Genomic DNA, 72089 nt, shown 5'->3' with positions numbered 1-72089 from the left:
TGAGCTTCCAGTTGCCTGCCGCTTTAACACACCACCCTGTTCCTTAGCCAATATCTCTGTCTCAGGCCTGCTGCTGTGTTCCAGCGAAGGCCAGCCCAAGCTGGAAGAATGATACTTCATTTTCTGCTTGGGGACCCTGCAGTCCTCCAGACTCAAAATTAAGTTCAGTAATTTTATGTCCTGCACTTTCCCATGTCCTAGCCCCCTACCTCATACACCAGACCTTGTTATCACACAGTCTGCCATTACACACAACGTATTGTTCATCACTAACAGTCCCCATTAACAGCTACTCACCCTCCCAGCCAGATCATTATCAAGAGATAACAAAGTGTGGAGCTGGATGAACACAGCAGGCCAAGCAGCATCTCAGGAGCACAAAAGCTGACGTTCTGGGCCTAGACCCTTCATCAGAAAAGGCTTTATCCCCACCTATTGTTTATTCCTTCCCCCCTCCCCTCACCTTATTTTCTGCATATAAACCAACATTTTCCTAGCTACCATCAGTTCTGAGGAAGGGTCACCAGATCCAAAACATTAACTCTGATTTTGCTTCACAAATGCTTCCAGATCTGCTGAGCTCTTTTTGTTCCTGATTTACAGCATCTGCAGTCCTTTTGGTTTTTACACTATTGGCAACATTGGTATGATGTTTGACAGTGAGTTGCCAATCACATGTTCCATCGCCAGCATAGCTGACTACCGTCTACACAATTATTTCCCCTGTCAATGTTCACTCGTTGCTGAAATCTTCGTCCATGCTTCTGTTGCCTCCAGACCTTACCATTTCTATGCTCTTCTGATTACCTTTCTACCTTCCACTGTCTTTAAACAACAGTTCACCCAAGTTCTGCTACCAATCACCTCTGTGTGTTTGACCTACGTTGGCATCCCCCGACCAGCGTTACCCCCAAATTTAAACCTCTCACCCTTGTGCTGAAATCCCTCCATGCTCTCATCCTCCCCAACTCTGTAATTTCTTCTACCCCTACAACATTGTGAGGGCTCTGGCTTCTGCCAATTCTGGCTCCTTTGGCATCCCTTTCTACCCAGATGGATTGCAGAGTTGCAAGAAGGCAAATCACCGTCACCTTCTCAAGAGCAATTAGGGATGATCAATAAGTGCTGACCTAGCCAGTGACACGTAAATCCCACAAATAAAGGAAGATTAGTCCTTTGATGGCCACATTTAGAGGTTTATGACCTAATCTCTGGAATTGTTCCCTAAACTTTCGTTCTTGAGTTAGTCCTTAAAGTTGCCTTTTTGGTCATCTGTCTCAATTTCTCTTCATGTGCTTTTATGTCAGTTCTTATCCGATTATGCTTCTCTGCCTGTTGGAGGTGCTACATAAATGTAGATTTTTGCAGTTAGAATGGAGAATCAGTTGACCCTTGGATCAGGTTCTTTTTTTCTTGTCATATCCAGAAATGCTCAAACACACAACCAAATGTTTTATTTCCCCCATCACCAAATCACCTATCGTATTTTTTCGCTTATTAACTACCAATGGCATGTGACACCCTGTTTTCAATTGAGTAATTTGCATGTAATAAGGAGCAATGCAGACCATCAGAGATGAAGGAGAGATTGGGAAAAAGGGCTAGGGTGAAATCAAAACGGTGTTGGAAGAAGGGCTCAAGGATTCTTCACTAGGGGAATGCATAGGATTCAGGTTTGACAGATTGGAGTTCTGTATTTTGATCAGTTCAGCATTGATGATGAATCACTGACCTTTACATTAAATGTAATATTTGGACAGTCCCATTCACTCGCTCTGTTTTGCCCTCTTCCACGGGTGAAGTGACATTGAAACTGATATTGCGCCAGATTGATTTTGTATATGAATCACAACATTTCTATCTACTTCTATTGTTTGAAAGAAAGGAAAGGGACAGAAGCCTTTGCACGATAAGAAAGTTTGTCCTATATGACATTGATTTTACTTTGTTCCATAGATTGCATCATTCTGTCTGATGACCTATTTTAAAGATAATCCTTGTCCTAGAGCATAGAGTTCTGTTTCTGCCCCGATAGAATACAAAAGCAATTTTGCAAATTAATTAGCAAACTCATTCATATTTCTGTTGGTGTGGGGTTGTTGGGGAAATGGAGGGAATGAAAAACAAACCATAAGTTACAAGGGAATTCCCTTCGAGAAATATATTAAAATGGCATTTTAATGCAGATTCTGAGGAATGCGGTTCGTGTCAAGCATGTGATTGGTGAACATCTATTTGAATACTTTTTCCATGGAAGTGACAATGGAAAAGGCAGCACTATAAGTGTTAATAAGAATGCAAATATGTGAATAGAGGAATATTTCACTGGTTTTATTTATATTTTTAATTCTGGGCCAGATGCACAAAAAGATACTATGTAAAATATTATTAATATTCATAGAACTTCCAAGCAAGCAGATATAGAATCCACAGTCGAAAACAAATCACAAGGATTTTCATTTCAGTGAAAAATCAAAACTGGATTACATGCATAAAATCTCTAAAACCTATCAAAATTATTCATAAAAGATTTATAAGCAATTACATGTTAAATGAAGGATTTGTCAATTACATCCTGTATTTCTTTTCAAATCTCTTCACACAGTATTTTAATTAACTTGCTGGATGTAACATGTATTGGTTTGTTTAAAGAAAAAGAATTAAGATAAAAGAACAAGTATTAAGAAGAAAAGAATGGGTCAGGGAGAAAAAGAGCTGAATAGGAAGAATAGAATGGGGAGGTACGTGTTCTGTGTCATTACTCTTTGCAGATGGCTTTTCTCTTCTAGTGAAATTCTTTCTACTTGCTATGGTGCAGGATATTAACGCCAGAAAATGAAACATGGATTTGTAGCATTTCAACAGTTTGGGAAAATTCACAATCACAGTTGAGAATCTTCCATTACAAGAGCATGACATGCCTGTCTTCTTGTCACTTTTCTGCAACCCTTCAGAATGAATCTGAAAATTAGTGATTCTTTAGCATTTCTCTTACAGTCACCACCCATACTGACTGCTGAGGACGTGAGTGTCTAAAGTCATTTCACTTTTCTTGACTCTTGGCCCATTAATCTTGATCGGAGATTGTGAGCAGAATTTTCCCAGCAGGTAAGCAATGAGAGCGACTTTGAGAAAGTTGGGAGAATCCGGCCAGAATGCAGAGAATGAAGTTCTTTGCATTGAGAAAAGAAAGACCAATTTTCCCTTTAAAATTTCAATGGCTGGATGAGACTATCATGAATGTGTGATGGTAAGACTTTTGCATGCATTAACATCTAAGTTTTACCTAATTTCCACTCATTCTTAGGTAGAATGCTACTTGCCCAGGTACCAGTGAGACGCCAGACAGTACCAATCCCAGGAATGATTTTCCAACCAGTTCTGATGTAGCTTGCTGGCATATTCTTTGGGTCTCCATACTGGACAGTATTCTCCATCCTCTCAGGACTTCACTGACAGTGACTGCTTGTATGCTTCATCCATGGAAGTTGATATCAACAAAACAGCAACCTCACCACATCTTCACAGCAGTCTTGTATCAAATTGTTTGGCAGTGCAACATTCAAATACTGCAAGTTGGAATGTGTGAACACCTTACATTGTAATACTTCTGACAGTACAAGAAATGAGAGGCTTATATAGAGTGGAAACCTAGAGACATTTTCCCAGGGCGGAAATGACTAATACAATGGGGCATAATTTTAAGGTGATTGAACAGAGAACATAGAACAATACAGCGCAGAACAGGCCCTTCAGCCCTCGATGTTGCGCCGACCCGTGAACTAATCTAAGCCCATCCCCCTGCACTATCCCATCATCATCCATATTCTTATCCAAGGACTGTTTAAATGCCCCTAATGTGTCTGAGTTAACTATATTGGCAGGCAGGGCATTCCACGTCCTTACCACTCTCTGAGTAAAGAACCTGCCTTTGACATCTGTCGTAAATCTATCACCCTTCAATTTGTAGCTGTGCCCCCTCGTACAAGTTGACGTCATCATCCTCGGAAAAAGATTCTTACTGTCCACCCTATCTAATCCTCTAATCATCTTGTATGTCTCTATTAAATCCCCTCTTAGCCTTCTTCTCTCCAATGAGAACAGACCCAAGTCCCTCAGCCTTTTCTCATAAGACCTTCGCTCCAGACAGGCAACATCCTGGTAAATCTCCTCTGCACCTTTTCCAATGCTTCCACATCCTTCCTGTAATGCAGTCACCAGAACTACACGCAATATTCCAAATGAGGCTGCACTAGCTTTTTGTATAGTTGAAGCATGACATCATGGCTCCGGAACTCAATCCCTCTACCAATAAAACCTAACACACCGTAAGCCTTCTGAACAGCACTATCAATCTTGGTGGCATCTTTCAGGGATCTATGTACATGGACACCAAGATCCCTCTGCACATCCACACTACCACACTATTCTGCCTTCATATTATTCTTCCCAAAGTGTATCACCTCACATTTATCCGCATTGAACTCCATTTGTCACCTTTCAGCCCAATTCTGCAGTTTATCCAACTGTCCCTGCATGCTGCAACATTCTTCCACACTGCCCACCACTCTACCGACTTTGGAGGAAGTTGTAGGGGAGGAGTCAGAGGTTGGTTCTTCACACAGAGAGTGGTGGGTGTGTGGAATGTGCTGCCAGCAGTGGTAGTGGAGATAGATACATTAGAGACATTTAAGTGACCCTTGGATAGGAATATGGAGAATAGTATAATGTAGAGTATGCGGGGTAGTTTGATCTGGGTAGGATAATAGGTCAGCACAACATCGTGGGCTGAAGGGCCTGTACTGTGCTGTGCTATTCTATGTTCTATGTTCTAAGCCACTTTGCACACAGGGTCAGGCACCCACCTAATGTGCTAGTCCATGGTACACAGGCATGTACATGCTACACAGAACATGTATAAAAACAGTGAGAAGGCAAGGTACCATGTGCCAGTTGCTTTTCCTCCTTACAGTAGGTGATGATTTGCCCAATTGATGGCCCATAAATGACCAATTAATAACCATTTAAGGACTTCTTTCTGCTGGCACTGGTACATTATCTGCCATGGATTGGCTCCTCACCACATCAGGACGTTTCCCTGTATTACCTAATGCCATGCCCACAGGCTCCGGTTGGGAAGGTGACTGGGGTTGTTAAGGTCCCGTTCTGATCAGATGCACTTTGGTTGACAGAGGGCTGTCGAGCTAGGGCTGCCCTTGAGAGGAAAAGCCTCTCGTCTGCCCTGAAGCCTGCTTGGCTGACCCCAGTGAGTTCCATTTCATTTTCCTGCATTTCACGGCCTCCTCCATCAGCTGTTCTGAGACCTGCTGTAGTTCCAACAGTGTTGTGCGAATGGGCATTTTCATTGACACATAGTGACGATGTAGGCACAGGAAAATGTTGAAATCTTTCAGAATATGTCCTAGCAATGCTGGTCACCCCATGTAGAAGGGATCAGACAGTACTTCTCACCAATTCTGTGACTTTAAGTGCCCAGCTAGTATGCAATATCTCTTTCAGAGAAAAGCCAAGATATCACCACTGTATCATGGCAAGCGAGCTGTGGGTGTAAAGTTCTCACTTGACAGTTGACTACGATCATTGGCAGCATGGCACGCTGAGAGAACCAAACTCCAGTTTATACGTCCAGTTCTCAGTACTATCCCAGGCAAGTCAGTGCTTGTGACTGTTAGACATGTAAATGTCAAGAGCTTTGGTAAATGTTCAATGAATCTTCCAGTGTTGTATTACCCCCATCTAGTCCTAACTTAGATTTATTCAATACTGTCACTTGTATCTTAGGACAGTAAAAAGTAGGTAATGTTGCCACATCTGGCACCATCTTGGATGACAGAATAAATTACTAAATAAAACTTAGAAATTTTAAAATATTGAATAAATTAACATTAAATTGATATTACTAAAACTGTAATGGCTTAAAATGTTCATCTTTCCCTCTCTGTTGCATTCATCCTCTCTGCTCCTCTAGTCACAGCTGTCCGCCATTGTCCCTGGGCTCCTGGCAATGTGCTCCTTTTCTGTCAGCATTGGCACAGCTCTCTATGGCAAGGAGTTCAAAATTCACTTAAGACCATAAGATGGAGGAGCAGAGTTCGGCTATTTGGTCCATTGAGTCTGCTAGTCCATTTGATCATGGCGGATGTGTTGCTCAGCTCCATTCTCCTGATTTCTCCCCCTAACCATTGATCATCTTACTGATAAGAACTTATCTCTTTCTCTCTTTTAAATACGCTCAATGCTTGGCCTTCACAGCCTACTGTAACAATGAGTCTCGCAGATGAAACACACTCTGGCTAAAGAAATTCCTCCTCACCTCAGTGAGAACAGATCATCTCTCCTTGCTGATGCTCTTCCCGCGTGTCCTAACCTTTCTTACAGGTGGAAACATCTCCACGTCCACTCTATCCATGCCTCTCAGTATTCTGTAAGTTTCACATCAGATGCCCCCTCATGCTTCTCAACTCCATCGAATACAGCCCCAGAGACCTCAACTACTCTGCATATGACAAGCCCTTCAGCCCCAGGAACATTCTCAGGAACATCCTATGGAACACCCTCCAACACCAGCACATCATTTCTTCGAAAGGAAGGCTCTAAACTACCAACAATATTCCAAACGCGGTCCGATCAGGGCCTGATACAGCATCAGCAGTACATCTCTGCTGTTGCATTCACGCCCTCCTGAAATGAATGTTAACATTGTATTTTCCTTCGAACTTCCAACTGCACATGTATGTTAACCTTAAGAGAGTCCTGAACTAGAACTCCCAACTCCCTTTCTGTTTCAGGTTCTGAAGCCTTTCCCTGTTTAGAAAGTAGTCTTTGTTTTTATTCTTCTGAACAAAGCGCTTAAGTTCGCACTTTCACACAGCTGTCACTTCTCTACCCATTCACCTCACCCATCCACATCCTTGTGACCTCCCCTCATTTACAACAATCCCTGCACTTCCACTGATCTTTGCGTTATCTGAAAATTTATCAAGAATGCCCTCAATTCTTTTGTCCAGATTGTTGACCTATAACATGTATAGTTCAGGTCCCAAAACTGATCATAAGGTGGCATGGTGGCTCAGTGGTTAGCACAATTTCCTCACAGTCCCAGGGACCTGGGTTTGATTCTACCCTCAGGCAACTGCCGGTGTGGAGTTTGCACATTCTCCATGCAGCTGTACGGGTTTCCTTCGGGTGCTCCAGTTTCCCCCCATGGCCCAATGAAGTGCCGGTTAGGTGGTAAACCCCATGCTAAATTGCCCATAGTGTCTAGGGTTGGAAATGCAGGGATAGGGTAGAGGTGGGTCAGGATGGGATGGTCTTTTGAGGGCTGGTGTGGACTTGATGGGCCAAATAACCTGCTTCTAGTAGGGATCCTATGACCCTTCGTTAGTTTCTGGCTGCCATCCTGAAAAAGACCCTTCATCCGTATGCTCAGCCTTCTGCGAATGAGCTAATCCTCTATCAATGCCATTTATCTTGACCCTAACACTGTGAGCCCTTATTTAGTAGCCTCTTGTGCTGTATTTTATCAAAGCTCAGCTGGAAATCGAAAAAGATTATATCCACCGACTCCCTCTTTGTCTACTTTATTCATTACTTCCTCAAAGAATTCAAACAGATTTGAGAGACATGACCTTCTTTGATGAAGCCATGCTGAGTCAGCCTTCTTTGACTCTTTCAATTAAGAATGCAATCTCATTCTTAATAACGGACTCTAAAATCTTAACAGTCACTAAGGCCAGGTTAACTGGCCTCCGGTTTCCTATCTTCTGCCTCCCTTCCTTCTTAAACAGGTGCTCTACATTAGCCATTTTCCAGTCCTTTGCGACCCTCCCTGACTCCTGTGATTTCTGAAGGTCACCACCAATGCCTCTACAATCTCCTCAGCGATCTTCTTCAGAACTCTCGAGTGTATTCTATCTGGTCCATGTGATTTATCTACCTCCAGGCCTTTCAGCTTCCTCAGTATCTTCTTCTTACTGATGGCCACGACATTCATCTTTGCCCCTCGACTCTGTTGAAGTTTTGATTTGCAGGTGTCTTCGGTGAAGATCGATACAAGGTATCTACTCAGTTCCTCCGCAAATTCTTTGTTTCCCCTTACTGCTTCTTCAGCTTCATTTTCTTGTGGTCCAATGTCCACTCTTGCCTCTCTTTTTACATTTTCGATGTCTAAAAAAGCCTTGCAATCTTCTTGTATTACTAGTCAGCTTACCTTCATATTTCTTTTACTCACTTGTTATTTTTAGTTATTCTCTGCTGATTTTTCCAAGGCTTCACAATCCTGAGGCTTCCTGTTCATCCTTACCACGTAGTATACTTAAGCTCGGATAAAAGAAATTCCTCCTCATCTCAGTCTTAAATGTGCACACTTTATTCTGTGACTACGCCCTCCGATCCTACGCTCTCCCATGAGGGGAAACATCCTCTCAGCATTTACACTGTCAAACCCCTTAAGAATCCTATCTGTTTTAATAAGATCGCTTCTCATTCTGCTAAATTCCAAACGGTACAATCCCAACCGGCTGAACCTTTGCTCATAAGGCAATCCTGCCATACCAGGAATAGTTCCAGTGAAATGTCTCTGAACTGCCTCAGATGAAGTAATACCTTTTCTTAAATAAGGGGACCAAAACTGTTCATGGTAATCCAGATATAGCATCACCGTGAGTTGCAGCTAATACTCCCCTACCCTTATACTTAAACCCCCTTGAAATAAGGGCCAACATTTTTCCTTCCTGATTACTTAGAACATAGAACATTATAGCGCAGTACAGGCCCTTCGGCCCTTGATGTTGCTGTGAAACCAATCTGAACCCCGTCTAACCGATACTATTCCATTAGCATCCATATGTTTATCCAATGACCATTTAAATGCCCTTAAAGTTGGCAAGTCTATTACTGCTGCAGACAGGGCATTCCACGTCCTTACTACGCTCTGAGTAAAGAATTTACTTCTGACATCTGCCCTATGTCTATCACCCCTCAGTTTAAATCTATGGCCCCTCCTCGTGCTAGCCATCACCGTCCAAGGAAAAAGGCTCTCACAGTCCTCCCTATCTAATCTTCTGATCATCTTGTATGTCTCAATTAAGCCGTCTCTTAACCTTCTTCTCTCTAATGAAAACAGCCTCAAGTCCCTCAGCCTTTCCTCATAACACCTTCCCTCCATACCAGGCAACATCCTGGTAAATCTTTTCTACACCCTTTCCAATGCTTCCACATCCTTCCTGTAATGCGGTGACCAGAACTGTACGCTCTACTCTGAGTGTGGCTGCACCAGAGTTTTGTACAGCTGCAACGTTACCTCATGGCTTCAGAACTCAATCCCTCTACCAATAAAACCTAACATACCGTATGTCTTCTAAACAACCCTATCAACCTGGGTGCAAGTTGCTGCATCTGTGGTCTAGCCTTCTGTGTTTTCTGCACAAGTATCCCCGTGTCCCTTTTTGCCTTCAAATTCACAATGAGTAAATTATTTTCTCAACTGGAAACATAAATCCATTCATTTCAAACTCCACATAGTAAATTTGTCAACTGTTGTATGCCATTTTCCTGCAGAAAGCCATATGCATCATTTCATATTCTTGAGTCAGTGGCTTCATTTATGATTTAAATGTATTCACTTCCACTCGGTAAATTTCTAAAAGAATGGGCAAAGGGATTTCATCATCACATGTTACACATTTGTCTGTTAATAATGAAAACCATTAATTTCTATGCATTTGACTTTGAGATGTCATCTTTTCGTTGACACGATAACAACCAAAGCTCAGTTTGCTTGTTTACTTGAAAATGAAAGATTCTAACAGCATTCAGCTGATGATTCGATCAACATTTATTCTCCAACTCTTCAACTTGAATTCTTGCGATAAGACCATGAGACACAGGGGCAGAAATATACCATGCAGCCCATTGAGTTCAGTCCATCATTGAGTGAGATCATTGCTGCACTGATAGTCCTCAATTCCACGCCTCTGCTTTTTCAATAACCCTTGATTGCCCTGTTAATTAAAAATCTGCCCATCTCAGCACTGAGTATACTTAATGAAACAGCCCTAACAGCACTCAGTGGAAAGAATTCCCCAGATTCACAACCCTTTGAGAAAAGGTATTCTTCCTCGTCTCTGCATTAAAAATGTGACTCTGTGATTATATCATCTGGTCCTCGGTTCTCCCTCTAGGGGAAACGACCTTTCCACATCTACCCTGTCAAATCCTCGAAGAGTTTTGTACGTTACAATAAGGTCATTGTTGACAGTGTTACAGCAGAGCTATGACTAGTACCTTGTCTAGTTTTAACAAAACCTCCCTTCTTTTATAGAGATAACAATGTGTTGAGCGGGATGAAGACAGCAGCCAGGCTGACGTTTCGGGCGTAGACCCTTCTTCAGAAACCTTCCCTTCTTTTATATTCCATTCCTTTTGAAATGAAGGCCAACATTCCAATTACCTTCTTTATTACCTACTGAACACAGATGCTAGCTTTATTGTGATTCATGGATGAGCACTCACAAATCCTTCTCTGATGAAGGGTCTAGGCCTGAAATGTCAGCTTTTGTGCTCCTAGATGCTGCTTGGCCTGCTGTGTTCATCCAGCTTCACACTTTGTTATCTTGGATTCTCCAGCATCTGCAGTTCCCATTATCTCTGATCACAAATCCTCCTGTAGCTTTTTGCACTCTTTCCATTTAAATAATATTCAGCTCCTCTATTTTTCCTACCAAAATGAATGACCTCACAATTCCCCGTGTTATACCCCATCTGCCAAATTTTTGCCTACACACTTAACCTGCTTATATCCTTTTGCAGACCCTTTGTGTCATCCCCAGCACTTGCCTTCTCAACTATTTTTGGGACCATCCATTAGCCTGGCCATTGTGAATTCACTTCCCTCATCCTTTTATTTGTTCACAGGATGAGGCTGTCACTGGTGAGGACAGCATTTATTGCCCATCACTAAGAGTCAACCATATTGCTGTGGGTCTGGATTCACATGTAGGCGAGACCAGGTGAGGATGGTAGTTTTCTTTCTTAAAGGGCATTCCTGAACCAGATGTTTTTTTTCCTGACAATCGACACTAGATTCGTGGTCTTCATGAGATTCATATTGCCAGATATTTTATTGAATTCAGATTCCACCATCTGTCCTGACGCGATTCAAACCCAAGTCCCCAGAATATTAGCTAGAGTTCTGGATTAACAGTCCAGCGATAATACCACAAAGCCATCACCTTTCCCTAAGCCGTTCATGTATACTGTAAAGAATTGTGCCCCCAGTGCTGATTACTGTGGCGCTCCACTCGTAACACGTTGCCAAATGAAAATGCCTCCCGTATCCCAACTCTCTGTCTCCTGTAAGTTAGTCAATCCTTGAATCATACAAATTTACTACCTTGAACACCATTGGCTCTTATCTATCAAGCAGCCTAATTTATGGCACCTTATCAACACCTTCTGAAAATCCTACTTTTTACATCCACAACTTCACCTTTATCAGTCCTGCTTGTCACCTCCTCAAAGAATTCTCGTAGATTTTAAAGGCATAATTCCTTCTTCATTAAGCCATGCTGACTCTGTTTGATTATATTATGCATTGATAAATTCTCTGCTATTAAGTACTTTATAATAGTCTTCATATTTTCACTACGACAAACATGAGGTTAACTGATCTATATTACCCGTTTTTGTTCTGTGCAACTTGGCTGCCAGAATTGCCTGCACAATTATCATTGCATTTAGATAGAAATTGACATGTTGTAAAGCATTGTAGGAATTCCACAAGACAACAACAATAATCCTTTGCATAATAAAGTGTCCCACTAATGTTAGGCTAACTCATCACTGACCAAAGATTGAATCTGGCTATTTTTCTCTTACATTTGACGCAGATGGTAAACATGTTAGTCATGTACATCTAGACCAGAAGCTGCTTTGCACTCAGATTTATCATTGGCTTTAAAACAAATCTATTAAGAAGCTTTTTTTTCCCAGGGAACCTGATAATGGTTATAGGCTACCCTAGGGAACCATATAATGGCTATTTTCAGACAAGTTGGAGGTGGCAAAGGGTTAAGAAAAGGCCATCTCACATTACGACAGCAACTCAGTGATTTTGCAAGCATATTTAATATTTAATATAGGCAGAAATTTCTATCATTTGTCTCAGAACAAAATTTTCACTGGGAATAAATGTCTTGATGAAGTCAAGAGGCTGCAGATTATAACCTGTGTTAATGACAGCTGTTTAGCTGTATCTCAGTTGTTAGTCTGAAGGTGCTAATATTATTATATTATTAACATTCTGACAGAATCCCATTATGACCGGTTGACCTGTCAGCGTGTCAAGTATGATAAAGCTCATGAAATATTCTGGTTGCCAGGTTATCTCACATTTTGATGTCTTATTTATTGGGCAGATGACATCTCATTAACTCTGAGCAGTGTTCCAGAATTCTTTTTCAACTGGTGCACAAAGTTTCAAATTTTTCACTTTGATAATCGAATCCTAATTTACTCATTAAGTTTTCTATATCTTGCTTGGTGACAACCATGGTTAACTTATCCAATGGCCCATTGAATTCAGCCTGAAGCTTATAATTACACTGTCAAATTCTGAAGACCCACAGGGAATCTCATATAGATTTGACATGCAATATTTAGGAATCCAAACGTTATACAAAAAATACATGTATAATAAACTATGTTTTGTTGCAAATGGAGACCACAAATATCAAATGTGTTCCTCCAAATGCTGCTATGATTGGTCTGAGCTCCTGCTGGTAATGCTTGTTCTGGTGTTGATTCAAAAACCTTATTGTAAGTTGATAACAATCTTTTGATCTGAGGGTACTTCCTGTGTACATATAGATGCACATGCTTACCAACAGTATTTCACTTTCACAAATTAACAGAGTCATGTCCTGGACTAATTGCAGAGTTATAATTGCCAAGGATTTATTCTCACTGAATCTGTTGAAGCTTACCTGATCAGGGAAAGGTCCCTTCACTGAAATGGGAATGATGGCAACCATACCACTCAGACTAAATTTAGGGCATCTGTCTTTCCTCTCAGTTGATGAGAAAAATGGCCACATCAGGAATAGTGGGGTGAGTGCGGATTGAAATGTTCATGCATATCGAAACTTTACCTCATTTGTAACAGACTGGATGCAAGGACCTCCTGATGAACCCCTGTGCACCAATCAACCGGAAGGTGTGCAAATTATTACCAACTGTGCCATTTATGATTGACCTGCCAGGCTTCTATAACTTGGCAACGTAGAAACTCAATGAGTTCTACTGCCCTGTTCCTGGTCTATGCCCACATATAAGCAATAGGTAAATTTGCTGAAAGACACAGGGAACAATCTCAGCCAGTTCAGCTTGGACCAAATGAGTCAAATTAGCCAGACAGAGGACGCAATTGAGACGAGTGACTAATTTAGATTTGAGGGAGGGGCTTTTCTTTCACTGTGTGTCCAAAAAGTAGTCACAGTGATTGGGAAGATTCTGGGCGTATTGGGACAGCCAATCCAGCCACAGAACCCCTGCTGCTGTTATAATGCAAATACACAGAAAGGGAGAGGAACTTTTGTCCCCTGCGCATTCAGCAGCCAAAATATCGTTGCGGTACATAGTCCCCTCAGCAATGCTACTCCCATTCCAGGACTGCTGCTAATGAAAATGATCTGGCTATCGGGTAACATCGACAGAAATTTTTGATTGCTTAAAATTTGCACTTGTAAAACTCTATGGCCAAATTAGTTTAATTTACAACCAGATGTGAATTGGACAGGCACAGAAGGCATAAAGGATAGGAAGGATGGAGAATTTAACAACAAGGACAATTGCTGTGTATAGTGAATTGTGTGGGGGAATGGAGGAGGAGGCTGCAAGGAATGGCATTCAGAGCGCAGGAGGTGCATGGTTGAATTAAGGAAATCATCGTGAGGAGTGTGAGAGTAGGAGGATGAATATCTTTGTAAAAAAAAGTTTGGGGTTGCAAAGTGGACAGTACTCTCCATTTACCTTTTAAAGTACAGAAAATGCATCTCTATTGATAAACTAAATTACCAAGCCTGCATAGCTACCACTTTTCAAACATTGCAGTATTTCTAAACTCTTGCCAGCAACCTGACACATTTATAAACTTGCAAGGCAAAAATCTCTTTGATCATGCCAAGTTTTAAATCACAGCAGAATGTTTTTTACAGCATGTACATTCCACAAGCACGTTTGTCTAAATGGGCTTGTTGTAATGGTTCTGAAGCAGTTAATATTTATGTTACTTTGGCTTCACCGATTCTAACATCTGTGGATGGAGGCAATGGGTTCTAGATTAAAGAGGGAGTGGATTTATATGTATCAGATCCTTAAGGCCTTAATATTTACATCGAATCATAGAATTTCTCGAGTGTGGAAGCAGGCCATTCAGCCCATTGAGTCTGCACCAACCCCGCCAAAGAGCATCCCTCCCAGATCCACACTCTACCTCATCCCTCTAACCCTGCATTTCCCATGGCTAATCCACCTGGCCTGCACGTGCATGGGTACCATGTGCAATTTAGCATGGCTGAATACCTAACCTGCACATCTTGGGACTGTGAGAACAAACCAGATCATCTGGAGGAAACCCACGCAGACAAGGGGATGCGCAAACTCCGCAGACAGTCACCCAAGAGCGGAAATGAATCTGGGTCCCTGGTGCTGTGAGGCAACAGTGCTAACCCCTGAGCTACCATGCCGCCCCCTACCCAATATGCCCAACCAAATGCAACTCTGCTTACTACTATTATGCAATAAACCTTGCTGTTATCTTAGCACAGTGCCTCTTCTGTGGAAATGTTCTGGTGGTGTATCCTTTTGCAGTAATCATTAGATACGCCCACGATAAAACTAAAGTAAAAGAGATTGGTGCCAGTGAATTATCTCAAACTATCTTTACCTCGGAACACATACAGGTAGGGGTGACAAATGCCACAAGATACCTAGAGTTGGCATCTGTGAAAAGGCTACAACCGTCTCCTGCATTCTGAGGACCAGCTGTCTTTTACAGTGATGATGAGTTTTTACAAGAACGATAAATGTTCCTCCTGAATCCCACTCCAGCTCAGCTCAATATCAGTGAAGCAAACCTGAAAAGCAGGATTTTCAACTGCATATGTGAGAGCGCACAGAGGTGGGCAGTGCGAGGAGAAGCTTTTGCTGGAGGCACACTGGCTACAATGAAGACAGTAAGTATGGAAGCTTGGAATAAAATTGCACACAGTAAACCCGTTTTTTCATTTTCTGACATCATTCAGACCTTGTGCCATTTTCTCCCAGGTGGGATGAGGATGGTCAGGGTTATTCATCCATATCCTGTAGGTGGCCAGTTAATGCATTTAAATGACCACTCAAAGCTTATTGTCAAGGGCCAACTGGAGTTTTGACTAAACTGGTGGTCTTGCAAAAGCAGGCTCTGGGTCCAGAAGACAACAAAATGTGAGGCTGGATGAACACAGCAGGCGAAGCAGCATCTTCTCCTGAGATGCTGCTTGGCCTGCTGTGTTCATCCAGCCTTACATTTTGTTGTCTTGGATTCTCCAGCATCTGCAGTTCCCATTATCTCTGGGTCCAGAAGACCAGGTAGTCTGCAGGACATTTATCGACTGCTGGATTATAGGTCCAGGCCACAGACCAATTCATGGAGGGGCTTCATCTTCACAGAGGTGGCCCTGCTGCTGACTACAACTTTTAATTCAATGATTTAACAAGTTAGACAGAGACTGTTTCTACCGCCTTTAGTCACAGGCTTCATTATCTGAGGTGCTGGTCTTCATATTGATGCTCCAGAATTAGGAGCTCATCCACCATCCTTACCCAGATTAACCCCTGCTCCTCTGATGCTACCTAGCCTTCTGTGTTTCTCCAGCTCCACATTGTGTTACCTCCAAATGGTACATGCTGGTCCGACACATCTTGCATGTCTCGAAATGGAGATTTAGTGTAACCAGTACGTTCATTTCAAAGTAATACCAGTTTATTTCACTGGCTTATCTCTCTGGGCAATTGGATGAGGAAGCTGCTTTCTGACACCTCTCAGAGTCTGTAAATTTGGGGAAAATTATTGTTGGGTGATTGGCCTCTATTTTCCCTGAATGTTGAGGTCCTGATCAAAAACCCTGCCCAAATGAATGTGGGGCTTCAGTATTGAGACTCCCTAGAAATTATTGTAGCTGACTCACAGGGCAATAATGGTAAACCTAGAATTGGTGTGAGTTCACGGAAGTGCTGCATGACATTTAAAAACACCCTGAAAACAACAATGAGTTTTTGCTCGAATTGGTATTGTTTCAATAAATTTCTACAGTCAGCCATGTTCTTAGCCTGCCTGTCTTACCATCTGTGGCGAAGCCGGACCACTGCCACTGACACTATAGCCAACATTTGGAAGGTAACAGTGACCACTCTAAGTACATTAGCAAAGCATGTCATGTCACATATTCGTAAAAACCCATGTTTTAAATTAATTCATAAATCTGATATTTTTACTTGAACTGAAATTAACTTTACAAGAAACTGTAAAAGGAATATAGAGGGAAGTCTTAATTTCCATAGAAATATATGTGCGGCACCTTTTATTCCTCTTTACAGTGGCTGGCAGCTGTACTTGTGTTCACTCCCTGTTGCAACAACACTGGAGTATTAAAGGTTATCATGGGCTCATTCACAATTTTTCATCTCATAAAGGATTTAGAGCAGTTAAATTTAAACAGGTGTCTCATTCCGTCAAAAGAAGTTCAGTGTGCATCTATGGTATTGGGTCTCTCAAAGGCATTACACCTCTGAAGGGCAGAGAACAATGATGAATAACTTAAATAACCACCAGCAGCTTTAGGAATCGTGCTGATTGGTTCAAATATGCCTGTTATGCTCCATAAACTTTCTGAAACTAGACCATTCATATAAATTAACAGCAGCATCTTGTATTTGACAAAATAAAACATCCCAAAGCATTCCACAGGAGAAAGCTAAAACAAAATGCAACAGTGAGCCACAAAGGAGACATTAGTTAATAATGGGGTGTTTAAAATCATTGATGTTTTAACTGCCCAGAATTTGAAAAATGGGTGTTCTTGAAGGGTTGCGAGGGCTAGAGAAAATTAGAAAGATGGGGAAGAACAAGATATGGAGAGATATGAAAAGAAGGATGAGAATTTTCAAATTGATGACATTGCTTGACTGGGGAGCTGTTGTACATGTGCAAGCCCATGGGTGATGGCAGAAATGGGGTTTAATGCAAGCTAAAAAATGGACAACAGTTTGGGAAGCTTGCTGCACCATTCATTGAGATCATGGCCGTCCTGTGGTCTAACTCCATATACTTGCATTTAGTCCATATCCCTAAATAGCTTTGCTTTGATTTCTTGTCCAAAACTATTATCTTACTTGCCTGGGATGTTGATGAGAAGCCTTGTTAAAGTGTCAGCAGTAGTCTGGTGTTTCCTTTGTATGTATTGCATTCAGCACAATCAACATCTCTAGAATCTGTCACGCATCATTGTGAGCTCTTTTGTTTTACCAAAGCTTGTGATAAATTTCAATTTGACTGTTGGACCCTGCATGTAATCCAAGAAATTCAGCTACCCTTTCTCAACTACCAATCAACACTGTCACAGGATACTTTGCCAGATTTTGATTCACATATGCTGTGAACCCAGGCACAAGAAATGGAAAGGATATCATTATAGGGCAGTCCACGCTTGCAACTTATAACCAGTGGTGCAGGGCTCATAACCTGCCCATAATTGGAAAAGGACACCCGGTAAGACCCAGAAAGCAACAATATGAGTACGTAGTGTTCACGCAGCTCCAACAGACAAAATCTTACCCACACATACAAACAGCATAATGCAAAGGAAGAGGACTACCTTGATTGCAGGCAAAAAAAAACTGATAGCTTGATGGTCTGCATTTCCTGATCTTCGGGAACACATTATGACAGTACAGTTACTAATAATATAGAAGGGCTAAAGGCCTGCAGAGGAGCAACTTGGTCTGCACTGACAAATTTAGGGGGTGGAGTGGGGGTAGGCATTGGGAGGTATGGAAAATATATGGGTATAGTGAATAGTCATGATGCTATCAGTGTGTGGGATGAACTTGGAGAGAGATAGAGTCAATGGTTAACTGTGTCCTTACTCAAATAACATTGAGCATATGCTTAAGGAGCTAAGTTATAGTTAGATCAAATCACATGTCTGTAGGGTACATCCGCTATACTAGTTATGTCCGACAAAGCCTGTTAATATTCACTCACCTCAACGTAGACTTGACTTGCTTTCACGAAACAAAAAATACAAAACAAATGAAGAAGGTAGATAATTTAGAATGGTTAAGAAATAGGCCACCTTCCCAGAAGGAGTTTACTTTGTAAGTTCCACACCAGATTAAGACCCTAAAGGAGTTATTTGAAGCTGAGAAAGCTCAGTTGTATGAAAATTCAAAGAAGAGGCTTTCTGATTCTCATGATGGGAGTTGAACTCATAGTTAAATTAAGATGTGACAATGGAGTGTTATTAGGATTAAGGAGGCTGTAATTCATCTTGTGCTCTGAAAACTTTCAACTGGCATTATATTAATAAATAGTTTGGCTTCTTCTGTTTTTCTTCATTTCTCTTGGATAATATGTGTCTGTTTTACTATTAAAACTGCAGCTTTCTGTGCTTATAATCTATCCAGTCAGATTTCAATCTGAGATCAGATTTGTCCAGCAATAAACATTAGATAGGATCATTGCACATGGCAGAACTCATAGCATACATCGTTCCTCCAGGGTTCCTCTACTGCATTTACATCATGTTGGCTGCAGCCAGAGATCCAACTTCAGTGCAGGGCTCAGACAAGACTGATTTTCTAACAGTCCTCCGAGTAATGGGACCCTGGATCGTCTAAACATCCCTCAGCACAGAGACATGTTTGTGTTGTATTAACAACTATTTGGGGCCGACTCTGAATACTACTCCCCCACAAGCCAGGTGGGTGTGTAGCTGAGCTGTTGGAGCGCACGGCAGAGACTGGTGATGGTGTATGACAAGGCGGGGTTGGTATGGGGGGGAGGAGGGGGGAAAGAGTGTGTTAAGCACCCTGTACAACAAAATTAGTGAGCAGAGAGGACAGCAGTGGGTGGGAAGATTTGAGCAGCCAAAGGTGTACACAGAACATATATCAAATGGAATTTGGATAAGAAATTGGGAGCCTTGATTTAGAATCTCCCTACTTTGTCCAGGCTGATTGTTTGTAACCTTCCCAAATCAGGTGGATTGTTAACTGATTGTTGGACACTCTGATAGAAACACATCCCATCATCTAGTTGTAAGTGCTTCATGTGACAATCAATTAATTTTCATGTGAATCCTGTTGGCACCATTTCCCACATGCACTTCCCAATTAGGATTGGCGCACCATGAATTAAATGCCACTGGGGGGTTTAAAAAGAGCATGGGACAATGAGATGAGCTTGGGACTTTCCTAGTGAGAAGCTAGTGCATACACTTTGGAAAGAATGATCCCTAGCCATGCTTTAAATCCATACAGTTGATGTCACCCTGAAAAATCAAATGTATTTCAGGCCTGCATTTAGAATGTGAAATATTTAGAATCAAAAATATGAATGTATTACTCAGGATGAGAATGGCTGCATTCAATGTCCTGGGGTTTTGAAGGATAGCAATAATTCAGTTCATTCTTGAACTATTCCCTTTCTGTCATTTTAATATTGTTGTGTTCAGCAGAATTGAATAATTATTTTTTTCATCTTTATTCATTCATAGGATGCAAGTGTTGCTGGCTAGGCAAGCGTTTATTGCACATCCTAAATGGGCCAGGGGGCAGTTAAGAATCAATCACATTGCTGTGGGTCTGGACTCACATGTAGGCCAGACCAGGTAAGGATGGCAGTTTTCTTCCCGAGAGGACATTAATGAACCAGATGGGATTTTCCCTTGACAATTGACAATCACTTCATGGTCATCACTAGATTCTTAATTCTAGATATTTATTGAATTCAAATTCCACCATCTGCCCTGGCGGGATTTGAACCTGGGTCGCCGGAATGTTATCTGGGCCTCTGGATTAAGAGTCAAGTGGGAATACCACTAAGCTATCACCTCCCCTTCAATTTAATTCCCTCATACCATACAGGCATCATGTTTTTGGTTGTCAGTGAGATTATTAGAACATCCCTGAGCATTTAAATCCTTTCAAACAGTTTACTGAGGAATGTAAAATGATGCAGGAAAAGAGTTTCATTCTGTAGGTAGCAATTTTGACTCTGAGCTAGATTATTGTGGATTCCAGGCCACGCCAGAGACATAAATGTAAAATCCAGGCCTACTTTTCAGTGCAGTATCAAGAAATGCAGCTTGGTCAGAAGTAATAGGTAATAGAAGCTGGAAAATCTGAGACAACAAGGTGCTGTTTTTCATGTGACATGAACTGAGTGGCCTCAGGCAATACTGAAAAGAAAATTACTGTTTGAAGAAGAGCAGTAAAGTTCTCCCTACCATCAAGTCATTGCCATCATCGATACCCCAACCAACACCTGAAAACTAGGTAAATTATAAGGTCACTATCACATTGCTGTTCATGGAATGCTGCTCTATACAAATTGGCTACTGTGCCTACAGCAACTGCGCAAGTGCGTGATTAGCTATAAAGCACTTTGGGACAATCTGAGTTCACGGAACAAGAGTATAAATGCAAGGTTTTATTTTTCTTTTGACAAACTGTCTGAACTTACTAATGCTGTGCAGTAAACTTTTTTCTCAAACAAAATGGCTTTTAATACTCTGTATGTCAGAGAAAATGATCACAATTCCTTGAGGCATGTACAATCAGGGAACAAAGTTCCATGACACTGCAACAATGAACAGTTGCCAAACCCTTTTACCTTGGTGAACAGTGGCTCTTTAAGGGACAATTGAACTGAAATAATTAGCTTAGGTATACTGTTAGACTGTCAAATATGACCTTCCGTCTATCATCTGATTGGCAAAGTGTTACACGACAAATCTATTATTGCTTAATTACAGAGCCAATAAACTACCGTAGAATTAATCTCAGAGGAAATCTCACAAATACCTGGCAGCTCTGTTTACCCATCCCTTTTATGTACAAACACACTTTGCAAGCTTAAATTGAAGGTGACTCTTTCCTTCAACCAAAGTGTGCCTCTGTATTCTAGTGTTGTCAACATGCCAGTGCCACACTGCAATTTTCATTGAGAAAGATCCATTCTCTGTTCACTTTCACAGGGAATACGGGCTGCTCTTTTCAAATCAAAATTGCTGCCCACAATCAATCTTACATTCTCTTCATTCTTCTCCCAGTGGTCTCACTCTCTCCCTGTGCCCCTCTCAGGCAGTAACTCTTACTGAAGTAAATTCTTATGAATGTCAGCAGAATGCCTGCTGGTGTCAGGGAGAAGGCAGAATTTAGAAGGTTAGCACACATCCATCCTACATTTTAGCATTTTGTGCTAATTACTAAGTATTCTTTATTTACTTGTAGTTAACCTTACAAGAAAATCTTCTCTGCTGTGTGGAATATAGCCATGGAAATGTGCAACAATTTGCTCAGAGCCTTCCATGAATCATGGGTCACATACCGAAATGACAGTTATTACTTCTGATTTTAGATTTGTCATTTAATTTAGATACCTACCATCTGTATTTTGTTAGCAGTCTTCTCCTCCCAGGGGGCCCTTGCAAATGCTCTGAGCCTGACCTTCAATATATTTTGCTGAAGGTTTCTTACATCGTAAACTCATTTATTTTCTTTCTATTGGATGACCATTTATGGTCATTCCCCATACCTTTTATTGACTTTTACCTGCCAGCTTGTTTGTACAATTGCTTTTGGAAGACAGGAAATGACTCTCAGTTCCGGGAATATATGCAGCCCTTTTGCTAAATCATTATGATTCTCTCTCTTAAATCCATTTACTCGTCTTGGCTCCATGACACTTTTCTTTTGACTTGGCCTTATCAATTTTGTTTATGGGAGAGAGATCCATGCCTTCATTACTTTTAGCTTCAGTCTTCCCATAATTCAATTGAAAGAAATTTCTGCTCACCTAGTGTTGCAAGCCAGCACACTGAAAATTTAGCTTCATGGAGGAGTCAACTCATGGTTCTAATGAGGCAGAGCAGACGTGGGCCATAGAACCGATGTTGTGAAAATCATTGTGAGACGCCAAGTAAGAAAATTCTCAATGTTGAAAGCAAAATGTCCCATTTTCCAATCGAGTATAAATAATAAGATGGAATTCTCCCGAGTGAATTGCAAGAGGCCTATGTGCATGCACTAACATTTCATTATTGGTTCGTCTCATCATTATGTGTATGCAACTTCCCATTGTCTCATTTGATGGAGAGAAGCCAAATGGTGACCATTCACAACCGGAAAATCAGAAATGATTACCTGAAGACTCCAGCTCACTGCCTGTTCTTCCAGTTGTCCTTCTTGGATACCAGGCACCAACATCCCATGGGCAGCGAAAACACACATCCACCACCTCCATCTTTGACATCCAATACATATCAAGCTCACTCCATCATCCTGGTACATCCCTGATCCACTTACTGTACTGTTCTGCTCCTCAGTGCCGCACTTTGGAGCACACGGTACTCATCATTGAAATGGTATTGCAAAGACACCTTCTGCAAAGGGGCAGGGAACCATTTCATGGATTAGACTAGGCTCCATCTCAGGGATACTCACTTGCTTTCTTAGCATGTTTATTCTTTGTATTGACAGGGTATTTCTGCCTTTTTCATGCCATGCCTTTTTTTTTCACTTGTTCCCCCTCAGCCTGAGTTTAAAGGCTCAATGTACTTCTGTCTGGACTCGCCCTTTAGTGCAAACTCAAAACAAGGCACCTTATCAAGGCTTTCACCAGCGATCAGTCAAAGCCAGGGGACATGTTGCTGGATGGCACTGTACTACATTAATCTTCCACCTTCACCAATTCCCAGCAGTGTACATTGCAAATGCTGCCAGTCTATCAGAAAAGGGCCACATCTCATAGTCTTAGTGAGGAGTGGTCCTTAATCAAATCAGGCGAGAGACGATTCTGCCTCAGGGACTGGCACACTAGGGCAAAGGTAGCATTTGACATCTATCCAAGTGCTTGGCAATGGTCAGTCCGCCACTTAGGGCACTCAGGGTTTGCACATCCATTCTGATCGCACACCAGAGGCAGTAGGCTCCTGCAGCCTTTTGTACGAGTTTGCCCAGTGCCTCTGACACTCCTGCCCGCTGTTCCTGTGCCTGATTGTGCATTTCGAAGGAGTTGTTAATTGCCAATAATGGGGGGCCCTCCTCAGCTTGAGGAAGGGCTGGTGCCTATTCTCTGGGGCAGTGGACGGGGAGAGGGCCAGTCCTCCAAGTGCTCTATGTCTCCGTTGGTCTTGCAGCTGGCAAGTGGAGTTTGGCCTACTCATTTGATGTAATGTCACAGTCTGAAGCCTTTTGAAAAACCCACACGCTGCCACTCACAATATTTATATCACATTTAGCACCAAGGTAGGCCTCCAAATCCATTTTCACATCATCACTCGGACTTCCTATGTCCACTTACATAACATCCTCTGACATTATCCCTACTTCTTCCATCTACTGCTGAAATGCTCACTTATGCCTTTCTTAACTCCAAGCATGACTATTCCAGCACACTACTGTTCTCTTGTATTCTACATAAAACCAAGGTCACAGAGATCTCTGCTCTGCCTGTCTTAGGTTAACAGGGCATGTAATGACTTAATAAGTAACAGCCTGATTTTAAAATCCACAATATTCCTTTCAGATCCCTTCAGGGCCTCACCTTCCTCCATAGCTCTGCAACCTGATCTAATTCCAGCTTCTTGAACTTCCTTGATTTTAATGGCTCCCCCATTGCTTGCCCCGTATTCAATTTCCTTCAGTCTAAGTTCTGTGCCACTCCAAATTCTCCCTCCACTTCTGGAGCTCTTTTCTCGAAGAAGAGATGCCAACTGATGTCAGCCAAGCTTTGGCTGTCTAACCTAAAATCCCCTTATGTGGCACAGTGTCATTGTTTGCTTTGTAATGTTTCTGTGAGGTGCATTTTTTTTTCATTACTTTAAAGGCACTGTATGAATGGACTACTTTGTAATAGTGAAGAAGCTTACAGCTATCCTGTCTTTTATTGTGTTTTTAATTGGGCTCAGGACATTCTAACCAGTGAAAATAATTTGTTTTGCTTTCTATATCCTATTGACCCCTTCAATTATACTAAATAATATAAGTAGATGCCTCCACAATCCTCTGCACTTTATGTTCTGTGATATTTTGCCACATTTTTCTGCTCAATCACCACAAATACATTTGAAATCAAACCTTGGACCCCTTTTGTACAAGGGAAGTCTCATGTAGGGTGAGGATAGTATTATACTGTTATGTTATTTATTAAGAATTAGGAACTAATTGTTTTGAGAATCACACGTGGAACAGTAAGAAATCGGCTTGAGAAAGCTCCTGCATTTTGAGAGTAATGTGTGTTTTTTTACCTATGAAGGAAACCAGAAAATATAACAGATTCTCAGAAATAGTGATTCTCCATTTTACTTCATTGATTCAATCAGGCTGTTACTGTCTGCAGACCCTGCACTACAGCAAGGGCAAAAATATTTCCCCACAAAAGGTGGAGGTGCAAATGCCACTCAAAGCCTACATCCCTCAAGGAGAAACAAAGTCACTCTCCAGAGAAGACTTCCCAGGCATTCCGTACAATCTGTCTCTGTACTGATCTGGTAGGTCTGCAAACTGATTCAAAAGTCTAAAATTAAACTTTCATCTGCAATCCTTGTAATGCATTGTGGCAATGCAGGCTGTCTGGGGGGAAATTTTATTTGACATAATAAGCATGCTGGGAAAGGCGATTATATGAGTAACTACAGGAAGAACTAGCATCAATTTTAACTGCTACTAACAGTGACTACACAGCTGAACATGGCAGGGGTACTGGGAATGTGCTGTGATCCTTACAATTGCACTCTTTTAGGATGCTGTTTACATAGAAACTCGAACACTTTCTTTTCTGTTGTGTAGAAAGGCAATTGTAAGCAATAGACATTATATTGAATATTTATAGTCTACCTTCCTATTATTTAAACAAAAACTGCATTTACATTTACTATATATCACTCTTAAATGCTCTTAAAATCTTTCAAATCATGTGCTAAGAATTCAATGAGGCCTGTTAGCAGGTATGTTCATGCTGATACACAATTACCTGGTTGAGGCCATGCAGACTGGACACAATAATGTTCATGCTGCTTGCTCACTTAATTGTTTATGGCACGCAGCCCTTTACTGTATGTCTTGCAGCCTGGTTGCAATCAACGCCAAGTGTCCAGCAATGTGTGTGGCTCACATGAGTCCTGGCTAACCTGCAATTTATAAAAGGTAGCCTGCTACTCTTGAAGTGGAGATGCATTTATTTCGTGGCAGCTGTCACTAAAAGTGTTTCAGAGAAAGTTTACAAGTATCAGTGGAGCAACAGACTGGACAGCAGGGTCTTATAGATCTCCATTACTGCAGTTGAGCCTTTCAAACAGGTGGCAGATGTCAAAGGTCAGCTGGCTAAAACAATAATATTCGGAAAGTACTATAATGTTGGGCGTTCTTGTCTCAGTAAAGTTGCCAGAAGCTGTTTGTTGTTGTTCATCTAGTCTATCATCTAGAGAGACAGTAGGACTCTCTCTTGTCATACTGCCTTTCCAAATATGTTAAGTTGATGCAAATTTTAATTGATTGGTTAAAGTTAGGAATTGACAACGTTACATAACCGGCAGCATGAATTAAAAGAAAACCCTTGTGGAGAATGTGTGCAACCTCAGTTTGTACCTTGTTTTTAAGAGGTTGGAAGGCTTAATTTACTGTCTGTGTGTATGTCCATTTTGATGTTACCAGTCTGTGGGATATAGCAGAATATACAGGCTCTGCCAATACTCCATTATAATCAGTGTTAAGGAGAGTGTCAGTGATTACGTTCCACACGACCATCTGAACTGCCAGCTGTGAAGTCAAGGAGGTAGGCTCATAAAGTCCCAACAGAAGGAGGCCATTTGGCTCTTTGAGCCTGCACTGAAATTGCCAAAGGATATCCTATCCAGACCCCCTAACCCGGAATATGCATGGCCAATCCACCTAACCTGCAATCTTTGGACTGTGGGAGTGAAACTGAAGCATTTCGAGGATGCAGGCATGAGGAGAATGTGCAGACTCCACACAGACCATCACCGAAGGCTAGAATTGAACCTGTGTTCCTGATGCTGTGAAACAGCAATGCTAAGCATTGCGCCACCGTTCTGCCCACGTTATTGTGGAAATGGACATGGCATCTCTCCATATGAGCCTACTCTCCACTCCTGTTCAGATTCCTTGTCTGATCCTAGATATGTCCTGTATCATGTTTATTGTCTCCAATAGATCCTCTGATTCACCCTATGAAATCTTTGAATATACCTACTAAATTTGTACACCAAATGAATTGAACTCTGGCTCCTCCCTCTGGGACTGTAAGTAATCCTCTCTCAAGCAAATGCACTAAGTTTGACCCAGAGGACCTAATGACCCAAATCTAAGCTCCTTGCTTTATTAATCTCCATTGACTGCTCTCACCTTTTTCCTGGACAGCATTCAAGTTGTCACTCCACTTCCATGCACACTTCCATGCTCCCACCCACACACTCCCTTCTCTTAAAGTACTCCTAGGGCCCTTCATGTCCTTGTACAAACCCACAGCCTCTTCATTTCTGACTAACATTGATGGTACAAACCCTCCATGCAAGCTACCATTCTCCTTTTCCAATCCCTTGTGCCACAGAGTGCCCCTGTAAATGCCCATCTTCAACCTTACAAAGGTCTTTGACACTGTCAATTGGGAAGCATTATGGAATATCCTTCTCCGCTCTGGCTGCACCATAATGTTTGTAACCACCCTGCCCCCGATTCATGATGACGTGGAAATCATGGTAATGAGGAATGGCTGCACCGCCAACATATTCCCCATTGGGACCGGTGTCAAGCCACACTGCATCATCGCCCCAACTCTGTTCTCGATCTACCTCGCTACAATGCTTCACCTCATCGCCGACAAGCTCCCTGCTGCAGTGGAGCTAACTTACAGAACGAGCAGAAAATTATTCAACTTTCACTGCCTTCAAGCCAAAACAAAAGATACTTCAAGCAGCATCATTGAACTGTAGTACATGGATGATGCTTGCATTTGTGCAAAATGAGAGGACTCCAGACTATCATCAGCACCTTTCTGGAGGCATATGAGTGTAAGGGTCTTACCCTGAATGTTCACAAGATGAAGGTCCTTCACCAGTCTAGCCTGGCATTGTGGAATAGAGCCCTGATCATCAAGATCCACAGGGAGTCCTCAGACAATGTTGACCACTTCTAATACCTCAGGAATGTCCTGTTGGCCAAAAAGCAGCTATTGATGTGCAGATTCAGCTCCACCTTCAGTGTGCTAGCACAGCCTTCAACCGCCTGAGAAAAAGGGTGTTCGGTAATAACAGCATCAGACCTGACACCGAGATCGTGGTTTACAGAGCTCTGGTGGTTCCCACCCTCCTGAATAGCTCAGAGACATGGGCTGGCTACAGCAGGCAACTTGAGATGCTGGAACAGTACCACCAACACTGCCTCCAAAAGATCCTGCGAATCCACTGGGAAGGAATACACACCAACACTAGTGTCCTCGTTTAGGCCAGAAGTAGAAAACATAGAAACATTGAAAACAGGTGCGGGAGTAGGCCATTTGGCTCTTCAAGCCTGCACCACCATTCAGTGCGAACATGGCCGATCACGCAGTTTCAGTATCCCACTCCCACTTTCTCTCTATAACCCTTGACCGCTTTAGCTGCAAGGGCCACATCCAGCTCCCTCTTGAATATATTTAATGAACTGACCCCAGCAGCTTCCTGTGGGAGATAATTTCACAGGTTCCTAACTCTCTGAATGAAGAAATTCTTCCTCATCTCAGTCGTGGATGGCTTGTCCCTTATGCTTAGATGGTGACCCTTTGTTCTGGACTTCCCAAACATTGGGGATGTTCTTCCTGCATCTAGCCTGTCTAGTCTTGTCAGGATTTTCTATGAGATCCCATTGACAGAGGAAGTGCTCCAGTGATAGCCAGTGAAACCTGAAGGGTAAGTGCAGCATTCGCACAGACACCTGGGAATCTCTGGCCCAAGATAATCCAAAGTGCGGGAGGGACATCCAGGAAGGTGCCAAGCAACTCGAGTCTTGCCACCAGGGAAAAGCGAAAGCCAGGTGTAAACAGCGGAAGGAAAGTCCTGCCACACCAACGTCCGACTCACCCCTTCTCAAGACCATCTTCTGTCACAAGTGCAACACAGCCTATAGCAGTCATGTCGGTCTGTACAGCCATGTAGAGACTCACCCTAAGAGTAGACGAGAGTCATCCTTGCCCATGAGGGACCACCATGAATGATGATGCCACAGGCACAAAGCCCAATGGTGCATACTATCACAAAACAGACCTGAACCATGTGTTATAGATTTAATTTTGAATGTTAGACTCCGTATCAAAAACTTTTAAGTGATATGTATTCATGGCATGTAAGTGTAGTCCATGTAGGAATTCATGACATGAAATCTAACCCACACAGCTGACCTAATTTTATTTTGTCAAGACCCATTGTTGCAATTTTCAAATTTTTGCTCTTGTTTTATCATTTCCCTGAATAACTTGCTGCAGAAAAGCACTGCATAATTTTTTTTTCAAACCTCTTTCCTCATTCATATAGAAATTGATTGCTCCACCACTGACTCTCTAACCAGAGGAAATAATCTTTCCCAGTTCAATGTATCAAAACCCTTTGTAATGGCAACACATTGAGGTACAGTCAAGCCTCCATTATAAATGATCCAATTATTTGCCTTGCTCATTATCTGCGAGCTTTTAAGTAGAACAAAGGCATTTCCATCTCTCCTTGCTCCCTTTGACATGTCTTTTTCCAATACTTCTATGTGGCTTTTGCACAAGTCTTTCCTTGAGGCTTTTTATTGCACTTGATTAAAGCACTTAGGCTAAGGTAAATGTTTCTCATCTCTTCAGGGGATACCAAAGCAGTTAACGACTGATAGCCTGCCCTTGAAGTGCGTTGTTATGTCGGGTTTAGAGATCAGCAGGGGTGAAGTCAGTTATTGCAACATATACTGGATTAGAGTTGAGACTGTCGAGAGGTCTGCAATGTGTAACTTTTAACTTTATTTCATATGTTTTACGCTAAGCCATAATTAATGTTTAACTTTAACTCTGTTCTTTTCTTTAAAAGCCTTGTTCTTGAGATTCTGTACCAAGGTATTTGCACTTAAGATGGTGCTTTGTGTGGTGACATTAAACACTTGTCACTGTACTCCTGTACTTTTGTACTTGAGTACACATGACAATAAAATCAAAGTCAAAATCAGGTCATTAGGTGAGTTCTATAAAAGGTGATTAATGCCTTATGCCAGATAACTGTCAGCACAGGGGATGTTAAAATCTAGCCTCCTAATGTTTTGAGCCCAACTTTTATAATAAACAAAATGATGGCCTAACCAGTTCCATTTAATAAGTTTGTTTTTACGAAACATGTGCTCCTGCTGTGCAGTGGAAGCATTGCATGTGCAATGTACTTTAGAGCTGAGGTGGAGAAGTGAATATGGTGTAGATTTCTAAAAGTAAAGGTAGAAGTTGATTTCTGTAAACAAAGTCGGAATAAAACATGAGTCAGCTTAGAAGTAAGATTGAAAGCTACATCATTTGTGAAGAATTCTAGGAATTCCAAAGACTAAGATATTGTCAAATGGATTAATTAGAGGTGTCACTAGAAACATAATTAGCTTCAAGTGACACTGGGACATATTGAAGTAAACATTGTGTAACGTGTGCCTTTTGAGTTACAAAAATGAGTATGATCTAATGGATTTTGCCAAATGATAATAGGACGTTCATAAGAAGTTTTGTAAAATCATGGAACCAGATAGCATAGAAAGGGGCCATTTGGCCCAGTATTCCTGTGCTAGCTCTTTGAATGACCAGTCATTTGAGTCCATTCTCCCTTTCCACATTTGGTGCTGCATATTTTTTCTTTCTCAAGTATGTATCCATGCAGTTTTGAAAGTTACCATCGAGCATGCTTGGAATGCAACTCACAGATGTTTTTATCCATGTCAGAGTTAAATTTTAATTCTGACAGATTTTTCCATGTTAGAGATTACAACTGGAAAGGATAATTAGCAAAAAACATTTTCAGTTAAAATTAAGCGCGTGAAAAAAATACTTTGAGTTATTACTAATCCAGTTGGATGCGAATATCAAAGTAATTCTGAATAAAGTCACATTAAAAAAACATCCAAGTAGATAATGAAGTACTATCTGGTGAAATTGAGTGGTCTCCTGAGCTTGCTGCTAGCAGCATGTTATCTAGTTTAAATTAGTTGGCAGAGCCCTAATTGATAGAAGTATACCATCACAGAACAAAGCTGTGAAATGCAGATCTTTGCTGGAGGAGAAAACTAAATGTCACAACATGCCAATGAAATAGTTGATTTCTTTCCCCCAGGAATGTTTTTGAATAAATTCTTAATGTTGGGATGCTTGGTGAACTGAGCAAAACACAAGTGAAGTTAACTTTTCATCAACACTTAATTCTGGTGGATGGAGATCTTCACATTTGTTAGAGAATCTGCCTCGAAAGACCTTAGGGATCACATTGCGGAGGGGCTTCCGAGAGCTTGAAGGATAGCTACCCTTGATTTCATCTGAAAAGCATGCATGAGACTCTCCAATCTCTTGAGTAAGGAGATCATTTATATACTGTGGTGAGTTGATGCTGATTTATAGTCTGATATGGGTGTGTTGAACCCTGCAATCAAAGGCAAATCCAAATCAGGTCCAGCATCAAACTGGGAATTTTCAGGAGTGTAGGCAGGAAATGTTAATGCGTACACACATTCCTTCTGAACATTATCCCTTCACTCTGCTGCACCATAGCATACAGATTTTACTCATGGTAAATATAGTCTGCTTTTTTTAACATTTTTTGTGAATTGTTCCATCTTTTCTGCTTTCCTGGTACCTCATGGAAGGGATTACAGCTTATATTAAGATAAAATGTGGCATTTATTTGGTACCTTATCACATGTCTCAGGAATGTCCCTAAATGTTTTTCCATAATAAACCACTCTCAAGCACTGTCACTGTTTGGTTTTCTTAGGCACAGTGATCATTTCTGCAACAAGGTCCCACAAAGGTGAATGACAAGATTCATGTGCTTTGGCTGGTGATGTTAAAAGGAACAGAAGGATATAGTATTCTCAGTCAGAAAAGCCATCCTTTTTCTCACATCTCAGCTGAAACTCAGCACTCTGGTAGCACATATGGACAAGTGCTGGTCACTCAGATGCTTTAGACTGTTCTTCCATTTAGTTTGATTGTAGTTAATCTGCACCTTAACCCCTTTCAACTGTCTGAACTCCATAAACTCTTATATCCTTGCCAAATGGCTCAATGATCAGTACTGCTGCTTCACAATGCTAGGGACATGAGTTCAATTCCAGACTTCGGCGACTGTCTGTGTGCAATTTGTACATTCTCCCTGTGTCTGCGTGGGTTTCCTCCTGATGCTCCACTTTTCTCCCACAGTCCATAGATGTGAGAAGGTTAGGTGGATCGGCCATGTTAAAATTGTGCATTGTGACCAGGAATGTGTAGGCTCGATGGATAAGCCATGGAAGGTGGAGGGATGCGTGTGGATGGAGAGTCAGTATGGATTCAGTTGGCCTGCTACCAAACTGTTGGGATCCTATGAAATTAAATTCTTTCTGATAGTCAGAAGTCTCAGCGCAAATAATCAATTGTAGAGCAGGATTCATTCCTTAATTTTTGAATCTTAAATAGGAATGAATTAAATGGAGCCTGGAATTTGGTATTGCTGTTTTGCTTTATGCTATTTTAATGAAGATTCTGAGGAAATCATATTTTGGAAATGTGTCTTTAAATTTAGGGTAAATGATGTGACCTTGTTATGAAATCTCTGCAGCAGTAGGTTTGGGCAATTTGATTGTCAAAGATCAAAGGAAAATTTGGATTGTTGTTTAGGAAGAAATTGCAAGAAATTTTTATTTGGAAACAATGGCAACAGATGAAGTTCACACTGGGAACAACCTGTTTCTCCCAAAGTCCCAGAAAGGGTTTTAAACTGTCCAAGTACTACTAAGATGAAAAGGGGTTGGGATCAAATATAGCTCATTAACATTGCTGCCTCAATGAAAGGCTTATGTTTAATATTGCCATGGAGAAGAGGACAGAGGAGGTTATTTTTGAGATCTGGTGACCAACTTCCGAACAAGTGCCAGATGAAGTTCTACTGGTGTGAGCAGTAGGAAAAAAAAACTGCTTGGCTTTGTCAGTAACCAAGTCAGAGGTAGGATGGAGAAGATCGTTACTCAAGGTGGTGCACCCTGCAGCCATCTGGACTCTGGGAAATTTCTCCTGGTGGAGCAGGGAAAAGTAAATAGTCAGAATAGGCTTTCCTGGCAGTGAATTAATGAAACTCTGAAAACTGAGAAACTGGAGATAAACTTATGAAGTTACTACTTAGTGAAGTCGCAGATTGGAGCAACTGTGGACTGTTTACTGAAACAGTCTGTCATTCTGTGGAGACTGAATTTAATTTGTTGTAGTTGAAATATATACAAAATAATAGTATTTAGATTATATGGCTTTCCTTTCATCATTTGTTAGAGTAAGAGTTTTAAAATGTGAAATCCAGATGTGTCAGTGATAATGGGAACTGCAGATGCTGGAGAATCCAAGATAATAAAATGTGAGGCTGGATGAACACAGCAGGCCCAGAAGCATCTCAGGGATGAAGGGTCTAGGCCCGAAACGTCAGCTTTTGCGCTCTTGAGGTGCTGCTGGGCCTGCTGTGTTCATCCAGCCTCACATTTTATTATCTAGATGTGTCATTCTTTTTGCTGTTAACTGAGAGTTTGATTTTGTTTTTTTTTAAGTTTCTAGCCTATAAGGAGATTGTAAAAAATACTTTGCATCTCTGACAGTAGGAAGGAATGCCCGAGTTGGAGAGAAATTGGCAGGCTTCTCCACAAAGGAAGTGTATGCTTATTACTCCTGTTACACACAGTCAACTCTTTTTTTTTCACTTGGAGTTTTGGGTCCCAGAAGGATCAGATACTGGGAAAAAGTAAAACTCAGACTACCAACTTTTCCACATAATATGGCGTATATCTATGCAGCACTTCTGATCTATAATGTCACACTATGCAGAGCAGCAAGTTTGAGGTTAGGGTAAATTACAAATGAGGATATGACATACCAAAGAACTGATGTGACATTTCCACAAATCCTTTTCAAAAGATTCCTTCATTTTTCAAAGGTACTCTCAAATTCTGTTAGTCCTTAGAAAGGTTATTCTTTTCAATTTTACAAATCCTGTTCAATCTTCAAATTCTTACTGTTTATTTATTTGTCCCTTGGATGTGTGAGTATTTATTGCCCATTCCCTCATTGACCCAAGCATGTTAAAAGTGAACGACAAAATGTGAATAGAAGTCACAGGGGAAACCAAGTTGCTGGGGCGACAGGTTCCAGTTTGTGAGGGATACAACAATGACATTTGGTGTTTTACTACACGCCGATAGATAGGGTTGTTGACCAAGGACACCAAGCTGATAGGTTCATTTGCAAATATTTTGCCAGCGTATTAAGCAACATCATTAGTATGCGTCTGATGAAGCATTGTTGGTCTGTCCCCACTGTCATTTTTGTGGGACCAGTCTGATGTGGTGGCTAGCATCATTTCTGGCTCTGCTTCTTCGTGATTGGTATATGGGGTCTATTTCCACATGTTCGTTGATGGTGTTTTGGGTCGAATATGAGGCCTCTAGGAATTCCCATGCATGTCTTTGGTTGACTTGTCTTCGGATGGTTATGTCGTCCCAACTAAATTGGCGGCTTTCTTGGTCTGAGTATATGGACATGAGTGATAGTTGGCCATGTCTCTTGGGAGCTAGCTGGTGCTCATGTGCCCTGATAGTGCATTTTCTCCTGGTTTGTCTGGTGTAGTATTTGTGGCAGTCCTTACATGGGATTTTATGTATAATGTTGATCTTGTTAGTTGTGGTATGGGATCCTTTGTTCTTGTCAGTAGTTGTTGTAGTGTGGCTGTGATCTATCACGATTCCTCGTGGACGGAATAGTCTGGTGGTCATCTCTAATATATGCTTGATGTTTGGCAGGGTGACTCGTATATTCGGGCATGTTGTGTCTCCCTGTTGTTGTCTGTTGAACATGAACCAACAGACGATGCTTTTTGGGTAGCCTTTGTTTTTAAAGAAGCTGTGGAGGCGTTTTTTCTTTGGCTTTGCGCAGTTCCAGGGTGCTGTAGTATGTTATGGCTCTTTTGAACAGTGTTCTGTTGCAGCTCCGTTTGTGGGTGTTGGTGTGGTTGCTGTAAGTTAGGTGTTTGGTCTGTATGGGTGGCCTTCCTGTATACACTGGTATACAGTGGTCTGGAGCTCACTGTCAGCCCTTCGTTCGACCATTATGCCCAGGAATGGGAGTCGGTTGTTGTTCTGCTCTTCCTTCTTGAAATTTATGGCAGTGAGGATGTTGTTGATGAGTTGGTGGATTTTCTCCAGTTTTGCATGCTTGATAATGACAAATGTGTCATCTGCACAGCGGATCCATAGTTTTGGCTGGATAGTGGGAAGGGCTGTCCACTTTAATCTTTATGTTACTGCTTCATCTGAATGTGCTGATCTGGGTGAACCCATTGGTGTTCTGTTCATTTGTTTGTGTACCTGAGCATTAAGGACAAAATGGGTTGTGATGCATAAATCTAGTAGTTTAAGGGTGCTGTCCTAGATTATCATTTTAGTGTTGTAGGAGGTCAACATTATTGGGCCGTCTAGTAACGAGGCTAGTGTTTCCTCAGCTAGGGGGATGTTGATGGAAGTAAACAGTGTAGTCACATCAAATGAGGTCATAATTTTGTCCTCATTGATTCTGGGGTCTTTGATGATAATGAGGAATTCTTGGTCTGAGCTTCATCGGAGGCACACATATTACCTAGTATGGTGATGAAATGTTTGCAAACCATTCCACCAGCTTGCCGAACAAAACAACAATCCCATCCACAACCGGAGCTACAATTCTTCTCAAAAACTTTAAACTCCAGTCCTTAATAACGTGTTGGTGTGTTAGGTTTTGTTGGTAGAGGAATTGAGTTTCAGAGCCATGTGGTCATGTTGGAGCTGTACAAAACTCTGGTGCGGCCACACCTGGAGTATTGCGCACAGCTCTGGTTGTTGCATTATAGGTAGGATGTGGAAGCATTGGAAAGGGTGCAGAGGAGATTTACCAGGATGTTGCCTGGTATCGAGGGAAGGTCTTATGAGAAAAGGCTGAGGGACTTGAGGCTGTTTTCTTTAGAGAGAAGAAGGTTAAGACGTGATTTAGTAGAGGCATACAAGATGATCAGAGGATGAGATAGGGTGGACAGTGAAAGCCTTTTTCCTCGGATAGTGGTGGTTAGCATGAGGGGACGTGGCTTTAAATTGAGGGGGTGATAGATATTGGACAGATGTTAGAGGTAGGTTCTTTACTCAGACAGTAGTAAGGGCATGGAATGTCCTGCCTGCAAGTTTAAGGGCATTTAAATGGTCATTGGATAAACATATGGATAGTAATGGAATAGTGTAGGTTGGATGGGCTTCAGATTGGTTTCACAGGTTGGTGCGACATCGAGGGCCGAAGGGCCTGTACTGTGCCGTAATGTTCTATGTTCTATGTTCCAGTTTAGCTCGGTGAGATTTGAATTAATGATCTCTGAGCTGTCAATCCAGTGCCATAATAATCCATTCAGGCAACCCTATGAAATTATGCTATGAAATGCTCATGCTTTCTGGTCTGGTGGGTTTTCTTCCTGTTTTGAAAGTGATATTACACGCATGAGTGTATTTACTATATTGCAACACATTAGTCAAATGTAACACCTAATATCTGCATACAGAGCCTCAGTTCACTCACAAGGATATTGCAATGATGCTGTGGCTTGAAGAGGTAATGTTGCTCTTTTTTTAGAAAAGAGCTTTTAAGACAGAAATACTGAGGAGCCTACCTGAGAAAAAGCCACTAAAGTAAACAGCTTGAGAAGCCCTAGCTTTTTTTTCCAGAGTTGGAATAATAGAAGCAGCCTTGGATGGGTTGGCCGGCTCTCAGACCAGGATTTCTAGTTTTCCTCAGTTTTTAAGTTTAGCTTAATGCAGCTGCTTTCATGGGCTTCATGCAGTGGGAGCTATTTTTTCTTCTCTCTCTGTAACAGCTAGAAGTTGGGATTTCTCTTCCCACTGCTGGCTTTCATGTTGGAAAATCAGTTTTCTGAATTTGGGTTTTGCCGAGGGGTGTGTTTATGGGATGTTACTATATTGGTACAGTTAATTAGTAACAGGTACTGTATCTGTTACTCTGTTAAGTCTTCCATTCGAGTTGTTATTCCTCTTTCTGTTGTTGTATTTTTAACTAACGTTTTTAAATACATTGTGTTTTGCTTAATGTCGGGTAGCTTGACCAATTGTATTACATCTGGAACTTAGCACTTCACATTTTCTTATTTTAAAGGCAAATGTAAGGATCAAGGCTACCTTCTCAATATATTTTGAGGTGGTCTAGTCTGGTCCGCAGCACTATCACAAGACCTTATGTGCATGCACAGCACGTGGACTTCGTTTGTGAAAGCTATTTTGATCAAAGGCACCGCTTCGTACTTGTGCCATTATATTGAGGCATGGCAATGTGAGTGAAGTCAGTACATCTTGGCACTGAATGCTTCTCACAAAATGATAATTGAGAATCCAATGATGCTGAACATCTCCAATATGGTGTGTAACCAGAAAAGAGCTAATTGATTCTCACTGGATGATTATTACAGAGGTTAAAAAAATCTACTTTGTTCAGGAGCTTTCTTCGATCTAGGAAAGCGCTGAACATCTGTTTAAAAGGCCAAAGGAAGCAAATTGACAGCTGACGGCCCTACTCAACCTTGATCAAAAGTATCACCAGAACAAAATGTGAATGGCTCACCTGTTTTGAAGTTTCATTACATGTAATATCTTCCAGGGAAAAGGTTGGAGGGCATTACACATGCAGAATTTCTCGTTGCAGTTGAGGTCTGAACGGCTGGCTGTAGAACACTGTGAGACCCCCTTGACTTTGCTGGAAAAGGCCAGTTAGAGTTAAGAGCTGATCTGCCACATAAATGGACACCATCGAGCTTTCCCTGGGAATGAAAACCTCAGCTTATGAAATCTTAAAGTCCTGACACCCTCCCCCAACTCCCCGCCACTCCCACACACACACCCCCGAGACATGTCAACCAATGAGTAACTCCAGGTCAAAGGTTAGTTATGAATAGGTTACAGTTCAAGGATTGGAGGTCATGCACAGGAAGGTTGAAGGGATAGTAGAAGCAAAGGCAATGGGGTGAGTGTCAATGTCAGCCCCACCCCCTCAATGCCAATGACAGCTATCCACTAAAGTCCTGCTCACTAAGCACATTGATGGAAGTGCGCATCAAACCAAACAAAGGGTTTACTGTGTGGATTTCCTGCCAGGCAACTGTTGCTGCCTGCTACTGGTTGAATACAAGTAAGGGCAAGATGAGAAGCTTAAATAGACATTAATTGTCCATTAATGAGTCTCTCTTAGTGGCTGGTAGGGAAGGCCATCCATGAACCTCATCACCCCTGCCTGCATGGTCTTTGCCAACCACCCTGCCACCTGATCGTATGCCCCTGCCTCCAAAAACACCACTGGAAGAGCATTAAATTCTGCCCATGCTACCAGACTGCTGTCAACCACCATGGATGCTGAAACATGAAACAAGTGGTCTGAAACGAAAATAAAAAGTAATGCGAAAACTCATTGTGTGTGGCAACTTTGACCTCAATCTTCCTTAATCCTTTAAGTAAGAGCAAAAAAACAATGAGTGCTAGAAATCTGAAAAAAAAAGTGTTGGAGAAACTCAGCAGGCCTGGAAACATCTGCGGATGAAGAAAGAGAATTAACATTTTCAAACTGATGTGTCTCTTCTTCTGAACAGAGCTTAAGAGTCCCAAAGAAGTGTCTTATTGGACACAAAATGGTTACTCTGCTTTTCTCTCCACAAATGCGGCCAGACCTGTGAAATTTCTCCAACACATTTTGTTTTTATTACCAAGTTGAAGTCTATTTCCTCTGCCAACTGAATTCATGAATAAAACTGTAAGAAACTGGAACAGGAAGAGGCTAGTCAGCTCCTCCAGGCTGTTCAATAGGATTCAATAAGATTACATCTATACTTTTACATAAAAGCTTTTTTATTCCTCTATCTCCCTAGTTCTGGATTTCCTGAGTGCCCAAAGAATATTGATCTCAGTCTAGAATGTGTTTAATGATTGACCTGCACAACTGCCTGCAATTGAAAGGTTTGAAGATTCACAATCATTGATGTTGTATTTTGGTACAGATTTCAGAACAGACATACCTAAACCTCAGGTATAGTAACAAGACATCACAACGTGTGATATTCCTTTCTGTCAGTCCAATAAATTAGCTTTGTCTGCAGTATACAGTGATGTCAATAAACCCCAAATCCATACAAATCACAAAAATCTAATATCTAAGTCCAGTACGTAATAAAGAGGCAACTGAAATGTTGGTCTTCTTTTCGAAGAAAATGAAGTTTTAAAATAGGGAGGCCTTGCTAAATCTATGCAAGGCATTCATCTGGAATACTGTGAACAGTTTTAGCCCTTTTATCCAGGATTAGAGGGACTCCAAAGCAGATTCAAAAGATTTTCTTCGAAAAAGAGTTTGAGTAGGTTGAACCTGCAATCTTTGGGGTGAGAAAAAGACCTTACGAGGAGATGTTACTAAAACACACAAGATTCTTATGCGGCTTCACAGGGCATATGCAGGGAGGTTGTTCCTTGTATTGGAAGACTCTAGGACTAGAGGGCATAATCTCAGAATAAGGTGTCATCCAATTAAAACAGAGATGAGAAGGACTTTTTCTCTCTAAGAGTAGTGGAATTCTTGACGAGGGAAGGCTTTTAAGACTGTGACATTAAGGATATTCACATCTGAGACAGATTTGTAATCAAGGGTTATGGGTATAAGGCAAAAAGTGGAGTTAAGGATTCTAAGAACTCATTGGATAGTGGAGCAGATTTGACGGGCAAATAACCGAAGTCTGTTCCTACATCTTGTGGTCTTACTAAGTATATAAGACCGTAATATCATAGTTCTATAGGTAGTCAGTGTGGTAAATAAAGTTTTGATATCCAACTCAAGAAAAACAAGATTACATGTCAATACATGGCATTTCAGTTGCCTCCTTATTACGTACTGGACTTAGATGTTAGATTTTTGTGATTTGTATGGATTTGGGGTTTATTGACATCACTGTATACTGCAGACAAAGCTAATTTATTGGACATAAATGTGTTACCATAAGCGTATGGTGCCATGATGTGATAACTAGAAAAGAGTGATAGCAAGTGTAGGCCTAAAGCTGCTGACAGCACATGGGATGAAAAGCTGGTCATAACAGCTAGTTTATGGCTGTGCATGGGCACTCAGGGCTAAAAATGGGAGAGCACAGTGAAATGTACTTTCCTGAATAGTTCTCTGTCAAACTGTCTGAGTTCAGTGCTACCAGTAGAAACAAAACTAGAGGCTACAACTTATACAGAATGCTACCTGCCTCTGTCTCTCTAAGAATGAAGAAAAAAACAAACTTGAGATGCTGCTGATCTGATTTTTAAGAAACCAAACAGACTTAAGTAGCCCCGAACTAGTAGCTCTAAAGAATTTGTGGAAAAAGTACCCTCTATTACTGGTCTATCAGCAGGCCTGGGTCTCCCTATGGTGACAATCAATGAGGTGGCAAAATCGATCGGTCTAGTAACAAAATTGCAGAGTGTACCATCAAGCTTAAATACATTTTTATGCTTCACCATCAACTATCATTATATTGTTGCAGGAAGGAGGCTGTACACTGGGGGGCATGCGCCCAGCTCATGAAACAGGCCAGGCTACATCTCCAGGGTATTTCTTGCCCCCCTAGTGCTCTTTCAATCCGAACCCCCTGTCTTGCAATGCTTTGCTCTGCTTTATTTCTCTTTGCCCCCTCAGCTGGAGACTCCATACTCCTGTCAGCATGCAAACACATGGCTTTTGGTTCTGTAGTCAATGACACTGACATTTCATGAAATGAATAAAAAATAAACACTGGAAGGTACTGGTTGGTCTAAATGACCTGTTTCTGAGATGTATGTCCTGTGTAACATTCTGTAATTCATTGTTATTTCTTAGCTCCACATGGAGTGATACAGACTTTCTGGTCTCCTATTCCTGCTGACTACTGGATTTGTAATATTTATAGTCAGGGCTAGTCCACCTCCTATTCCATTTACCTATTTTTAACGAAAAGTGCCTGTGAATAAGAAGCTTTGGTAAACTGGTACATTTCTATTTGTGCTATTAATTCATGAATCTTGTTAGAAATGTTTCATATACAGCACATTTTATTTTAACTTTCAACAATGTTGCTTTTTTTTTTACCTCTGTGGCTAATATGCAATGACCATTGTTAAAACCACTATTCTTTCTTGGCCTCATTTTCTTGACTTTTATCAAACTTGCTTCCCTGCTCCACAGATTTATTATTTCTCTTTAGACTTCTAGCTTTTCCATTACTTGAACTCTGCATCTCCTCACTTACTCATTTGTTTCAGTGAGCCAAACAAATAATTTGTTAAGACTCAAAAGGGGAAATTTGAGTGGAGACTGACTTTGTTTGGGTAGTACATAGAGTAATTGTGTAGCCTGCCCAAAGCCCCTAATGAGAGGTCCATGCCACCCTGAATCCCAGGCATCATTTGCTTCATTCCAGTGAGTTGTGTGTGACGAACCATGATGCACAGGCAACTTACTGATGAAACACAGGGCAGGGGAAGAAATTGCGGCAGTGCTTATGCACACTTTCTCTGTAATCCCACAAACTAAAGTGTGAAGCCAGTGATAACAACTACGGTATGTTTCCAGGGCAACATTGATATATTCCTGAAGGGCAGGGACTCTCAAAACTGGGCCCAGTGTCTCCTGTGCTTTGCAGAAATGCCCTATATAGGCACTCAATCATATCTTGATGCTATTTCAAATGTGATTCATTGGGACACCAGCATTTGGCTGGACTACTTAGTTTGCAGTCACAAACATTGCAGTATGGGTATATCATGTATTGAGCAAATTAACAAAAGGTGTCCAGCAAATGTGAATGATGAAATGTATGGTCACTTGCTGGTATCAGTGGTTAGCTAATCCTTTCTATGATCCCACTGTGTGCACCAAGCTCCCACCAGAACTGGCCTCTATCTGACTAGCCACACACCATTGCATTGTAAAATGGGAATATTCTGTATGCAGCAGTTATCATCTGATCACATAGAATACTACAATCAGCTTAAACACTATAAAACTATCTCAAGAGTCACATCCAGACCATCTTAATTTGCACACGGCTGCTGAGCGCTAATGGTTCCATCATTTAAGAAAAACATTTTAGCATTTCAGCATCACTAGTTAGATATTAACTGTTCAATTCTGTTAGATGTAGTTTTAATTATTATTTCTGTTGGAACAATTGCAACAGATTCATAGAGTCATACGGCATCCAACTCATCCATGCCGACCATGCTCCCAAACCAAACTAGGCCCACTTGCTTTTGTTTGCCCCATATCCCACCAAACCTTTCCTATTCATGTACTTATCTGAATGTCTTTTAAATGTTGCAACTGTGTCTGCATCCAGCATTTCCTCTGGTAGTTCATAACACACATGAACCACTCTTGTGAACCCCCATACCCTAGGAAAAAAGGCCCTTGCTATTCACCTTATCTATGTCCCTCATGATTTTATAAACCTCTACGAGGTCGTCCCTCAACCTCCTACACTCGAGTGAAAAAAGTCCCAGCTTATCCAACCCAACTTTATAACTCAAACCCTCCATTCCCAGTAGCACCCTGGCAAATCTTTTCTGAACTCGCTCCAATTTAATAATATTCTTCCTGTAATGGAGTAACCAAAACTGTCCACAGTGCTCCAGAAGAGGCCTCACCAACATCTTGACCAACCTCAATGTCGCTTCCAAACTTCTATACTCAAAGGTCTGAGCAATGAAGGCTAAATGTCTTCTTAACCACACTGTCTACATGGGATAAAAATTTCAAAGAATTATGTACCTGAACCCCCTAGGTGTCCCTGTTCTACAACACTACCCAGGGCCCTACCACTAATTGTACAAGTCCTCCCATTGTTTATCTTACCAAAAGGCAATACCTCACATTCATACATATTAAACTCTACCTGCCACTCCTTGATCCAAAAACCTAACTGATCAGTATTTTCTTGTGATTTTAGATAACCTTGTTCACTGTTCACAATACCACCAATTTTGATGTCATTTGCAAACTTACTAACCATGCCTCCCAAATTGTCATCAGAATCATTTATATAAATGAGAAACCAAAGTGGACCCAGTACCAATCCCTGTGGAACACTGATGGTCACAGGCCTCCAGTGTGAAAAACAACCCTCCACCACTCATAGATAACAAAGTGTGGAGCTGGATGAACACAGCAGGCCAAGCAGCATCTTAGGAGCACAAAAGCTGATGTTTCGAGCCTAGACCCTTCGTCAGAGAGGATTCTACAGCATCTGCAGTTTCCATTATCACCTCCACCACTCATATTCCGTTTGGGAACCCTGCGGCCCAATGGTATCAATGTGGACTTCACAAGCTTCAAAATCTCCCCTTCCCCCATTGCATTCCAAAACTAGCCCAGTTCTTCCCCTCCCCCCCACTGCATCACAAAACCAGCCTAGCTCATCCCCTCCCCTCACTGCATCCCAAAACCAGCCCAGCCTGTCTCCGCTTCCCTAACCTGTTCTTCCTCTCATCCATCCCTTCCTCCCACCTCAAGCCACACTTCCATTTCCTACCTACCACCTCATCCAGCCTCCTTGACCTGTCCGTCTTCCCTGGATTGACCTATCCCCTCCCTATCTCCTCACCTATACTCTCCTCTCTACCTATCATGCTTTCTCTCCATCTTCGGTTCGCCTCCCCCTCTCTCCCTATTTATTCCAGTTCTCTCTCCCCATCCCCCTCTCTTATAAAGGGTCTGGGCCTGAAACATCAGCTTTTGTGCTCCTAAGATGCTGCTTGGCCTGCTGTGTTCATCCAGCTCCACACTTTATTACCTTGGATTCTCCAGCATCTGCAGTTCCCATTATCACCTCAACCACCATCCTTTGTCTCTTACCATCGAGCCAATTTTGTGTCTAATTGGCCAAGCTCTCCTGAATCCCATGTGGTCTAATCTTACTAATTAGTCTACCACCCAAAACCTTGTCAAAGCCTTTACTAAAGGCCATGTAAACTCCGTCTGTGGCTCTGCTCACGTCAATGTTTTTGATTGTTTTCTCAAAAAACTCAATCAAGCTGGTGAGACAAGATTTTCCGTATGCAAAGCCCATGCTGACGATCCTTAATCGGTCCTTGCCTCTCCAAATGCATGCAAATCCTAATTTCCACAATCACCTCCAACAACTTACCTACCACTGACGTCCAACTCACAGGTCTCTAGTTCCCAGACTTCTCCTTACAGCATCTCTTAAATAAAGGCACAACATTAGCCACCCTCTAGTTCTCCACCACCTCACTCGTGGTTACAGACAATACAAGTACCCCTCAATTTCTTCTCTAACTTTCCATGACATCCTGGGATACACTTGATGAGATCCCAGAGATTTATCCACCTTTATGTTTTTTAAGTCCTTTAGCACTTCCTCTTTTGTAATGTGAACTGTTTTCCAAGCAATATTTATTTCTCTAGGTTCTGTCACCTCCATTTCTTTTTCCACAGTAAAACTGATATTCATATATATTCATATTGTATCTTTGCTATCTCCTGAGATTTAATACATAGACAACTCATTGATCTTTAAGGGGCCTTATTCTCTCCCTTGTTGCTCCTTTGCTCTTTATGTATGTGTAGAATCTATTTGGATTATTCTCAACTTATCCGCCAAGGCTGAAAGAAATTATTTTATATAACAACATTTGTTTACATTCAAGTTTATTCTGTCCAAATCAATCTACTATTCCATCTATCAGTTCAGCAAAGATACTAGAGCTGCAACTACAGCCAGAGATGAGCAATCACTATCGACGTTTTTTTATTGCATTGCAAGGTATGACATGGGGAAAAAAATGTTCAAAATTTGGACGTTTGAGAATTTTAAAATTGTTTCATCTGTTTCTGTATAGTGTAAAATGAAACCTGGAGGGATTCAATTTCTGGACACAACTGTTCACACTAGATCTCCCCAGCTGCCAAATCAGACTGGTCTGCTAAACAGGAATATAGCAAGCCATTGTCACTAGAGATCTCACTTCTCCCACTTTGCCAACACATTTTATCCCTCCAGCGCAATTTTTGTGGCTTGTTTAGTATTGAGCTGATGAGCAACCTACAGCCTTTAGTGAGGGGGTAGAGGACCAAGCTTGTGTGGATGATTTCAAGTGGGGTCCATATTAAGTTACGGTCAAACCATGGGCTGAAAGGAGGTCATGCAAGCTTGACTGATTATTTTTGCTCGATTATGGATAAATTCATGCTCTCTGTGTCAAATGTCACTCAGACCCCTTTAGGTTTTTGTCATGGTGACAAAACTAACCAGTCCAAAACCAGCCCAGATCCCAGGAATTGTGCTTTCCAAGTTTTATGGAGGCGGATGGAGGACATTTCATTTCACATTGGGCCAACAGATGCCATGGTGATGCCATCATTTGTGCCAGTCACATGCCTACAAATTGAGATAAAAGAAATTTGACTTGGCGTATATCTGCAAAGATATATGACATGCGTTTAATAAAAATTAACAAAAGCTTTCTGATTTAGTTTCCTAATTTTGTCAAAGTGAGTTAACACATCATTAACTTCTGGATAGTTAAATGTCTACTTTACAACGGACATCATTTTAATTCTAATTAGAATGAACTCTGCTTTATTGCAGAAGCTTTCACTGTCATAATATTTCTGCGACACAAACTCTGAGCCAATTTACCTCTGTGAAGCAAACAGGCATGTCAATTTTCAAAGGTACACTTCAACACATCCATATGATTTCTCTTGCTCACATATTCTTTCAAGCCACTTGGATATTTTTTCTTCATTATCCATTCATGTGAAATTTAATCCATTTGAATTCTCAGACAAATGTTAATGAATCATCCAATAACTTGCAACCACTTTGCACATTTAACATAGCAAAACAAGCTAAGACAAAAAAAAAATGACAATGAGCCACAGAAAGAGATATGGCAGAAAAATGTCGGGTGGAATTTTATACGAGCCTTTAAAGAGATATGGTTGAGATGGATGAGTTGGACCAATGGGTCTATTTCCAAGCTGTACAACTCTATGATGCTATATATGGCAGAGTCGGGTGAGAACTGTGGGCAAGGCCACATGTTAAAACCATCTTGCTCCATCTTTTGTTTTTCTTTTCAAACAGTGTGGCAAACTTCTCACTGTCCACCATGTTCTTTGGGTCAAAATCCTGGAATTCCCTCCCTAAGGGTTTTGTGGATCTACCTACTCCATGTTGACTACAATGGTTCATGAAAGCTGTTCAATACCACCTTGTCTGGGGCAACTAGAGATGGGGAATAAAAAATGCCAGCCAGCCAGGAATGCCCGCATCCCACAAGAGAAATTAAAAGAAAGGCAGTGACCATCATTATTGCTAGTTAAATGCCTTGCTAAGACCACAATTAGTATTCACTCGCCCAACTTACCAAAAACTAGCCAAATGAGGTCAACATTGAGAACACATGACAAGCAACCACAGCAAATACTTGGCAAATCAAGCTTACCACTTACTCTCAATGACCTTGATTTTGAACATTGGGCAAAAGCATCTTAGAAAATGATCCTCAAGTACCAGCTAATTGCACTACTTTTCTATGGACATTGGCATCTGCCATCTGCCAATGCAGACTGGCACTTCTACTGTATTTACCTCTTTCTCTTCCTCCCACTACATCGTAATGCACTCCCTCGCAACATAGTATGCGTTTAGGTGGAGACAGTTAGCCCTGGAGGTTTATGAGGTGATCCCAGGGGTTCTTGTGATAAGACAGAACAGTCATGTTGAGAGTCTGACATTCCTTGCTTTGAACTTCCAAGGGTTGGGAAGTGGGGCATGAAGGCTGGAAGAGAGGGCCTAGCCACCTTTGCAGTGTCCTATATAGAAAATACAGAGGGGCCATCAAGCTCCAGATGACATTGCTCTGGCTCCTTCTGAGGAGGACTACTTAGACAGGAGTCATTCCTGATTGGGACAAAGGAGTGCACCATTCTAACAACCTCTGAGGATGCTGGGCCAGGCTCTCCATTGAAACTCACAACCCATCCATGGACAAAGATAACTACACTGCTGCAGCTTCTGGGCAATGAGAGCTAATGCATCTCATAGCCTTGACGCCACTGCTGTTCCTCCTTGTGCATGTGGATAAAGTCCCTGACTGCCAACACTATTGGCTCTCTCCTGCTTGGGCCTGAGCAGATGCTTGGTCCTCCAAGGGCCAGTGACCCTGGGGCATTTCCTTTCATTCAGCTGCAGAGCTCTCACAGTGTGATGATAAACCTGCACTTGCTGTGGTCCATTCTGAGGTGTCAGCCTCTGAACTGCTGTGCGCTGTGTGAGGCAGCGGTAACTATCCCTCCTCTGAAGCTCTGGTGCTCTTGTGTTGAGGAGGGCTGCTTTTCTCCAGTTGTCATCAGAAGGCTTGTAGATCCTGTGAAACAAAGAGAGAAGGTGTCACGGCCTGTTGGTGCAAGCCATGTGCAATGACTGAAAGAGTGAGTGATAGCGGGCTTTAAGTGAGAGTGGCAGAGGCCTGCAGAGTGGTGCAAAATGGATGTCTGAGACAGCCAGAATTCTGTCATCGTTGGTGAAGACCACAGATGTCATGCCTGACCCCACACTCCACTGGGCTCTTACGGTCATGTTATGAGCTTTCTTCTGTAATGTGCGAAAAGAGGGATATGAGTGAGGTCACGGTGGGTAGCATGGTTGGTGATTGCATGGTGGAGTGGAAGACTGAGAGGCAACAGCAGGTGAAGGAATGTGTGACAGTCAACAATGATGGTCCTGAAGTGGAGGTGGCGGTTTTGGACAAAGCTAGAATTCACATGAAATTGCGTTATAGTCCAACAGGTTTATTCAAAATCACAAGCTATTGGGGCGCTGCTTCTTTGTCAGGTGAATTCACATGAGGAAGGAGCAACGCTCCAAAAGCCTGTGATTCCAAATCAACCTGTTTGACTATTACCTGGTATCATGAGGCTTCTACCAATGACAGTGGGAGGGCATTGGTCTTGGTGGGATGTCTGCACAGTGGCATTGATAGTTTGGGTGTGAGGTGGCAGAGAGAAGAGTGTGGCACTTATCGTGTGGAGTCAAGAAGTTTATTGACCTTCTTTCTCCAATGCTCAATCCTCTGCAGTGTTGAGATGGACTGATGTGGCCAGCAAACTCAGTCAAGACTGGCATAGTCTGGTGGCGTGCCCTCCACTATTGGTCCACCTTTGCACTGCCATGCCTCCGTAATACTGTCAGAAAATTCCGATGCCATCTTCCCCTTCTCTGACATGTTCTGTTTCTGTCCATGACAGAGCACGGAAGCTTTGGAATCCCAGTGATCATCTGGATCAACTACTGTGTTTTAAGGAAGTCCTGAGCTCAAGGGATGCCAGCCTTTGAATGAACATCTCCTGAATGGCAAGTTGTCCTGAAATAACATGCAGTGAGAGGGGGCCAGAATTGGTTGTGAGAGATGATGTGTTAAAGTGTGTCAGGTAAATGCTGAGGTGAATTAGCTAAGATATAGCAAAAGTACACAAAACATTGCAGTGATAAACAAACATTCCAAAAGAGTCATTGATGTAAATTAGGCTTATTCAAAAAGGCAAGATTCAGTCTTTGGGTTGAAAATGGTCTCTTAAAGGAACACAGAAATGTGGAGATATTAGGAGAGGGGATTCTAGAACCTTGGACCTGGATTTTTAAAAGGTGCTATGCCTGACGGTGAGATGCAGTAGTTGGGAGATAAACAAGGAAGAACCGTTGAAGAAGGCAGAGTCCTTGGAGAGACACAGCAGAATTTGGGCAGGAAGGTAAGGATTTGAGACATTATTCAAAATGTCTGATTACGTAGAATTACACAGAAGTCGCAACATACCACAAAGTCATAACGCCAACAAGATTCTGTGGATATCTCTACTCCAGAGAAACTAATGATAGTGCCAAAATGAGGCCTCAATTACAGAATTGGGAAACTTCCAATCTCTATTCTGGATGCGGGAGGAAATGTCTCAGAAGTAGGTATTTTTCAACCTGGGGTGGTTGGGGTTAGTGGTGGGAGGGCCCACCTTGAGAGTTCAGCTGGGCAATCCTGAAGCACAGGAGTAAGGGTAGGCTGCTGCAGTTGTGCATAGCCTTGGTGCAATCTCATGTAGAGTACTGGGGCAGCCACAGTGTACAGGGTTGTACAGGTGAGGTGGGTTACCCATGGGAAATGCAGTATTACAGGGATAGGATAGTTGGGTTGGTCTGCATGGGATGCTCTTCAGAGAGTCAGCATGGACTTTATGAGCCAAATGGCCAGCTTCCACACTGTAGGGATTATATGATTGTGCACACAACGGTTATACTTGCCAAATGCAACAGAGGTTTACCCGCTTAATCCCTGGGATAGAATCACAGAACCCCTCCAGTGTGGATACAGGCCATTCAGTCCAACAAGTCCACACCAACTCTCCGAACTGTATCCCATCCAGATCCTCCCCTGTGGCTGACCACTGTGCCACCGTGGATTATGCAGAGAGATTGAGATAACTGTGTCCCTATTCCCTAGAGTTTCAGATGAGGTGGAGGTAATCCTGTTGAATCTTGCTTATTTTTAAAAATAGTCTTTTGTTGATGAGTCTTAAGCCAGGAGACGTGGTCTCAGGATAAGTCGTAGGCCATGTAAGGCTGAGTTGAGGAGGAATTTCTTGGGAGAGTTGTGAATCGTTGGAATTCTCTGTACCAGAGGACTGTGAAAGCTGAATTATTGAGCATGCTCAGACCAGAAATCAACAAGATTTCTTGATACTAATGATCTCAATGGATATGGAAATAGTGCGTGGAAGTGGCATTGAAAGAAAAGATCAGCCATGATCTAATTGAATGGCAGATAAGGCTTAGTGTACTGAATGGCCTAATTCTGTTCATAATGTCATAGCATTTCATGCAAAGAAACAGGCTCTTTTGCCCCTATTTCCATTGGTCCTTCAGGTCTATCGACTCAAGTCACAATTTTCAGCACTACCCTGCAGCTTTGTATGCTACGTAGATCAAAAATTCTTCCAAACACTGTGATGATTGTTAAGTGCCTATGCTCCAAATTATTTAATATTCCATAGATATTTTTTCAAAGTTTTAAAGTTTTAAGTGCCATGACTCTTCCTTTTGACGAGAGATCCGAACAGTAAATGAATTTATGCACTTTGTATGCATATTCATGCCTACTTTTAGCAATCTTAAGTATCACCTTAATTCTCCGAAAAGACACTCCTAAAGTACTTCCCTATCATGTAGTTTACCTCTCCCAAAAGTGCCTCAGGACTACCTCCAAAAGATGTAGCTTACATGCCCAAAATGGTACAGTCTATCTAAAGGCCTCCATGAAATTCATACTGCAAACCGTATGTGGCACAAAACAAAATCAGACGTGAGTAAGGGTAGCTGCTGCTTTACATTGACAAATGCCATCTGGAATTGTGCGCTTATGAAATGTGACTGGCCTCCATTCTCACCCCAATGAAATTTGGAGGTTCCCATTTTTTGAACTGACTGAGCGACTCTCCGTCATTGTGATGAGCCTGGCCTAAGTGTCTATTGCAGACTTCTTTTCAAAGACCTTCTTACTCATAAACGAAATACATCTGTTTCCTGTCAACTACATAATCATTTACAATAACAAACATTTCTTTCAAACGTATAATAACTTAGAAGACATGCATTAGAAATGATCATGCCATTTAAAAGAGTTATCAAACTATCAACTGGCAGGGATCCTGATGCAATAATAGAAGGTTGTGAAATGTGTCATAATAATCAAATAGTGAGAGCCTTCAGGCCGAAGTGTACCAACAAGCAATGTTTACTTTAAACACTCCAGATATCTGTTTTTCAAAGATTTAAAGGATAGTTTTAAATCCCTTGACACATCTGTCAGTTCGTTTTGAAAAGTCCTTTCGACATTTGTTTATGTTAATGAGGTATTGATTTTTAAATAAATTCCTGCTTTTAACAATTCCAAAGTGCAAATTTTATCTTTGTAAACTGATTCAGGACCACAAGGAAATGTGTATTTTACCCTTCCAAAGTAAATGATTCCACAAAGTTCAAATCTGCTCCTGCTACATCTAATCTGTGCAAATGGCATCACCAAAATCAGACACGAGACAGATGCAGATTTATATGGACAGCTGCCTCTATGACACTCGCCTGCCCATAAAACTATCTGTCCCTGTTCCTGCCTGGTTAAATAAGAAAGTGCCATGTTTAGCAGTTGCACTTCCATCTTTCAGGGTCCTCCACCATTTTCAGAGAGAGCCCTCATCAGTGCCTTAGTGTTGGAAGGAATTTGGCACATTGTATCACCCAGAGCAAACCTAGCTAAATTGTCTCCTCAAATCCTATACCTATTAAGGGCTAAGATTTTTGTTGACAGCATTTTGAAGGTTTTGTAATAAAAATCTTGGTCTGACATGAGCACAGCTGCCTACTAAGCATCTAGTGAACTTGAATAGAGACAACAAATGTGGCTCTTTGGCTATTTGTCTATTTTCTTTCTGCATAAATTCTATATGCAAAGTGAATTGAAAGCGATTAGTTTCAAACAGAAAGCTTGGCATGCAAAGGTCTCAAATAGAATCCACTGATTTATTGGATTTAAGTTATCAGGTTCATTTCCCCAAATGTAATAAATGGGGTGTTTGACAAACAAATTATATAACTGAAAACCGAGGTCAGTTGCATAGCTAAGAGCTTTCCAAAACATGCATAGATTTTTCAGATGAATGGGTGTGGAGGGATATAAAGCAAAGACAGAAGCACAGAGTCAAGCAGCAGACCATGAGAGGTTCAATGGCCTATTCCAATTCCTAAAGTTCTATAGTACTTTCTACATGATTAAAAACACATCTGCATTTCACATGTCATCTGGGCTCAAATTCATCCAAGCTGCATTGTAATGAAATCTTTCAGAGCATTCTTGTTCCAATTGCTTTCAACTTTTCGGCTTGGGATCACACCTTGCTATGCATCCCCTGGAAATGCAGACTGCACAAGAAATACAAATATCCTATCACTTAATCATTCAAACTGGTCAGACAGAAGAAATGAACTGAACCAAATCAGTTTTACATATAGTATCAGAGATAATGGGAACTGCAGATGCTGGAGATTCCAAGATAATAAAATGTGAGGCTGGATGAACACAGCAGGCCAAGAAGCATCTCAGGAGCACAAAAGCTGACGTTTCGGGCCTAGACCCTTCATCAGAGAGGGGGATGGGGGGAGGGAACTGGAATAAATAGGGAGAGAGGGGGAGGCGGACCGAAGATGGAGAGTAAAGAAGATAGGTGGAGAGGGTGTAGGTGGGGAGGTAGGGAGGGGATAGGTCAGTCCAGGGAAGACGGACAGGTCAAGGAGGTGGGATGAGGTTAGTAGGTAGCTGGGGGTGCGGCTTGGGGTGGGAGGAAGGGATGGGTGAGAGGAAGAACCGGTTAGGGAGGCAGAGACAGGTTGGACTGGTTTTGGGATGCAGTGGGTGGGGGGGAAGAGCTGGGCTGGTTGTGTGGTGCAGTGGGGGGAGGGGATGAACTGGGCTGGTTTAGGGATGCAGTGGGGGAAGGGGAGATTTTGAAACTGGTGAAGTCCACATTGATACCATATGGCTGCAGGGTTCCCAGGCGGAATATGAGTTGCTGTTCCTGCAACCTTCGGGTGGCATCATTGTGGCAGTGCAGGAGGCCCATGATGGACATGTCATCAAGAGAATGGGAGGGGGAGTGGAAATGGTTTGCGACTGGGAGGTGCAGTTGTTTGTTGCGAACTGAGCGGAGGTGTTCTGCAAAGCGGTCCCCAAGCCTCCGCTTGGTTTCCCCAATGTAGAGAAAGCCGCACCGGGTACAGTGGATGCAGTATACCACATTGGCAAATGTGCAGGTGAACCTCTGCTTAATGTGGAATGTCATCTTGGGGCCTGGGATGGGGGTGAGGGAGGAGGTGTGGGGACAAGTGTAGCATTTCCTGCGGTTGCAGGGGAAGGTGCCGGGTGTGGTGGGGTTGGAGGGCAGTGTGGAGCGAACAAGGGAGTCACGGAGAGAGTGGTCTCTCCGGAAAGCAGACAGGGGTGGGGATGGACAAATGTCTTGGGTGGTGGGGTCGGATTGTAAATGGCGGAAGTGTTGGAGGATAATGCGTTGTATCCGGAGGTTGGTAGGGTGGTGTGTGAGAACGAGGGGGATCCTCTTGGGGCGGTTGTGGCGGGGGCGGGGTGTGAGGGATGTGTCGCGGAACCCCGCCCACGGCCGACGACATCATCGCTCCGCCCACAACCTCCACAGCCTGCAACCCCAGAGGAGACAGCCACCCTGAGCCCTGCCGAATCTTCACCATCCCCCCAGACCTCCAACTGACTGAGGACGAACGGTCAGTCCTGAGCAAGGGGCTCACCTTTGTCCCCCTACAACCACACATCAACGAATACCAGTCACGGTCGGACATAGAGCAGTTTTTCCGCCGTCTTCGCCTGCATGCCTACTTCTTCAACCGGGAACCCAACCCTCCTTCCACTGACCCCTTCACCCGCATCCAACACAAGTCCTCCTCCTGGACACCACCCCCAGGCCTCCTACCCTCCCTCGACCTCTTCATCTCCAACTGCCGTCGAGACATCAACCGCCTCAACCTCTCCACCCCTCTCACCCACTCCAACCTCTCCCCCGCAGAACAGGCAGCCCTCCGCTCCCTCCGCTCCAACCCCAACCTCACCATCAAACCCGCAGACAAGGGTGGCGCAGTGGTAGTATGGCGTACTGACCTCTACATCGCCGAGGCCAGACGCCAACTCTCCGACACCACCTCCTACCGCCTCCTCGATCATGACCCCACACCCGAGCACCAAACCATCATCTCCAACACCATTCATGACCTCATCACCTCAGGGGACCTCCCACCCACAGCCTCCAACCTCATTGTTCCCCAACCCCGCACGGCCCGTTTCTATCTCCTTCCCAAAATCCACAAACCTGCCTGCCCTGGTCGACCCATCGTCTCAGCCTGCTCCTGCCCCACCGAACTCATCTCCACCTATTTGGACTCCATTTTCTCCCCTTTGGTCCAGGAACTCCCCACCTATGTCCGTGACACCACCCACGCCCTCCACCTCCTCCAGGACTTCCAATTCCCTGGCCCCCAACACCTCATATTCACCATGGACGTCCAGTCCCTGTACACCTGCATTCCGCATGGAGATGGCCTCAAGGCCCTCCGCTTCTTCCTGTCCCGCAGGCCCGACCAGGCCCCCTCCACCGACACTCTCATCCGCCTAGCGGAACTCGTCCTCACACTCAACAACTTCTCTTTTGACTCCTCCCACTTCCTACAGACTAAGGGGGTGGCCATGGGCACCCGCATGGGCCCCAGCTATGCCTGCCTCTTTGTAGGTTACGTGGAACAGTCCATCTTCCGCACCTACACAGGCCCCAAACCCCACCTCTTCCTCCGGTACATTGATGACTGTATCGGCGCCGCCTCTTGCTCCCCAGAGGAGCTCGAACAGTTCATCCACTTCACCAACACCTTCCACCCCAACCTTCAGTTCACCTGGGCCATCTCCAGCACATCCCTCACCTTCCTGGACCTCTCAGTCTCCATCTCAGGCAACCAGCTTGTAACTGATGTCCATTTCAAGCCCACCGACTCCCACAGCTACCTAGAATACACCTCCTCCCACCCACCCTCCTGCAAAAATTCCATCCCCTATTCCCAATTCCTCCGCCTCCGCCGCATCTGCTCCCACGATAAGACATTCCACTCCCGCACATCCCAGATGTCCAAGTTCTTTAAGGACCGCAACTTCCCCCCCACGGTGATTGAGAACGCCCTTGACCGCGTCTCCCGCATTTCCCGCGACACATCCCTCACACCCCGCCCCCGCCACAACCGCCCCAAGAGGATCCCCCTCGTTCTCACACACCACCCTACCAACCTCCGGATACAACGCATTATCCTCCGACACTTCCGCCATTTACAATCCGACCCCACCACCCAAGACATTTTTCCATCCCCACCCCTGTCTGCTTTCCGGAGAGACCACTCTCTCCGTGACTCCCTTGTTCGCTCCACACTGCCCTCCAACCCCACCACACCCGGCACCTTCCCCTGCAACCGCAGGAAATGCTACACTTGTCCCCACACCTCCTCCCTCACCCCCATCCCAGGCCCCAAGATGACATTCCACATTAAGCAGAGGTTCACCTGCACATTTGCCAATGTGGTATACTGCATCCACTGTACCCGGTGCGGCTTTCTCTACATTGGGGAAACCAAGCGGAGGCTTGGGGACCGCTTTGCAGAACACCTCCGCTCAGTTCGCAACAAACAACTGCACCTCCCAGTCGCAAACCATTTCCACTCCCCCTCCCATTCTCTTGATGACATGTCCATCATGGGCCTCCTGCACTGCCACAATGATGCCACCCGAAGGTTGCAGGAACAGCAACTCATATTCCGCCTGGGAACCCTGCAGCCATATGGTATCAATGTGGACTTCACCAGTTTCAAAATCTCCCCTTCCCCCACTGCATCCCTAAACCAGCCCAGTTCATCCCCTCCCCCCACTGCACCACACAACCAGCCCAGCTCTTCCCCCCCACCCACTGCATCCCAAAACCAGTCCAACCTGTCTCTGCCTCCCTAACCGGTTCTTCCTCTCACCCATCCCTTCCTCCCACCCCAAGCCGCACCCCCAGCTACCTACTAACCTCATCCCACCTCCTTGACCTGTCCGTCTTCCCTGGACTGACCTATCCCCTCCCTACCTCCCCACCTACACCCTCTCCACCTATCTTCTTTACTCTCCATCTTTGGTCCGCCTCCCCCTCTCTCCCTATTTATTCCAGTTCCCTCCCCCCATCCCCCTCTCTGATGAAGGTTCTAGGCCCGTAACGTCAGCTTTTGTGCTCCTGAGATGCTGCTTGGCCTGCTGTGTTCATCCAGCCTCACATTTTATTATCAGTTTTACATATGCTGTTCAAGTGCCAAACAGGTAAGCCAGACCCATTACAAATGGCTGCTTGTGCAAAAACAAAATATTAATGAGCCTTTTTGCAGCTTCTTTTTTTTTCCTCTCAGTCTAAACCAAAATGTCACATTCTGCCTGTGAAGCAGTTACTCAGATGTTGGTGGAAGCTGTCGTCCCGACTTTTTTTTTGCCTTGTTGATTTATTATAATCTGCAGCTGTTCCTCTGTTGCCCTGCTATACCTCAATTAGTTGGAGGTGGTTTCTGACATCCATAAGCATTACAGGTCCTCTACCTCATGCGTGAAATTGCTTTTCTAACAGTGCTGTTATGAGTTAATAAAAATTGATTCTTCTTCTTCCCCCTGCTTTGCGGGCTGTGTGATGAAAACAGCAAGGCTTTGTCGGTTGCAGTAATGTTGAATCCAACTGTGGATTCCCTATATGCTGGCTCGCCTGAGCTGGTTCAGTGATTCAAGATGTAGTACCAGTCACAGTTCAGGTAAGCACAAATACAATCTAGGGTTAGTGAGCAGTGTATTTGGTATATTATGCGCTTTTTAACGATTGCATTCCGACGGGCTCGAGCCCCTTTTGGTTGCCCTATCTTTCAACCTTGTTCTCTGCAGATTGCCAGTCAGGATATTCTTCATGAATTTTGCGGAGCTAGTCCATTCACAGTGGAGGAGATGATATTTATTACTCAAATTGCAAAGGCTGATTATAATATGCCACTAATGATGGCTGAGATATAATAGCATACAACACCCACACCTCAAATTTTCACAGCATGCGCCATTGTTTATCAACATCAGTCTTGTTCATGATCAGATTTTCATATTAATTACTAGTGTCTGGCAAATTATCACATAAACTGATTATCAGGTGAGCTGTTCGACAATTATAAGTAATAAGGTGGCTGAACATTATCCTTTCAACTGTGGCTTTCGTCATAAAAACCAACAACAAAACATTTTCAGAAACTCAAATAATCTTCTACACTCATCAGTACATTTTCTAATCTGATAAAAATGGAAAAGGTTTGGATACATTTCTCAGATTCCTATTTGGTTCCTGCAGGCATGTATATAATCAACACATTTACATTATAAATGAATACTCATTCCTCAGTTTTCAGAGGCAGGTGAACATTTTTAGCAGAATGCAATATGGAAAAGAAAACAAGCTAATCCACTATTTCATGACAACCGTCCTTTAATCTCCTAATGCTCAGAAAGGCACTGAACCTGACATCAAATACATTCTTAATGCATATATAGATTGACTCCATCCAATTACTGAATTGAATTGCTACCAAATATACGACCATGATCATTCCTGCTTAAAACAGATTAAAATAAATCCACTATTGCAGAAAAATATTGGATATGTTAATTATTCCAAAGTATGAAGTCACTGATTTATTCCACATTCCTTGCAGAAAACCGTGCACGTTAAATAATGACGCAGAAATTATTTCTCTGAAGTTGGAAAATGTGATTAGGGAAGGAATGATGTTTAAAGGGATTATTCTCGATGCAGTCCTTCAAATCCCTGAGGATTTGAAGGTGATGTTGGCATTTTGGCCCATGTCCCACTAAGTGGGGGAGTTAAAACAGAAGCTCTGAGGCTTGAGTGGGTGGCAGCTCCCACACTACTTCAGGTTATTGACAAGTTCTCTGAGAAATACTTTGGATTTCTATTTATTTTTAACCAATGCAATATCAGTTGGAGTTGGGATAGAAATTTGGATTCAAAGCACTTGCAAATACAGAAAGTGCGTGACGAAATTTAATTGAATATAAGAGTTAGGATGTCATGTTGTGGCTGTATAGGACAATATTGAGGCCACTTTAACAATACTGCATCAATTTCTGGTCTTCCTGCTGTAAGAAGGATGTTGTCAAAATTGAAAGGGTTCAGAAAAGTTTCACAAGAATGTTGCCAGAGTTGGAAGATTTGAGCTGTAGGGAGAGGCTAAATAGTCTGGGGCTATTTTCCCAGGAGCATCAGAGGCTGAGAGATGACCTAATAGAGGTTTGTAAAATCATGAGGGGCATGGATAGGGTGAATAGCCAAGTTTTTTTTTGCCCCCAGGGTTGGGGACACCAAAACAGGAGGGCACAGGTTTAAAGTGAGAGGAGACAGTTTTGAAAGGGACCTGAGTGGCAACTTTTTCATGCAGAGGTTGGTACGTGTGTGGAAAGACCTACCTGAGGAAGTGGTGGAGGCAGGTACAATTACAACATTTAAAAGGCATCTGGGTGGGTACATGAATAGAAGGGTTTAGAGGGATATGGGCCAAATGTGGGTAAATGGAATTAGATCAGGTTAGGATATCTTGTTGTCACAGACAAGTTGGACTGAAGGGCCTGTTTCCATGCTGTTTAATTCTATGACTCTATAAAAAGAATCCAGAATTCACAAACCAGTCTTTCTAAAGGTTACCATAATTCCTTCATTCTCAGAAAATCTATCTACCTCAACATCATCTTGAAAATAGCCAATTCGAAGAATTTGGATGATAAGGCATATGATAATGGTCCTACAAAGGGTTGTAAAGCAGCAGCTAAGAAGTATCACTGCAAGCTATATGTATACACCAGATCTGACACTGAAAGAACCATGGAGTGCCAAAAGGATTTTCCATTGCTCTCTGCAATATGCTTCAGATTTTGTATACCAGATACTTGCAGCTTATTGACCCTCACACAAATTTAACATGTCATAAGGTATGACCATAGAAAGTAATGGGAGATGGTTCTCTCTCCCTTATAAACAGAAATGTGAAGAATCAGGATCAAAATGAACCACCTGAATTGAACCTTAGTGAAATGTTTTCATCTGTTTCACTGTCGAACGTTGTAATGACTGGTGTTACCATATGTTAATCTATTTCCACATGATGACAAATCCTTCAGTCATTCAACAGCGCCTTCCAATAACATCCCTCACCTACAAAGACAAGGACAGTGGATGAGTGGAAACACTACCACCTGAAAATTTCTCTCCAAGTCACTCAATCTGCACTTGAAACTATATCCTCGTTCCTCCATTGATGCTGTGTTCAAATCCAGGAGACCCGTCCCAGCTCACAATCTCAAGAGCAACAGGGTGGACAACAAATGTTGCTAATCATTGCGATGCTCAGATCCGAACAACCAACAAAATAAACAAAACCTGGTGCCAATCCTCTGTTATCAGAACTTTCTTGCTGTGTGTGGTCCTGCAAAGGAATAAATAACTGAGTTCAACAAAGTGAACATGTCTATGTCTATAATCTGCATTAGTAGCTGAGCATGAAATGAATACATAACCCCCTTTATTATGACAACTCAAATCTGAAAATAACTCATTCCACTCTTCCTCGATATTGTTTGTGTCTGAACACTCTTCTTTCTCTTATTCTTTGTCTCTGTAATATACAAAGAGATTTCAAGATTAAATGATCATTGATGTCATTTTATTTACTTGGAAGACACACTGGGTGATTATTGAGCCTGTTCTATTTCAGATTGTAACCATCAAAACTTCCATTTATAGGATTGGCAATTGGTGAGGTTCTGTCAATAACTCTGTGGGTGCACCACATGCAAGTAACAATTTGATTTCTGTACCATTACATGCTGCGAACGTTACCTCTGCACAATACACTAAAACTAGAACTTGCCATAATGCCCTCTCAAATTGCTTATATGAAAGGTGGAGCTAAACATGATAAAACATCACAATGGTTAGGCTTACAAAATTGATATTGACTAATGTAGCTACTTGATCAAAATGGGGCACCCAGTTTTGAAACTGCATCAGCCTTTCATTCTGCAACTATTCCAGGTTTAACTGGAGGGTTGTTATTGGGGAAGATATAGGGTTACTCTTGTGGTTTGAAGAACTGCTGGGGTTGAAATCAAAGATAACAAGGTGTAGAGCTGGATGAACACAGCAGGCCAAGCAGCATCAGAAGAGCAGGAAGACTGATGTTTCGGGCCCAGACCCTTCTTCAGAAATGGGTTGAAATCAATCTCCTTTCAGAGCAACTTGGTGCTGGGACGCTGTTAGTTAAATCTCCTGAAGCTCATGTCTGGGTCATCTGCTGCTGCCAAACTACTCTGTCAAACTGCAATCTTTCCAAAGGTTTTCTGTTGCTTAACTCATTATATTTTCCACTCACCTGCTCACTCCCCTGACCAATCTATTTCAACATTCAAATTCCTCAATTCACACAGGATAATACTGTTGACTTTAGGTAGAAACACATCATTACAGGAACATCTATGGTTTAAAAATTTTAAATTTAATGAAAAGGTCTAATTTTGTTAGTTAATAGATCAATTGAACTTGTAAATCAATCTCACTTGCTCTCTTATGATCTGAGTGGAGATTGATTTCAGCCCCAGCAGTTCTTCAAACCTCTAGAGAAACCATATATGTCCAACTTATATTGTCATGATCGTGTTTATTTCAAACTCCTGAGGGAGGCAATTCCCAAAATGCTGTAAAGTTCCTCTTATAATACTGTTCTGTTCTACATATGGTGCCTTCCACTGCTTCATCTACTCATCTGTTGCCAAATGCATCCTTCAGGGCTTAAAAAAAACATTTCTAGCCATGCAACATAACCCTTTAATGATGTGATACTAATCTTGAAAGAATTAGTGTCTTTTCCCTAAACCAAGAAGTGTGTGGGTCAGGCCAAATGCCATTTGGAATTGTGTTGAATGAAAGAAATTCTTATATTCTATATTCAAAGTGGAAGTTCAAAACTGTCTAATCCATTATCACTGACACTTCCCAGATGTCTGACCTAATAAAGAAAGTGCACTTTGGTTGGTAATCAGATGGTTTGCCTAATTGTTAGGTCTCTGCAATCTATTTTTCAGAGGTGAATATATTAGCTGTCTGACAGAACGTTACCAAGAATGTGGATCACCCCAGAGAACCTAGAGATAATTGTAGGTTACAAATTGAAATGCTGAATAAATTGCAGAAGTGACTGCATGGGGTGAGTGATAAATATTTTGTACCTAAGTTACCTTCTATGTGGAACCATCTGATGGTGTTTCATGGGAATATTATGAATCCAATTTAACATTGGCCACAGGATGATATATAAGCACTGTGTTTTTGACCTTGGAGATAGATTTGATGAGAGGTACCTCTGCCTATATGTGTGAATGGAAGTTTTACTCAATGCATTTAAAATGTCTAGTTTTATGTTTTCTTTTGTTTCAATGTCTCTGTAACTGCACCCACAGGTCTGGCTAAGAGTACGGAAGACAACAAGCAATCAGTAGATATATACAATCAAGCACTGAACGATTGAATATAATAATTTGAATGAGTAAAAGGATTAATTTTAAGGAGCATCTTCAAGGAATATGGAGAATGGGAGAAAGGAGGAGAAGTTTGGGGGATGGAACTATAGACCTCATGTCCGAGGTAGCCAAATAGATGGCCCATCAATGATAGAGTGTTGAAATCTGGGGAAACATAAGAGGCTGGAAATGAGGAAGATTGCACAGATATATTCATAAATGTGGATTGATTGAAGAAGGTGAGGTTGTTCTTCTGTGAGAAAAGAAGGGCCAGGAGTGATTTGATAGAAGTGTTCAACATTTTGAAGGAGCAGAACCATGTAAGTAGAGATAGATGGCTTTGATTGATGGAAGGATCAAAAATATGAACAATATACTGACAATATAAGATAACATAAGCATCAGCAACATGAGGAGAAACCTTTCTTACCCATCGATTCACTACCTCAGTGGGTGGTTCAGGCAGATTCAGTTGTGGTTTTCCAAAAAGAATTTGATAATTCTTCTGAAGTGAAAAAAAAACGTGCAGGGAGGCAGCCAAGAGGTGGGAGTCAGAGACTTTACAACTGACGTTGGAGGGTGCATCGATTCCTTTCCAGTCCCGCTCCTTCAGCTACATCAATTTCACATTTGACCAGGGTTATGAAATGGCCGCTTATATAAATGGTAAACACTAATTGGCTTTGCATTTAAAACAATTCAACCAGATTTCATTAGTCAACAAAGAATAACTAATTTATTACAAATAAAACTTAAATGTACAAGGATAATTGACAAGAAATGGTTTAGCAAAGGGAGATATGACATGAGTTTGAATATTTCAAACTCAACATGAGGAAAATGCCTGTAAAAAATAGACAATGGTTGATTACTTCAAAGAACACCTCAAAAAGAGCAAATGGAATCAAGTAGACCTATGGAATTCTCAGGATCCTATTCAGATGTTAGTGACAGCCTCGCCACCAAATCTTATTAAAACTTCTCAAGAGTGTACGGTTGTTCACTTTTGAGAGTCTGACTTTGGTTGTGGGTAAGTTGTTGGAGGTGATTAGAAAAGATAGGATTTTTGGAAATTTAGAGAGGCAAAAATTGATTACAGGTAGTCAGCATGGTTTTGTGTGAGTAAAGCTATACCTCATGGATTTGATTGAGTTTTATGAGGAAGCTCCCAAGCAGGTTATGATGGCAGAGCAGTAGATGTTGTTTATCGAGATTTTAGTAAAGTTTTTGGCAAGGTTCCGCATGGTAGACTAATTAGTAAAGTTAGATCACGTGGGATTCAGAATGAGCTTGCCAGTTGGGTACATAAATGGCTTAATGACAGGAGACAAAGAGTAATTGTGGAGGTAAGAAAGTGTAGAGTTGGAGGAAAGCAGCAGCATCAGTAGAACAGGAAAGCTGACATTTTGGGCCAGGGCCCTCCTTCAGAAAATTGTAATGTGGAGACTTGCTTTTTGGACTGGAGGCCTGTAACCATCGGTGTTCCACAGGGATCGGTTCTGGGTCCTCTTTTGTTGTCATTTATGTAAATTATTTGGATGAGAATATAGAAGGCACGCTTATTAAGTTTGCAGATGGCACCAAATCTGGTGGCACAGTAGGCAGTGAAAAGGGCTTTCTAAGATTACAAAGGGATCTTGCTCAAATGGATCAATGGGCTGAAAAATGGCAGATGGAGTTCAATCTGGATAAAGGCAAGGTTTTACATTTTAGTATGACAAATGAGGCTAGGCTTATAGTTTTAATGGTAGGGTTTTGAGTAGTGTCATAGAATAGAGGGACCTTGAGGTGCCGGTACGTAATTGTCTAAAGTTTGCCTCACATACAGGGAGGATGGTTAAAAAAGCATTTGGCACGCTTGCCTTCATTACTCAGTCCTTTGAATGCAGGAGTTGGGACGTCATGTTGAGATTGTAGGTGGTGAGGACGTTGGTGAGGCCTCTTCTGGAATACCGTGTCCAGTTCAGGTCATCCAGTTATAGAAAGGATATGATCAAGCTGGTGAGGGTTGAGAGGAGGGTTCAGGGTATAGCCGGTTCTGGAGGGTTTGAGTTAGAAGGGAAGTCTGGATAGGCTGGGACATTTTCACTGGAGTGTTGGAGGTTGGGAGGTGACCTGATAGAAGTTTATAAAATAATGAGCCGTATAGGTAGAGTTGATGGTAATTGTCTTTTCCTGAAGATGGAGAATTTCAAATCTATGGGGCATATTTTTAAGGTGAAAGGAGACAGATGTAAAAGAAGCATAAGAGGCAATTTTTTTTTTTACACAAAGGTTGGTTCATGTGTGGAATGAATTTCCTTAGGAAGTGGTGGGTTTGGGTGGAATTATAACATTTAAAAGTCTTTTTGATCAATATATGGATAGGAAAGGTTTGGAATAATACGGGCCAGGAGGAGGCAGGTGGGACGAGTTCAGTTTGGGATTGTGTTCAGCGTGGACTGGTTGGACCAAAGGGTCTGTTTCCATGCTGTATGACTGTACCTGCTGTTGAAAGTCCCTCTAAAGCCATGATGTCATGGACTACTTTAACAAGTGCACAGGTTTTGATGGTTCACCTTTCTTTCCTGGGACTACACTCTCTGCCATTTGGTAACAACACACCAGCTCTTACCTACACACATAACTCCAGCTGTTCAAAAGCAATAAACTTCCCCAATCCGATATTGTCCACCTTCCTACTGAGGTATTTGACAGCATTTTGAGAAGGCCATCTTGGTGTCATGTGTTGTCTATTCAATGGCACTCTGTGCTTGGGGCAAGAATTCTACAGCCCAGGCTGCAATACTGACCTGGTCATTGAAAAAAACAAATAAACTGGTGTGAAATTGCACTATTGGCATCGGTTGCGTGTGATGCCTTTGTAGGTGCTTGACATAGAGATCCTACACAGGCCACCCATTACTCCCTGGAAGGAGCCAGGAGTGAAGCAATTCAGAGTGGCTGTCACCTGTGTAACTGCTGTGGATTGATGGCCTCCACATCCGCAGCCTTCAGGTTCTGCTCCAACATCCAGCACAGTTCTGTCACCATGATCCAGGACATTGCACCTTGTTTGCCCACAGGAAATGGAGTAAGGGTTAAAAATTGTTGAGCCTTCTGCAGAACCTATGCACCGAGTGCCCTGGGTCTGCAAACTGTGCCTGAGCTGAGGGGCCCTCAGTGGCATGCTCCTACCACTGAAGCTCTGAGAACAGTCACTGGTGGAATGTCCCGTGGATGAGGGCTGATGTCACTTCTGCACACAGTCAGGCATGCAGCACCCCAACAACCAGAACCAAATTCTGCTTCAGCCTCAGCATGTGCAGCAATCTGGTGAAAGTACTATGTCAGCTGAGTAACTACAACATCACATCAAGGGGGAGTGCCTGCTGCACACTGACTCTCTTGCCAACCCAGACTGACATTAGTCATCCAGCTTTGCATTGTGTTCAGTGAAAAGACCATTATTAAACTAACAGAACATAGGAAATAATGGTCTCTGCCTCTCACAGCCTCCTTGCAATTTATACAGGTGATGGGTTGTCTTTGACCAATTCACCCCTTTTTAAGTCATTACCCATAACTTCTGCACCATTATCGAGACACCAAAGTTCAATTTGCAGGAACGAATTTCATGGTGCAAATCAAAGTGTAGAGCTGGATGAACACAGCAGGCCAAGCAGCATCTTAGGAGGACAAAAGATGACGTTTCAGGCCTCGACCCTTCATCAGAAAAGGGGGATGGGGAGAGGATTCCGAAATAAGTAGGGACAGAGGAGAGGTGGACCGAAGATGGATAGAGGAGAAGATAGGTGGAGAGGAGAATATAGGTGGGGAGGTAGGGAGGGGATAGGTCAGTCCGGGGAGGACGGACAGGTCAAGGGGGCGGGTTGAGGTTAGTATGGAGGAAATGGGGTGCAGCTTGAGGTGGAAAGCCGCACCTCCATTTCCTACCTGCTAACCTCATCCCACCCCCTTGAGCTGTCTGTCCTCCCCGGACGGACCTATCCCCTCTCTACCTCCTCACCCATACTCTCCTTTCCACCTATCTTCTCCTCTATCCATCTTCGGTCCACCTCTCCTCTGTCCCTATTTATTTCAGAATCCTCTCCCCATCCCCCTTTGCTGATGAAGCGTCTAGGCCCGAAACGTCAGCTTTTGAGTTCCTGAGATGCTGCTTGGCCTGCTGTGTTCATCCAGCTCCACACTTTGTTATCTCAGAATCTCCAGCATCTGCAGTTCACATTATCTCATGGTGTGAATCACTCCAATCAGCATATGAACCCTGAACACATTCACTCTGTATTTATTACAAATGGATGACTAGATGTTTGCAAATGAAATATCGTTGGAGTGTGTAAATGGCTTATTCATGTCTTTGCTCCTGCAATGGCCCAGTGGCCAACTGATGCAGATCTCATGCTTTCCCCCCATCAGACTGAACCCACCCTCCCTGAATATAATCACAGCTACTTTCCAGTTGCAATTCACATCTAGGGAATGGCAAATGATGGCAGGAGTGCAGCTTATGATAGATACCACCAGCATTGGGCTCCATCTACTACCAGGTACTTGCCAGAGCCTCCACATTTCCTTTAACCATGAATTTCCAACAGCTTGGTTCTTCTGCAGCCCTACTATGGAGACCCAACACATTGAACCTTGCCTCCAGCTGAACTCTCTGAGTCTGAACAATATGCCTTAATAATGCCTTTTAAGCTCCTGTACATTCCCCCTGTGGAGGCCATGTTGGTGGTCATGATCAGTAACCCCATCCCGTAAGCTGCCATGCCTTCTGTTGCTGTTAAACATATACTTCACACACCTGGAGTTCATCCTGAGTACCATCCTTGACCCTACCTCTACACATGCCTCTGCATTCCCACTCTAACCTTGATACCCACCGCCTGTTAAATACTTCTAAAATCTTGTTTAATAAATCTGACTTAATACATAAGCACTGTTGTTGAGAGAAACACAACTGAGTACCCCATTGTTATAAATGCAAGAACCTGTTAACTGGTGTTTTTAACTAAAAGGTCATTAACCTCAAAGTCCTCCAAATTTACGAAGGTAGGGAGTTGCTCTTCCAGAGAGCTGGCACAGACAGGTTAGGTTTCTTTTCATGCTGTAACCATTCTTTGGTTCTATCCCATAGGGTATATGGCCAGTAGAGATTACAGACCGAGGAAGGATAAAGCTTTATGTGAATGCAAAAGGTGCTAAAATATGAAGGAGGTTTCTAGTGGTGATAAATAAGACCTTTCTGTTTCAAAGCCAAGTTGGAAAGGCACATTTAGGACCTAAAACAGCCTGAAATAGACTGGAAATATTCTGGGATAGCAAGGTGTAGAGCTGGATGAACACAGCAGGCCAAGCAGTATCAGAGGAGCAGGAAGGCTGACCAGAAAGGTCAAGACCTGAAACATCAGCTTTCCTGCTTCTCTGATGTTGCTAGCCCTGCTGTGTTCATCCAGCTGTACATGTTGTTATCTCAGATTCTCCAGCATCTGCAGTTTCTACGATCTCTGAAATATTCTGGCCTTGCTTTCCCAGTCTCCACTACAATGGGGGGTAAAAAAATAAGGTCCCAAAATGGGTCAATTATTAGTCTTTTCTTTCTTTGTTGTTCTAATTTATGAGCCACAAATGTAACTTTTGGAACGCATTGCTTTGAAACATGAGATTTGTGTCATTGCAATTTGGTTAGTGGTAATGAAATGGGATTTTTACAGCATACTTGGGCAGACGCAGAGGACGGCATAAACTTGAGATTGCTGCTGATTACAGTTGGATAAGTTGCTGACAATTGACATCACCAGAGAAGCCCAGCGGGTCAGTTAAATAAAGGAGGAAAATGCCAAGCAATGCTAAATAAAGTTAAGGAATATTTATGAATTCCCCATTACCCTCACATTAAAAACATATTACTTTGCTCCTGAGACTTGTTAACTTCTTAAAACAACACTGCTCTAAATTAATTGCACTAAAACTTCTGATAATCAATATGAAGAAACTGTGATTTGTCATATGTTCAAGAATGGTTGCAAAATTGTTATATTTTTACCAGCGTACTGGGATAAAAGACACCCAATTTCCTATTGATTCATTCTCCATTCATGAAACATAAGTCATAAGGATACTGCGCATTGAAACTAAATACAGAAATTACACATGGATAGTTGAAAATATTAGTGATGCAGTTACTTCAACTAGTGCACTTGAAGTCTTGAGCACATCACCTTAAGTAACATCCTCACACAGCACTGATGGAATGTTGCCACGGCAATATTTTGCAAAGAGCAGGCCAGCTCTCCCTGGCTAATATTTATGCCTGAAACAGCACCACTAAAACAGATTATCCAACCATTGTCTCTGAGCTGTTAATGGGGCCTTGCTATGTGCAAATTGGCTGCAAGGTTTCTGATACTCTAACAGACTACATTTCAAAACAACTTTCTTTGATGCAGGTTGCACAAACAGCCATGACAGAGATAACCAAACAAACTGTTTATGTGGAGATAGCAAGGTGTAGAGCTGGATGAACACAGCAGGCCAAGCAGCATCAGAGGAGCAGGAAGGCTGATGTTCCAGGCCTAGACCCTTCTTCAGAAATCTTTCTGAGGCCCGAAACGTCAGCCTTCCTGCTCCTCTGATACTGCTTTGCCTGCTGTGTTCATCCATTTCTACACCTTGCTATCTCAGATCCTCCAGCATTTGCAGCTCTAACTATCTCTGAAACTATTTATGTGTATTGGCTCAACAATAAATACTGGGAATATTCTTAGAAGACTCCTCTGTTCTTCTTAGAATATTGCTGGAGGACTTTTGTCTTCACCCAAGAGAGTAGGAAGAAGTGGGGCCTCAATTTAACACCTCATCAGAAATCAGGCACATTTGACAGTGCAGTACCATCTCAATGTTACACTGAGACATACTCAAACTCCTAAGGTGGATCTTGTATCCATGGCTTTCCAAATCCAGAGGCAAGAGGTAGTGTGCTATCATGAAGCTAAAGCTGATACTTAAAAATAATGCACAAACAAAAACAGAAATCACCGGAAGATCTCAGGAGATCTGGCAGTATATGTGGAGAGAAATCAGAATTAATGTGTCAGGTCCAGTGACCCTTCTTCAGAACTGACGGTAGCTAGGAAAAGAATGGCTTTTGCATAGAAGATGGGGTCGGGGGAAGAGTTAACATGTTTAAAAAATAATTATTAGCCCTAAAACTGTAAAACCATTGACAGCTACAACAGCTCATTTAGTTACCAACATTTCATTGGAACAATCCAGAATCAATCCCACAGTGTCGAAGGTCTCTAATAGCTTTGTGTCTTTTCCTGCTTGAAATATTTCATTTTCCCTTAAAAGTCATTACTGGAAAGGTATTTTGCAGTGAAATTGCGTAGTATATATGTTTAGCCTACAGGTCATGCAATAATATACCGCCGAACTGCATATTCACGCACTAATTAACAAACGGAAGAGAAATTCTTGAAGCTTTATTCAGTCAGAACACCTACAGCTCTTACTTAATAAGAAAGCCTGACTGGATTGTTTACATGCATTGTTTTTTGGTGACTATCTGTTTACTTAAATGGGCAACTATCAGCATCCAATTAAAGTTGATTGGAGAAATCTACATGTGAATAAGTCTCAAAAAGAGGGAAGAACTCAGCTTTGACTCAAATCTGTGATGAGTTAACTGATATGAATCAAGGCAATAATTCCAGTTTTCTATTTAGCCAGGGAATTGTTACTGACTATATTAAATGATCAGTAAAAAAATTGTGTCCCTCTGGCAAGTTGGTACGTGAATGAAAAGACTTTAAAGCTAATCTCTGATCATCCACAAAGTTGGCCAGCAGATTGATATTGGTTTTCCAAGCTGACATATAAAGTGGAAATGATATACCCAAGAACCGGAGGATGTATCAGTGACCTAGAAATTTGATCGTACATTTCATTTAGGTGAAAGTAAGGGCCGCAATGCCAAGATATATTGCAAGCATGCACTGCACAATTAGGATTAAGATTAGGTTTTATTGTCATATGTAGCCAAGTACAGGGATACAAGACTATAGTGAATAGTGTACAAAGTCACCAGTCCCCGTACCATCACGGTTACAAAGGTACCGACGTACAAAATCTTATGTGCAAAGTAGGAAAATAAAGAAAATCGGACAAAAGTTAAACATTACAGTTTTTCTTAATATAAAGTATAAAAATAAAGAAATAAAGTTAAAAGTTCTGCATTACCTATACCTGCCACTTACTACTTTGAAGATCAGACATTCTGCCTATTTACTCAGACCAAAAGAAGTCATCTGCCTGAACAGGGTATTTGTACAGACAGTAGGAACTGCCGATGCTGGAGAATCTGGGATAACAAGGCGTAGAGCTGGATGAACACAGCAGGGCAAGCAGCATCAGAGGAGTAGAAAAGCTGACGTTTCGGGTTGAGACCCCTCTCCAGAAATTTCTTCGGAGATGTCATTTTTGAAGAAGGGTCTTGACCCAAAATGTCAGCTTTCCTGCTCCTCTCATGTTCCTTGGCCTGCTGAGTTCAACCAGCTCTACACCTTGTTATCTAGGGTATTTGTACATTGTGTTCTCAAATCTGCTAAAGCAGGCTATAAGCTTGCTCACTGGTGGTGTTCCGTGCAAGCTAACGGTACAGTGTCTCACCTTACTTTCAGGCACTTTACAGCTTTCTGCTGACTTTAACAACTTTTGATTTTGAACAACACAGTAATAATCTTGGACACTTGGTGCGAGTAATAGCAGATGGTTCCACCAAAACCTTTGGGCAGAGAGGAGATCACGGTTGCTTGCAAAGGCAGTGATAGAGGAAGAGATAACAAAGTGTGGAGCTGGATGAACACAGCAGGCCAAGCAGCATCTTAGGAGTACAAAAGCTGACGTTTCGGGCCTAGACCTTTTCTGATGAAGGGTCTAGGCCCGAAACAGCAGCTTTTGTACTCATAGGATGCTATTTGGCCTGCTGTATTCATCCAGCTCCACACTTTGTTATCTTGGATTCTCCAGTATCTGCGGTCCACAATATCTGTGATAGAGGAAGCTTGTGAGGTTGTTCACACTCTGGGGTCTATCTGGATTTCTCCACAATATTCACCCAACATGGTTGGCTCTCCACTTTGCTGGATTTTCTCTGCTCCCCTACTCTTCGATACCATCCTGTTAACCATACCTAGAGCTACTTTTGCCTTTTCTTATTCCTGCATCATCTTTTTTCTTCCTGCGATTTACTCTGCCTCTGAACATTCTTAAAATCAACAAATACTCCGATGTCTTCCACTGTGCGTGTTCCTAATCTGCTTGAACTGCAGACATTTAAGAAATTGGCTCACCAACACCTTCTCCAGGGCAATTAGGAATGGGCAGTAAACCATTCGTGGCTGAGCCACTATCATCCACATCTTGTGAGTGATTATACATACAAAGGGAGGCCATTTGAGTCATTGTGTCTTGACTGATATTGGATTTGTACCTGGACATTACCAAATGCAACATAGTTGTTCCTTCTCCAGATTGTGTTTTCTGATGAACATCAAGGATTTTAGGAATAGAAATAGGAGTAGTCTTCGCCATGTGGGACATTGAGCATGCTTACCATTAAAGATGCAATATTTCATCTGATTAGGGCCCCAACTTCACTTTTCTGCTTATTATCGATAAGCCTTGACTCTCCCATTGGTGAAACAGTTGTCTCTTTAAGCTTTGAATATATTCAATGATCCAGTCTCTGCAGCTCTCTGGGTAAGAGAATCTCAAAGAGTCACGACCTCCGAAAAGAAGAAATTCCTCCTCATCTCCTTCTGAAATGATTGACCCTTACTTTGAAACATTGTCCCACAAATGGGAAATATTCTTTCAGCCTCGATCTTGATATTTTCCCACAGAGCCCTATGTATTTCAGTAAAATCACATTACATACTTCTAAACTCCAGTGAGTATACGCAATAGTATCTCAATCTTACCCCATAAGACAAAAGCTTCATTACAAAAACCAAACTTGAACCGTGAACCGTCTCTGAACTGCTTCCAATACAAGTAAGGAGATCAAAACTGTACATCAAGCTACAAATGCACACACACCAAATGTTTAACAATTGTAACAATTTGTCATATGTTATACTCCATCCTTAATTGCAATGACAAATATGGTAGCTCAGTGGTTAACACTGTTGCCTCACAGCGCCAGGAACCTGGGTTCGATTCCACCCTCGGGTGACTGTCTGTGTGGAGTTTGCACATTTTGTCTGTGTCTGCATGGGTTTCCTCTGGGTGCTCCGGTTTCCTTCCACAATCCAAAGATGTGCAGGCTAGGTTGATTGGCCATGATAAATTGTCCACAGTGTTCTGGGATGTGTAGATTACGTGGGTTATGGGGGATGGTCTGGGTGGGACGCTCTGAGGGCCAGTGTGGACGTGTTTGGAAAAAGAGCCTGTTTTCACACTATAGGGATTCCATGATTTTAATTTTTCAATCTGAATTACTTGCTTATTTTGTGTGTTTCATTAACAAGGGCTCAAAGATCGCTATGTAGCATAGCTTTCTCAAGTTTTCCCATTTTCCTGTTCAATTATTTATCCAGTACCATTTTAAATTATGTGCCAGCTTTTGCTTCAGTATCTGATTGTGGTAAAACATTTCATGTGTGAATAAACTGTGCAGAGATACTATAACTACATCCTCACTTCATCTTTTGGCTGTTTGATGTTTGTGTGGGTTACAGGAGGAGGGTTGGCGATGTTAGGGATTATATAAACCTGAGTTCAAATATCACAAGGGCAAGGACCCTGACCCTAGTTTCAGTTAGTGAAGCTGAATGCATGATAACACTGTAAAGCATATACTTCTTGTAGAAAAGCCATTTCTAATCCCCTTCCAATCACTCAGTGCTTTATCATGGAAAAATATATTGACATGGTCGCTGTTTAGAAAACAAATTATACGTCAAAAGAATTTCAAGTCAATCTTCCGTCCTCGAGGAGCATCACTGAGTTGTTTCCGGTTGCAAGATCTTCCTTTTCAATCTGTGCTCAAATGATAAGAATAATTCCAATGAAATCAAAGAAGCATATTCAGACGAAATGTTCCGAGTCCTGTTGGGACACAATTTATAAATATCTTGTGGAGTTTTTTGCTTTTTTTTGGACAG

This window comes from Stegostoma tigrinum, chromosome 14 (assembly GCF_030684315.1).
Source record: "Stegostoma tigrinum isolate sSteTig4 chromosome 14, sSteTig4.hap1, whole genome shotgun sequence".
Taxonomy (NCBI): domain Eukaryota; kingdom Metazoa; phylum Chordata; class Chondrichthyes; order Orectolobiformes; family Stegostomatidae; genus Stegostoma; species Stegostoma tigrinum.
Note: the sequence above shows the minus strand (reverse complement) of the source record.